Source organism: Budorcas taxicolor, chromosome 2 (assembly GCF_023091745.1).
Source record: "Budorcas taxicolor isolate Tak-1 chromosome 2, Takin1.1, whole genome shotgun sequence".
Lineage (NCBI taxonomy): Eukaryota > Metazoa > Chordata > Mammalia > Artiodactyla > Bovidae > Budorcas > Budorcas taxicolor.
The window spans coordinates 10,855,683-10,927,771 of NC_068911.1; positions in this window are offsets into that span (position 1 = coordinate 10,855,683).

A 72,089-nucleotide genomic window follows, 5' to 3' on the forward strand; every position below is an offset into this window, starting at 1 on the left:
CTGAGAAGGCATAGGCAACACAGCCAGGGGAGTCACAGGGGTCTGGAATCTCAGAGCACCAGCTGGACCTGCTTCCCTCCCAGGTTGTGAAGAGCTACATCCGCTTGTGCTGCTCCTCCGCACTTGCCTCTGGATGGTTCTACTTCCAAACATATGTCAGCAAGGCTTGAAGTGGACACTTTGATGCCTTTAGAAAATTTAGCTCAGATCTCCCCTGGGAAGGCAGACCTGTGCCCAACCCAGCAGTGACCCCCAGGGGCATTTCTGTCCCCTACTAAAGTGCCATTCTCTGTCCCTTAACATCTTCTCAGGGTCTAAGAGCTTCTGGTTAAGAAGCACCAACCTCTGGGATAGGACCCACCTTAGACCCTCAGCAGCTAAGGGAATTAGTTGTCAAGCAACTGATGGTGAGGCCTGGGACTGTAATCACAGTGAGTCTGTAGGGGTAACCAGCCCCTGAAAAGCACCTGGATGGAGCCAGCAGGGCAGCCAGGGCTCCATCGACCTGTGGCCTGGACCACCACCCTTCGGAGGAGGTTCTCGTTGATTTGTGGCATCAAAGACTGAGGCCGTGATTGGCTATGATGCCACAGTGCTCATCAACTCGGGGTCCCAGGTAGGGACATCCTGCCCTGTGGGTGCCCAAAGGCCATGGGTTCCTGAGCAGGCAGAGTGGCTCTGCGACATTTGGTGGGATCTCAGGCTATTGTGGCCCCCAAATCCATGCCTGTCCCTTCTGGCCTTGGGACAGCCACCCACAGTACCACAGAGCTGCAGTCTCCCCACCCCCATCAGACTGCTCCAGCCCCGCTGGCGAGAGTAAGCCTCACCCATCCCCTCTCTGAAACTAATCTTGGCTCAGAGTTGTTTGCTTGGAGCCCAAGCCACTACCTGGCTCCTTTCTCTCCATTCATTCCAGAGTTTTAAACCCTTTTATTCCCCCCAGCTGCTGCCGGGCATCTGATATCAAACCTTCAGTCCCAAGTCTTCACAACTTTCAGTATTGTCAATGTCTTTCTCTCTCTTTTTTTGGCTATGCCAAGTGGGATCTTAGTTCCCTGACCAGGGGTTGAACGCATGCCTCCTGCTGTGTGAGCACAGAATCCTAACCACTGGTCTGCCAGGCAAGTCCCAGGATTGTCAACGTCTTAAAACTCCTTTGCCAGCCTCCACTCACTTGATCAGTGCCCTGTGGATACCTGTCTCAGCTGAGTGAAACCTGAATTCAGCTCTGTGCCCCGGTTTACTGTACAATGGGGGAAATGACAGTAGCTACTTGATAAAATCATATTTTGAACTAAATGACTTAATTCATGTAAAGTACCTAAAACAGTATCTGACATACAGAATGGGCTTAATCAGTGTTAGATAATATTATGGCAATTTTTGATTACGTTGTTGGCTATCTCCAGATTCCAGCTTTACATTGCCAGCTCTCCATAGTCCAAGCCCATCATCCAGGTGAATTCCCTCTGTAGCTGCTCTGTCTTGAGTTCCTCTCCTTCTCTGGGTGTGCATCTCTGGGTAGGTGCCTGCAGGTGTCAAAGCTGTGTTGGCTCAAATTTTAACTGAATGGAAACCCAGCGTCCCCCATGCCACCACCTCCAGCTCCTCCCAGTCTCTAGGAGCTGGGGATGCTCCTGGAAGGGCAGCCCTGAGCTCACGTTAGGATGATGTACTACGTGAGACGGTGGAAGTGACATTGCTAATGAGGGAAATCAACTGCTTCACCCAGAGCTGGAATCTCAGGGAGGAAACGAGAGTGAAGCCCATGAATATCGGTCCTGACCAGAGCCCCACCAGAGATCTGTCATGGCCGGAAAATTGAGCTGTGATTATTACAGAGAGTCAGAATGATAGCTTCAGTCACGACGCTTCAGGAACTCCATAAAGAGCGACCCAAACAATTTTGACATTAAGTGTTTAGAGAGAGAAGGATGGTTTGTAAAGGAGGGTCTTGTTATTCCCTGAAAAGCTACTATGAAGATGTCAGGCGTATGGAAATAACAGATGGGAAAGGCGTGCTGAGGTCATTACTCTGATCTCTGAGTGCTGTGATTGACAAGCACAGCCCACATTGCTGGGCAAATAGATGCGCCTGGGAGGAGGAGGGAGGTACCTAAAGAAAGAAAAGCAGAAACCAGATATTTCAGAACATCAGGGGGTGGAGAGACACTGCATTAGGACTGTGGTGTGCTTCAAAACAAAATAAAGGAAAAAAGAAAAGTTGGGGGAGAATGTGAGCAAGGAAGAGCTCATCGATGGTAACACAGTAGTTCTTTTTAATTAATTCTTGTTTATTTGTTTATTTATTTTTGGCTGCTCTCGATCTTTGCTGCTACGTGCCAACTTTCTCTAGTTGCAGTGCGTGGGCTTCTCATTGAGGTGGCTTCTTTTGCTGCAGAGCATGGGCTCTAGGCATGCGGGCTTCAGTAGCTGGGATGCACGGGCTTAGCTGCCCTACTACCTTTGGAATCTTCCAGGACCAGGGATCGGACCTGTAACCCCTGCACTGGCAGATGGCTTCTAAACCGTGGAACCACCAGGGAAATCCTAACATGGTAGTTCTTGACGTTGGGGGGAACACTTTGAGAACTGTGGCCTTTCTTTCTTAAAAAAGTGCCTTTATTCATGCACAATCAATTTTTGGTAAACAGTATGAGAATTATCACTGGTCTTCCCAGTAGTGACTCAAACAATAGTTTCTTCTTTAATGGAAAGAGATATGGAGATGACCAACATTCAGACCCTGGGCTTCTTTACCCAGCAGATTTCCAAGGATGGCATGGATGCAGGCCTTTATGGTCTTGCGGACATGTCTCAGTCTCAGAGTCTGAGTCAAGTTTTTTTTTTTGATAAGATGTGCTGGTGGGGTTAGAGGCTTCCTTGAATCCTCTTGCTTGAGCACTTGACTCAAATCAGGCTAAATGTCCTCTTTAGTTCTTGCCCTAGCTTTATGGATCAATGGGGGTAATATTAGAGTTGGGGGAGGAGAATTTTTTCGTGGGACAAGACTGTCCCACAAATTGCATGATGTTTTATATCTTGGCCTCTAAGTGCTAACCACCAATAGGAATCCCTTCCTGGTCATGGTGGCCACCTTCCACCCCCTTCAAAATGCCACTTAAGAACCTGCAGGGTATATAACTGGAAAAGCTGTTTCAGAGATTGGAATTTAGAGGGAAACAGTTAGCGGGTGAAAGGCATGGGGTCTGAGCACATTTATCCATTCAGAGCTTCTAATAGGAAACTGTAATGCTACATGAGTCTCCCAGGTTCGGGCACTTTTAGGCAAGTTTAGGCACTGTTTTGGCCCAGTCTCTGAAAAGAAAGCTAAGAAAATCTGCATGAAGGATGTTGCTATGCATTAATATTTTAAACATTGATTTATTTAAATATTTGGCTGCATCAGGTCTGAGTTGCAGCGTGCAGGATCTTTTGTTGCAGAGCAAGAACTCTAACTGTGATGTGTGGACTCAGCAGCTGCGATGATGGGCTGCAGAATGCCCAGCGTTCAGTAGTCGTGGCACAGTGGGCTCTCCAGTTGTGACGCATGGGCTCCAGAACATGCGGGCTCAGTATTTGCAGCACGACAGGTTCAGTAGTTGTAGCGAGCAGGGCTTAGTTGCTCCACGGCATGTGGGATCTTCATTCCCCAACCAGGGGTCGAACCTGTGTCCCCTGCATTGCAAGGCAGATTCTTAACCACTGGACCACCAGGGAAGTCCCAGTGGGTATTAATATTGACTTAAGTGGCAGAACCTGAACTCAGTTCCCTTGTTCTTGGTTCAGGGTTCTTTTAAGAACACTGTCAGTATCTGTCAGTCCTTGGTTCTGGGGCCAGGGAAGTAAAGAAATTATATTCAGGAATCCCTTAACCAAAAGGGCAGGTGACCTTATGATTTAAACATTCTAGGAGAGAAATTTCAGTTCATTGCTCATTTGTCCTTCACCAGGACTGGGGTGTCCTGGAGCAACGCTAAACGCATGTTCAGCGGTGTCTACAAGATGACACATGTATGCTGAAAGGTAGGCATTAAAGGCTTTTGACAGCATTAGAAGAGGGTCACACAGCCTCCCAAGAGTGATAAGAGCAGGAAGAAATGTGAACCAAAGATCAAACGCCAGCCTGCAACACAAGAAAAGGCTGGGACGGGACCCGGAGCAGCCTCAGAGGGGAAGCGGATGAAGATCAGTGCTCTGAAAAGGAGCGTGACTGATCTCCAGGATAAACAGATGGACCAATCACAGCCTCATTTTGATGCTACTTTGAGATGACAGCCACGAGGGTTTTGGTTTCTCTTCTAGAAGCAGTTCGTAGCTTTGCCAGTATATAAATAGAGAGTCCTGAGACTTCCAGCTTGGAGGAACATACCAGACTTGCTAGCCCAGCGTCATGACTTTATCAGAAAAAACCCAAAGCTCAGAGAGGTGAATTCATTTGCTTAAGGTGACACAGGTAAGATAGTAACAGAACAAGCTGGGAAGTTGGACCTGTTTCACTCAATTATTTGTTTGTTCTATAGACACCGAACACTTTCCATACGCTGTCCCTGGGCTTGAACCCAGCGGACTATGGAGTTGGGTGGGGGCACACTGCTTGTTTTCTTGAGGTTCTCAATCAACTGAGCCAGAGAGACCCATGAACAAATAATGAGAGGACAGTAAGTGTAATATCAAAGCATTTCCACGATGCTAAATGTTAGGTATAAAATGCAGAGAGCCACTGGCTACTCCTGGGGTTTTTAAGAACTGGTGGAGGTCTTGTCCTGTATGCTGGCATCTACACAAGATGGACCCTGGACGAGAGCGGCATCTTTAATCACTCACGTGTTTTCAAATTGATGGTAGCAGGCAGGTGAAACCTTAGCTGGGGTGATCAGCAGGAACACGCAGATGGGATCCCCCACACGGCCTGGGCTTCCTCACAGCATGGTGGCTGGGTTCCCAGGGTGAGCATGGAGTCAGGTGGAAGCCATATCGCTTATCACCTCGTCTTTGATGAGTGGTGACACTTCCCCTGCATTTTGTTCGTCAGAGCAGTCACAAAGGCTCATCTGATTTCAAGGTGAGGAGAGACAGACTCGATTTCCAGAGGAGGAGTGACACAATTCTGAAACAGTACTTGGGACCAAATATATTGCTGGGGCAAATTTTGAAAAAAATCCATTCTGTTACAGTATTGTACTTTAATAAAAAGGTGTTTTTTTTTTTGTTTTTTTTTTAACAACAACAACAACAACAACAAATTTAGGTACAATAAAATTTGAAGGAAAAAAAGCCCAGCTAGTTTGAGAGAAATGGTGGTGGTGTTCAGTTGCCTGGTCCTGTCCGACTCTTTGTAACTCCACGGACTGCAGCACATCAGGCCTCCCTGTCCATCACCATCTCCCGGAGTTTGCCCAAGTTCATGTTCATTGCATCAGTGATACCATTCAGGCATCTCATCCTCTGATGCCCTCTTCTCCTTCTGCCCTCAATCTTTCCCAGCATCAGGGACAGTGAGTCATCTCTTCACATCAGATGACCAAAATACTGGACCAGCATCAGTTCTTCCCGTGAGTTTTCAGGGTTGATCACCCTTAAGTTTGACTGGTTTGATCTCCTTGCTGTATAAGCCAAGGTAAATAGAAAACCAGGTCACCATCAAGAGGCCTAAAGGCATATTCCATATCTTAACCCACTCTCCATTTTCTAAAGAGTTTTTCTATCATTGTGAAAATATTTGACTTGCAACCATCTAATGTAGGCGAAAAAGAATAAACAGAAAAGGCGTCAGCAGCCCACGTTGTGTGGTGGGCAGGTTATTACACGGGGCTGGTTGAGGCTTGCGTATTTATTCCTAGTCATTTGTAATCATAATGGAAAAAAAGAACATTATCTACAAAATAGGAGGTTGCAGTGTGCAGGAAATGGAGCGTGAAAAGGATTTGTGCTGTGATGTAGAGATTAGGAAGAACAACCCATGTGAATTAATAAATGGGATGCAAATACAGTACATTCAAGGGTAACTTCCATGCAACTTCAAAGGATTTGTTACTTGAAGAAATACAAATTCTCTGCAGCAGTATTAAATACTGACTTTTCCCCCACAGAATGGAGCATGATTCGTTTGGAATGATTTGAAAAGCTTTTCAGTTCCAAGGCAAAGCCAGAGTGCACCCCTGGTGAAACATTCTGATGTTCTTTCTCCAGCCATCACTTTCTCTCGTGACTCTAGGTCACACTCAAAAGTGCATTTGTCCCTCTTTATCCCAAGATGTCAGGCTTCCCAGGTGGGCTCAGTGGTAGAGAATCCTTCTGCTAACGCAGGAGACGCAAGAGACACGAGTTCGATCCCTGAGTCGGGAAGATCCTCTGGAGTAGGAAATGGCAACCCTCTCCAGTATTCTTGCCTGGAAAATCCCATGGACAGGGAAGTTGGCAGAATACAGTACACGGGGTTGCAAAGAGTAGGACATGGATGAGCACACACACACCCCGTGAGGGCACCTGAAATCATCCATCTAGGCACTTTAGCTTAAAACGTCTGCCCCTTCATCCCTGTTCTCAGAAATTTTCTCTGCCTCTCTTGGCTTCATTGCTAGCTTCTCTTGGCTTCACTGCTAGCTTATCTGGGCTTCAAGCACACAGCATCTTACCTCCTGACTCTCTCCATTTCTTCACTTATGTCCTGCCTCAACTCAGCCCTGGAACTTGAAAGCAGATTTAGTTTTCTCCAGTTTGTCTGCGTTAAACATGAGTCTCTTTTGTCCTAGGCTTTCTTTCCCTGGCTACTCTAAATAATGATTCCATCTCTTTGGGGTCTGGCACTTGAATCCCAGCTGGATATCTGTCTGAGCGGTCAACAGCTCTAATATGGGAAAGGAGACACCATCTGGGTCGACAACTGTCAAAACTGATGGTGGGTAGGGTGCCAAACGTGGCTCAGTGTGGCGGCCACTCAGGATAACTGCCCACTGACATGTTCACCGGCAGTCCAGAATATCGCTAAAAATTAAAAAAAAAAAAAATTGAGAGGCTTCCCTGGATGTCCAATGGTTAAGACTCTGAGCTTCCAATGCAGAGAGTGCGGGTTCAATCCCCGGTCAGGGAACTAAGATCCCACATGCCACATGGTACGGCAAAAGATTTTTAAAAAGTGAAATTGAATTTTAATGATTTTCAGAAAAGAGTGGGATGCAGACCCTCAAGGACACTATATGTCCCCTCAAGCTTGGGCCCAGGCCCTAACCCAGTTCCTCTTCCCAAGAGATAAACCTCCTTCTACCTGAACACCGGTGTTGAGTCAGGTCTGATTTTGTATATTCACTGCAACATCCGCAATTGCCAGTTTCTGGATTATCAGTTTGTATTTTTTATATAAATTTATTTATTTTAATTGGAAGATAATTACTTTACAATATTATATTGGTTTTGCCATACATCAACATGAATCCTCCATGGGTGTACACGTGTTCCCCATCCTGAACCCCCCTCCCACCTCCCTCCCCATCCCATCCCTCTGGGTCATCCCAGTGCACCAGCCCCGAGCATCCTGTATCATGCATTGAACCTGGACTGGTGATTCGTTTCTTATATGATATTATACATGTTTCAATGCCATTTCCCCAAATCATCCCACCCTCGCCCTCTCCCACAGAGTACAAAAGACTGTTCTATACATCTGTGTCTTTTTTGCTGTCTCACATACAGGGTTATCATTACCATCTTTCTAAATTCCATATATATGCATTAGTATACTGTATTGGTGTGTTTTTCTTTCTGGCTTACTTCACTCTGTATAATCAGCTCCAGTTTCATCCGCTTCATTAGAACTGATTCAAATGTATTCTTTTCAATGGCTGAGTAGTACTCCATTGTGTATATGTACCACAGCTTTCTTATCCATTCATCTGCTGATGGACGTCTAGGTTGCTTCCATGTCCTGGCTATTATAAACAGTGCTGCGATGAACATTGGGGGTACACGTGTCTCTTTCAATTCTGGTTTCCTCGGTGTGTATGCCCAGCAGTGGGATTGCTGAGTCATAAGGCAGTTCTATTTCAGTTTTTTAAGGAATCTCCACACTGTTCTCCATAGTGGCTGTACTAGTTTGCCTTCCCACCAGCAGTGTAAGAGGGTGCCCTTTTCTCCACACCCTCGCCAGCATTTATTGCTTGTAGACTTTTGGATAGCAGCCATTCTGACTGGCGTGAAATGGTACCTCATTGTGGTCTTGATTTGCATTTCTCTGATAATGAGTGATGTTGAGCATCTTTTCATGTGTTTGTTAGCCATCCGTATGTCTTCTTTGGAGAAATGTCTGCTTAGTTCTTTGGCCCATTTTTTGATTGGGTCGTTTATTTTTCTGGAATTGAGCCACCAACAGCAGGATCCTCTATGACCCACCTCCCAGAATATTGGAAATAAAAGCAAAAATAAACAAATGGGACCTAATAAAAATTAAAAGCTTCTGCACAACAAAGGAAACGCTAAGCAAGGTGAGAAGACAGCCTTCAGAATGGGAGAAAATAATAGCAAATGAAGCAACTGACAACTAATCTCAAAAATACACAAGCAACTCCTGGATTATCAATTTGTACTTCTTAAATGAACGAAAAGTGACCTCATTTGTCGTTAACTTATTCAGATTCCCAAATTAGCTATGCAGAAAGAAGTAAGGGTTGCCAAAATGGATTGATATTGTGAGTGTATTTCTTTTTTCAGTGGTGACTCAAGACAACCATTTGGTGCCATCAGCGTGAACGGTAGTCATGCAGGGTTTCCCAAAGGGAGAGGGGTCAGGCACATCCACACACCATCTAGACTGCGTCTATCTGTGTTCATCACCTTCACCGCTACCACCAATAGCACGTCCTTCTTTTCTGCAAAGGAATTCAGCGATATTTGTGGTTGCATTGAGTAAAGGATATTTTCCAGTTTCTCTAAGACAGCTGTTTTCTTAAGATCCAGAGCATGGTGAATCCTCAGAGTGTCCCTATCCCAGGACGAGCACACCCAAGCTCAGAGTAAGTCTCTTCTATGAGTGAAGAGCAACCATTTGCCCTTGACTTCTCTCTTCCTTCTCTGGGAGGAGGTCAGTATGGTATTTTCTCACCAGCTCTGCATCCGTTGATTCTCTGCCAGCATTTCACTATTACTGTGTTGACCTCTGTTGAGGAAAAGCTTGTCCACTTCAAAACTGTAGGAGATATATTTGACAACAGGGTTAAGCATGGCTCTTCAATGGGTCCATAATAAAGCACTGTTATTGTGTGCCAGTTAAAAACTCTGACACCCAACATTATCTTTGAGTTCGTGGGGAAATTTTGAGAGGCCATATCTGCAAACACAGTCCAAAGTCTTTGGAAGGAACCACAGTTTAATTAATTAATTCCTCAGAGATTTACTGATCATGGAAAAGGTGAGGCACTTGGGGTCTCACTTCTGTCTTGCTCAGTTGAGAAGGGAGCATCAAGACATCTACCTGGTAAGGATGAGGATTAAACAGATGACAAAGGGAAAGTGCCTGGTGCAGAATCAGGGCTCAGGAATGGCCAAGGTTTTGCTGGAGCGTCAAGAAGATTCCAGCCTAGCAAAGAGATTGAAAATAAGCTGTACCATAAGACAAAATATGGTAAAACTGTAGCAGAGGGCTAAACACTGCATCCTGAGAGGTCAGAGGTAAGGCAGGCTCCTGCTGATCAGAGACCCCTTCGTGGTTGAGGCATTGTTTGCCCTGCGTAATGAATGGTGACATTTCCACACGCGGGCACGTGGGTGGCTCATGCGTACAAGATGCCAGACTGCATACATGAAACAGGAGTTTCAACAGGAGTCTGCTGATAACCTGAGCTACCTGGGCATGCCACGAAGGGTGAATTCATTGCACTCTAAGGACTAAGGAGTTTCTGCATGAAATTTATCCCAAGAGAGAAAGAAATGAGGCATGGCCGGCCCCCAAAACGCAAATGGAGCAATGGTGTGGTCACAGCCATATTCCAGCCAAGGAAAAACCATCTGCATCAACTATAAGGCACCGCTGGGGGAGAGACTGAGGGCTAGGAAGGTTAGGAAGCCTTTGAGAAACAGCAGGTCAGGGGTAGTGAGGACTTCAGCTGGAGCTGCAGCCAAGGAACTTGGAGGCAGCCAGTAGGTGGCGCTAGTGGTAAAGAACCTGGCTGCCAATGCAGGAGACGAAAGAGACGCAGGTTCAATCCCTGGGTCAGGAAGATCCCCCGGAGGGGGGCATGTTTTTCCATTCCAGCATTCTTGCCTAGAGAATCTCAAGGACAGAGGAGGCCGGCAGGCTACAGTCCACTGGGGTCGCAGAGTTGGACACGACCGAAGCAACTTAGCACATAGTATGCACAGCACTAGCCGCCGCAGAATTTCTGTGTAGGAGGAGCTTGGGGCTGGCAGGCTCCTTGGAGGAGAGCAGGTGACTCTCTGTCAGCTTCTTTCTGTGCTACATCAAGTCCTGAGATAGTGAGCCTTAGAAAGGGAAGGGCCAGAATTCCTGAGACGCTGCCTGAAGCGGACTGCCTTGGAGAGTTGACAATCGTCAGTAAACTTTGAGTGAACAGAAAATAGAACCTTGATCTGGTAAGCCTCTGAGATGTGGAGCCTTGTTTGCTACTGTTGCCAAGGTTTGCTCATCCTGATGGGTGCACTCTAAGAAGACAAGAGATGGTGAAAGCCAAGAGGTGAGGGAGAGAACCCTGTATAGAGAGGGGAAACTTAGAATAAGCTAGGGAACTGAAAGCTAAGAAGGTTCGGATAAATGGGAAGAAGGAGGGCATCTGAGTAATGGGAACGGTAGGGCAAAGACACAGAAGTGGCCTACAGTTAGCGTTCCTTCTGCGTAAGCAGGCTGGAACTGTGGTGGTTGAGTATTACGGAGCCTCGCATGAAGGTGTTTATTTATATTAAAATCTAGACAACAGTGCCTTGATTTTTCCAGTTGCTGACTTGCTCCATCTCCAGACTTCTACATTCAAAATCCTTATTTTTTAACCTAGTTTGTCTTATAGCAGCATAAAGTCTTCTTGTTCTTAGAATAATAGAAAAAAAAAACCAAAAACACAGTTGCTCAGTATCACCCATAAAATATTGCTTCATTAACTTGAAGACTGTAATTAACTACATATCAGCCTTCTGGCTCCAGGCAAATATCCATAATTCCTTTAGTCTTTCCTCACAGTCTGCTTCTAACCTGTTAATCATTTTCCTTGCCCTCTTGCCATCATCTGTAGAAGGAAAAAAAAACCCTTTAAATAGAAGCTAATCACCCATTGCACATTACAAATGCCCCCACATTAAACTGAACCAGATACACATAAGCACATAAACACACACACAGGTGTGTGTGTGTGTGTATGTGTGTGTGTGCCTGTGTGCACAAGTATATAAACAGAATTAAAAAAAAAACTATAGATGAATAGTCTAGATGAGCAGGAAAAAAATTTATTTCACGAAAGATTTAGCCTGTGATCATTTCTGATAACAAACTCCCCTCTGTGCCTTTAAAAATGAGATTTAATTTATCCTCCTCTAAAAACGCTTACAGTTGTTTATTTTACCAAGGTGCTGGCTGCAGATGCAAGTCTGTTTGTGCAAAGAGTTTCCTGCCCTCTGAAAGCAATTATAAAAAACATAATTGTAGCCAAACAGACAAACAAAAATATAGGAAAGAGAGAAGAGGGGGCCTAATCCTTAATCTGCTAAGTGAGAAGGAGGATGAGGGGTGATCTGATGGCCTCAAGGAGAGGAAGATGGATGAGTCACTGGAAGAAGGGGACCTACCTATACGCCTGTGCGGTGCTGTGCTAAGTCGCTCAGCCTTGCCCGACTGTTGCTACCTCATGGACTGTAGCCCGCCAGGCTCCTCCGTCCATGGGGATCCTCCAGGCAAGAATACTGGAGTGGGTTGCCATGCCCTCCTCCAGGGGATCTTCCTGACCCAGGGATCGAACCAGGGTCTCCTGCATTGCAGGCAGATTCTTTACCATCTGAGCCATGGGAGCCCTTTCTAGTGGTTACTTGTATCAAAGAAACTGGGCGCCCACACTCCAAACACAGTGGGCACATCAGTAGTCACCGAGCAGCCCCTACAATTCCTTTAAAGATTGGAACCAGTGATATTTTAAAATATGACTATTTAACCAAAACTTTCCACTTATCTGGCGCATTGCTTTGTGTACATGCAAGAACCGAGATGCTTACTATGTTTGAGCATCTACAACTGTATTGTAGAGATAAATATTTATTTATTTTGGCTGTGCTGAGTTTTAGTTTCGGCACGTGGGATCTTTCTGTCTTCAGTGCAGCATTTGAACTCTTAGTTGCGGCATGTGGGATCTAGTTCCCTGACCAGGGATTGAACCCAAGCCCGCTGTGTTGGGAGCTTGGAGTCTTAGCCACTGGACCACCAGGGACGTCCCTATAGAGATCATTTTTGCTTTTGCCGCCCTGATATTCCTGAAAGCAGAGGTCATCCATTTTGATGAATCCACGACACACAGAAGGTAGTAAGGTTGAGTGAAAAAGTCAAGGCCATCCACGCTTCAACCATACGTACACGTCGCCTGAGGCTCACATGATTATGTATTCCTCTCCTTTGTGCTTATTAAGTAATTACTATGTAAATTATTAGGACAATGTAATATGCATGACTTTAAGGAATGACAAATTGTAGCTAACTTTCTTAATTTGTTGCCATAGTTACACTTCTAGAAATTCTAAATTATTCCCCTTCTCATGTGTAAATGCCTGCCACCCTGCTATTTGTTTAGCTTTGATTGGTTAGACTCTAAGTATAACTGAAAGTGGGGTCTGACTGCTCACTGCTCAAAAGCCAATGAAGAGGCCAGGTGGGTGGAAAAAGAAAAAGTTGCTTTATTTTGGATGCGGGCAATGGGGAGGGGTTTGGTAGGCTGCCTGTCCAAAGGCCAGTTCCCTCCCCCCTCCACCCCCACCCTTGCATTGACAATCAGGGAACAAGAGCTTGTTTTTGGTAGGCTGAAGGTGGGGGCTCCAAGCAGAAACAGCACGATCAGTTCTGATAGTCCTCCTGAAACTGGTCATCAGTGGTCTGAGCAGTGTCGTCTTGATCATTTAAGGTGCAATTAATCTAAAGTTCCAGGGTAGATTTGTTCCCATTTCTTTGAGGCCAATTTTTGACATTGTGGCAGCTTATGTCATGGCTACAGTCAGTGGTCATGTAGGTAACTTCTTCCACATGGTGGGGGCTTCAGTATCTATAAGACAGCTCACAGGGTATGGCTCAGAATATTCTCTGCAGCCCTTGACGCTCAGTCTCTAAGTCACGTCCGACTCTTCGCGACCCCATGGATTGTAGCCGGCCGGGCTTCTCTGTCCATGGGATTTTCCAGGCAAGGATACTGGAGTGGGTTGCCATTTTCTACTCCAAGGGATCTTCCAGAGCCAGGGATCGAACCCGTGTCTCTTGCGTCTCCTGCATCAGCAGTGAATTCTTTACCACTAGCGTCACCTGGGAAGCCCTTGAGAAGGAGCTGAAGGTCTTTGACTCTGGCCAAGGACTCTATTATTATTTTCTGCTCTCCTTTGATTATTTTCCTGATTCTGCACGTTCTCACTTTTCTGATGAAACTTATTCTTTGGCTAAAGTTTGTCAGACAAAAGCCAGGCAGAGGGCAGAGAGAACAAGGACCGTAGTCCTGCTCTGTTTCACGCATGCCTGGCAATAAAGTGACTTCCAGTCCAGTACGGCAAGTCTGCCTTGCCTTCTCCTCCAAGGTCCAGCACAGATCCCAGTCAAGCCCCGGGTCTGAGTAACTTCAGTCACAGGGTGAGAAGAGTTGAGAAACAAACCAGGGCTGGGCAGCCCATCTTTATCCAGCATGACCTTCCTTCCTTTTGGACATCCAGTTGGCATTTATCAGCTGAAGCAAGGGACTAGTGACACCCACATGACCTAAAGAAAGATCATGAGCTTTCTAAAGACTCTGCCGCAGTGGATCAGGTCTTAAGGAAATGGGTGAATGTCCTCTCTTGTTTTCCACAAAACGTTAAGGAATATGTTGGTCCTCTCTTTGCCGATGGGCAGAGTCCTGCTGGAAGACAAGAGAATGTACTAGAATGGGGCTTTCTGACACTTGTGGATGGGGAGACCAATCTTATCACCACACTGCTTGTCCACCCCACCTTTTAAAGGATGGGCAAAGGCACGTGGGGCATGTTGGGACAGATGCTAGCAGACAGCAAACAGCAAAAAAAAGCACAAATAAGGAGAGTACAGTGGAAGAGCAGAACTCAAGGTAAAAGGCGCTAGAAACAGAGTTCACGGAGAAATTTGTCAGGTGATAAAAGGGGCGTTTCATTCTGATAATAGGTATAAAATTCAACAGCATCAAAGTGTATAAAAAAAAAGACAGCCATAAGAAAGAGTGGAAAAGGAGGACTTCCCTCGGAGTGGCTAAGACCCCAAGCTCCCAAAGAAGGAAATCCGGGTTCGATTCCTAGTCAGGCATTCCGATCCCATGTGCCGAAAAAATGCACACTCTGCAATTAAGACCCAGCACAGCCAAATAAGTAAATAAAAAGAAATATTTTAAAAAATCCTGTTGTATTAGGGGAAAAATGACCAGCAAACAATTAGTGTGGGAGAAAACACAGTTCCTCAAGTGTCTCTGTGTTTTAATGATTAAACATTTGAATAGTATAATAATTACAGACGGATTAACTGGTATCTATAATATATCCATCTCTCTACTGTTGTCACATCTCTATGCTTCTATAGACCTTTTCGATCTACAGAGAATCCACCTCCTTCCTAAGCATCTTTGAAAGAATTGGCTATATACCAGGCCTTGAGGAAAACTAATAAATTTCAAAAAGCAGAAATTGCAGGGTTCCTATTTCTGATCACAAAGCAAATAATAATTGTAATGATTACAAATGCTTAAAATACCCACTTACTTGGAAATTAAAACAAAAACTGTAATAAGTTTTTGAGTCAAAGAGGAAATCACAACCATAATTATGGGCTATTAAAAAAAATAATGACAACAGAACAATGCGTAGCAACTCAGATGGAACGCGGCTAAAGTGGAAGTGAGCATCTAAGTGTGCACTTGTGCACACTTAAATTTCTAAACAAGAAAGACTGTAAATAAACAAACTCATGTTGCAACTTGAGAAATGTAAAAATGTCCAACTGGAGAAATCAGAAAGTCACTTTCTAGGCAAGGAGGCTTAGGGGAGCCTTGGGCTAGAATTTATCTGTTCTTCCAAGCGGGCCCACTGTGTCTGCAAAGCTGAGGGTGGGCAGTGACAGGTTATTTATATAAAACCTGTTCTTTATGCTTGCCCATCAAAGCCCTGCTTTTCTCCCAGCTTCTTCATTCAACTAGAACTTTCTTCCTGCTTCCCTTCTGCACGTATTTGGGACTTGCCATTCTGAGTTATGATTATTCAGAGGGGGTTTCCAATCTGACTAACTGCCCAGTGTGTATACACTCGCCTTCTGCAACAGCCTATAATTACAATTAATAGCAGACACCCATTCCAGGCACAATTAATTCAAGCAAAGAGGCACATCTAGCTGATGAGCCTTTCTTAAGATGACAAATGGATTTAAGTGGAATAATGCTTGTACAGTGCAGGGCCTAGCTGGCATGCTCCAAATGCTTAATAAATATTAACCATTAGACCATTTTATTTCATTACATATATTTGTGTGTATAGAAAAACTATAAAGCTATTATAATGAATAATAGAGTTCAGTAAAGTGACTTAATAAAAGGCAAATAAACACACATAGATATATTTGCTACATTCTATTGATATGCTTGAAGATGTAGTGAGAAAAACTTATTCAGGAAAAGTTGCAAAAATGAAACAAAACAGAATAAAGCAAAGCAAGGACTAGTAACTAATATAATAAGCTAAAATGTGTCAGGCCTATATCCAGGGAAATATGAAACTTTACTCAAAAATATTAATGAATGATGGAGAGATAATATTGATATATTGTTGATCAGAAGAGTGCATATTTTAAAAGTGTAAAGTATCCTCAACTTAAGGCATATTTAGGGGGTTCAGATGATAAAGAATCTGCCTGCAATGTGGGATACTTGGGTTTTATTTCTGGGTGGAGGCATGTTCACACACTGAAAAATCAGGTTTTTAACGACTATCTGGGCTTCCCCAGTGGTTCAGTGGTAAAGAATTCACCTGCCAATGCAGGAGACCCAGGTTTGATCCCTCGGTCGGGAAGATCCCCTAGAGAAGGGAATGACAGCCAACTCCAGTATCCTTGCCTGGGAAATTCCATGGACAGAGGAGCCTAGCAGGATAGAGTTCATGGGGTCTCAAAGATTCAGACAAGACTTAACAACTAAACAACAAAAATCACTATTTAGTGATATAGGAAGAGGTTCACAATGGAAGTGCCAGACAGAAACAGAACAGAAAATGGCAAACAAGGATTTATCCAGACCACATACCTGCACACACCTGTACACGCATGCATTCACATAGGGATACCTAATATACGTATAGAAAGCGCGAAAGAGAAACATCAGAATGTTTAGAATGGTTTATTGCTCTGGGGCAGTGATTTGCAACTTCTTCTTTGCACTTTTTGTGGTTGTTCAGTCACTCAGTCACGTCCAGCTCTTTGCAACCCCATGGACTGAAGAATGTTTGGCTTCCCTGTCCTTTACCGTCTACTGGAGCTTGCTCAAACTCATGTCCATTGAGTCAGTGATGTCATCCAACCATCTCATCCTCTGTCGTCCCCTTTCTTCCTGCCTTCAATCTTTCCCAGCATCAGGGTTTTTCCTAATGAGTTGGTTCTTTGCATCTGGTGGCCAAAGTATTGGAGCTTCAGCTTTTTAGTACACCGCTAATGTTGGACAATGAGAATGGCCACCTTCACAATTAAAAGGAGAAGCGAGCTTTCTTTTTATTTTTAATTGATATATAGTTGATGCACACACAGTAAGTTACAGGGGTACAGTATGGTGGCTCACACTTGTTAAAGGTTACACTCCATTTATAGTTATTATCAGGGCTTTCCAGGTGATGCTAGTGGTAAAGAACCCGCCTGCAAATGCAGGAGATGCAAGAGACGTAGGTTTGATCCCTGAGTCAGATCTCCTGGAGGAGGAAATGGCAACCCGCTCCATTATTCTTCCCTGGAAAATGCCATGGGCAGAGGGGCCTGGCTGGCTGCAATCCATGGAGCTGCAAAGAGTCAGACACAACTGAGTGACTGAGCACACGTGATTATCAAATATTGGCTATATTCCCTGTGTTGTACAGTATATCCCTGTAGATTATTTTATACATAATACTTTATACCTCTTAATCCCCTACCCCTGTCATGCCCCCCCACCCCCCGCCCCCCACTGGTAGCTGGTTCTCTATATCTATGAGTTTAAATGCATGAGGAGTGAGCAAAGAAGATCACAAAATGGAGGGGTCAGAGTAACCGTAAAATTAATTTAAAAACAGATTCAAACTGCATTTATTGGTCACTTCCTGAATCCAGCCCCTTGGCTAGGAACTCTCTCCTAGTGTGTTCATGTAACATACTGACCTCTATTTTATAGAAGATAAAAGCAGTTCAGAGAGGTTAAGTAACTTACTCAGAGACACACAGCAGAAAGACAGCAGAGCAGGCGCCCAGCCCTGCCATGCTAATTCTGTTGCTCTTCCTACTCTGGCACCAATCACCACACAGGTAGACAGGTTAGAGCTGTTGTGATTCAACCCAGAGGAGTGAAATTATTAGCTCAATTAAAAAGAAAAGGTGGTTTACGAAAACTTTGCTATGAGAAATAAAGTGTTTAGAACCCAGTCACACAGACATACGGGAACTTGAAATCTACCAGCTGCACTGATTTCACTGATGATCTGTAAAGGTGGTATCTATTTAAATCTTTACTGTACAGCTGCTTCGACCAGTCAAAACAAAGCCAAAGCTTTGCGCATGGCTGGCCAGGAGCTGTGAAGTGAGGCGGAGTCTGGCGTACCTACAAAATCCTGCCCGCCTCCTGCTTTAGACATTGGGCAACATTGGAGCAGAGAGATGGAAAAATGAAGGAGGAAGTGGAGAAGTCACTGGCTATTTCTTCTTGTGCCCCAATCAATCATCTTCCTATCATTCTGTCACTTTTTTTAAACCTCCACCCAAACTCCAGTGCCTTCCAGCTGCTTTTCCTCCTTGCTCAACTGTCCTGAACTGCCTCAAAGAGGGAGAGAACAAGCCCTCTCTCAGTAAGAGCTCAGCTGCTAGAATGAATGCACAGCAAGGCATCCACATGAAGGTCTCTGAAGCATTAACTCATGGAGGAAGTAACCCAGCAGAATATCTTGACATCTGGGATCAAGAGACTTGGTGTGGTGGTTTGAAAACACGTCTGCAAATTCAAAGACATGCTTCCTATCAAGAGGAGAAAGTTATGTCTCTTCCCCTTGAAAGTGAGCAGGCGTTTCTGGTTGCCTCTGTGAATAGAATGTGGCAGAAGGGATGCTGGTTGATTTCAAAGGCTGAGTTAGAGAAGGTCAAAGTTCATGCATCTTCTGCTCTGTCTTCTTGTGATACTTGCTCTGAAGTCCTGGGCTGTTAGATAAGAGGCTGGACTACTCTGAAGCGTCCATGCTGGACAGACCACGCAAAGCAATGAGACAGAGACAGCGACAGACAGGCCAGAGATAAGGAACCCTGTTTTTCCCCAGCTCTGGATCTTCCCAACTTCCAGCTCCTGACATGGGAGTGAGGCAGCTTTCAGATGATGCAGCCTGGCTATAGTCTGACTGCCATCCTAAGGGAGATTCCAAGGGGGAACCACTCAGCTGAGCCCAGTCTGTTCCAAGAGCCATGACAGATAGTAACAGACTGATAGCCACTGCTTTCTGCAGCTAAGGTTTAGGGTCATTTGTTACTCAGCAGCATCTGGTTTCTGCCACCTGCAAACACTGAGTGATGAGTCATGCTGTTGCTTTGCCACCTCAGTTTCTTCATCTGTAAAATGTAAGATTTTCTGGTGTGCTGTGCTTAGTCGCTCAGTCATGTCTCTTTGTGACCCAATGGACTACAGCCTGCCGGGCTCCTCTGTTCATAGGATTTTTCAGCATACTGAAGTGGGTTGCCATGCCCTCCTCCAGGGGATCTTCCCAACCCAGGGATTAAACCCAGGTGTCCCACATTGCAGGTGGATTCTTTACTGTCTGAACCACCAGGGAAACCCTAAGATTTTGTGGTATCTACCATCAAATGTTTTTAACAGTCGTCTAGGAGATAACGGGTGTAAAACCATTGGGTAAACTGTCAGAACGTCACTAATATTGATGGCTATTGAAGACAACACTTACAGTTGGGGAAATATTCCCAGTGATGGAATTCTAGCCACCAGGGCTGGCTGGGCCATGGAGCACGCTCAAGCATGGGCCGTGGGTCTGGTCAGTCAAGGAGCGTACCAGGGAGTGTTGTCCTGCCTGCTAAGGTAGAACATTCCAGGATGGGGCTCTGTGACTTCTGAGTTCTGGGAACCCACAAGGAGAGGAGTGTGGCCTCAGGGATGTGTGCTTTGTCAGCCTTGCCAGGTCCAGCTGCTGTGTAGCCACTAGGGGAAAGTAAAAGTCCCTCAGTCATGTCCAACTCTTTGCAATCCCATGGACTATCAACTCCATGGAATTCTCCAGGCCAGAATACTGGAGTGGATAGTTGTTCCCTTCTCCAGGAGATCTATCCAACCCAGGGATCAAACCCAGGTCTCCGGCCCACATTGCAGATTCTTTACCAGGTGAGCCACCAGGGAAGCCCAAGAATACTGGAGAGGGGTAGCCTATCCCTTCTGCAGGGGATCTTCCCGACCCAGGAATAGAACCGGGGTCTCCTGCATTGCAGGTGGATTCTTTACAGTCTGAGCTACCACGGAAGCCCAGCCACCAGGGAAATCATCCCTTGTTTCCTTTTGCAGCTCCTGAGCGCCCCCTGGAGGAAGGGACGCAGCAACTCCAGGGGTACCCGCAGGTGCTATAGGTCAGGGGTACCAACACTGCTCTAACACCCAGCTTACAGTAGGTTTTATCATCTTCCCGGTGGCTCAGATGGTAAAGCATCTGACTGCAGTGCGGGAGACTGGGGTTCGATACCTGGGTCGGGAAGATCCCCTGGAGAAAGAAATAGCAATCCAATCCAGTACTCTCGTCTGGAAAATTTCAAGGACGGAGGAACCTGGTAGGCTCCAGTCCACGGGGTTGCAAAGAATCGGACACGACTGAGCAAATTCACTTTCACTTTTCACTTTCATGCATTGGAGAAGGAAATGGCAACCCACTCCAGTGTTCTTGCCTGGAGAATCCCAGGGATGGGGAAGCCGTCTATGGGGTCGCACAGAGTTGGACACGACTGAGCGACTTCACTTTCACTTATCACAGGGCTTAGAAGTCACATCACCCCACTTGGAGGGCTGCTCTGTGGTGCACTTCCTCAAAGTATTAGAAGCTAGAAATCAATAAATACGTTTCTCTTGGGGACTGTGGACCGGAACAGACCAGCCGATAAAATGATCTCCAAAGAGGTGACGATAAAAGCGCCGATGCCTTCGTTTTGAGTTCTCGATCATCTGCGCGTGATCTCTGAGTCTCCAGGTTCAGTGCCAATCAAAGAGGCTCATCGGGGGAGACCGTGGGGAAGAAGGCCCCGCCTGCTGGTGGGGTGGGACCGAAGACCCCAGCCTTGTGGAATTGCTTGGGAATTTGAAAGGAACTCCGTTTTGTTTAACAGGAGGCGGGCTGTGGCGCTGGGTGCCCCTCAACCCAGAGCCAACCCTGGAAGCCTTGGGCTGTGTCAGTCCCCAGGAGAGAAGAGGCTCCGGAAACTGGCCCATTTCAGAAATGCCCAGGAGCTTATCACAAATAAGGAGGCTTCACCCAGAATATCCTGGGGTGAGGGCCTGGCTTCTTCATATTTAGTCTATGCCTGCTGTGATGCTACTGCAGCTGGCTAGGCAGTTTTTTTTTTTTTTTTTTAATGAGCCCAGTATGGTGCTTTCCTAACTGTGATCTGCTCATGAATATTGAATGGAGGTGTGTGCATTGAATGGAGGTGTGTGCATTGAATGGAGGTGTGTGCATTGAATGGAGTTTTCTGGAGGCCGGGGTGGGTCTGAGTGACAGGGAGCGTGGGAGGGAAGAGAAGGGCATCCTGGGAGGGGGAGACAGGTGCAGAGATGGGAAGATGTGAGTGCAAAGGACCTGCGTAGAGGTATGGAAGGGGGCCTCTGTGGTACTTCAGCCCCGCCCCTGACACCCGGGCCACCCTGAGCACGTCTCTGAGCACCCATGATGGGGAGCGACCTGTGGCTGATGCGCCCACAGGGCTGTACCTTCTGGATCATTCTAGCTTTGGCAGCTGCTGTCTTCCTGCCAGGTCAGGGCAGCGTCCCTTTTGGCTTTGTTGTGTTCTTTTTTTTTTTTTTGACAGTGCAGTGTGGCATGCTGAATCTTAAGCTTCCTGCCCAGGGACTGAACCTGAGCCACTTGCATTGGAAGGTGCAGTCCTAACCTCTGGACCACCAGGGAAGTCCCACTGACTCTAGTTTTGCACAGACGTTGATGTCAGGAAGACTAGAACCTTCCCCGCTTACTGCTCGGGCCCCTGTGAAGGCTTTGCTAAGGTCAAGATAGTCCACCCTGCAAACCAGCCACCATGGAGGACATCAGGCTACCCCTTGACCATGCAGCCCAGGGGAACCACCATGTGTCCCAGAGGTCACTCCTGGGAACATCCTAGAGGTCACTCCCGCCTCTGCAAACCTGTCGACTGTGGCCCAGTCCAGCCTGGGGTAGTTCAGCCTGTCTCAGTCTAGTGGTCACTACCGAAGTGTCCCAGAGGTCAGTCCCGGGACCATGCTAGAGGTCACTCCCGCCTCTGCAAACCTGTCGACTGTGGCCCAGCCCAGCCTGGGGTAGCTCAGGCTGTCTCGGTCTGGTGGTCACTACCGTTGTTTTAGTTTGCTGTTTTCAGCAAACACATGAGACTGAAGCCTTGGGCCAGGCTTGCTGGGTTTTCCTTCAAGCATGTGATCCAGCCTTTGCCTAGAAACTTGCTTCTGGTTTTCAGCCAACCCCACCTGCCTCTGGTGAGTGAACACCCCAGGGAAGGCATCCCTGCCCTGCCCCAGGCCACACCTCAATGGATGCTGACGTGCTCACGGGGCCCCACTGGTGGCCAAAGTGGCTTAATTTGAACTTTGGCCAACCTAAGACGTTGGCAACTTCTTAGCTTTGAAAGACAAGACCCCTATCCATGGTCAAGGCGGCAGGACTGAGACTTTACAGCCGACCCTCCTTATCGCAAATCAGAGTGACCCAAGGACCTGGCCTCTCTGCATAGTCCCCCTCTCAGGCCCTGTCCTGAAAACCTGGCTGGCTTCAGATCAACTGGCTAATTACTTGTGCTGTAATGATCAACCTGCCTAATTTATCACTTCTTTGAACATTTAATTAGGCAGCAGTGCAAGACAATTAGGTTCTGAATTAGGATAAATTAAACTGCTAGCTTAGCAGCTCTGAGGACATGAAAACTATAACCAATTACGTCTGCAAAAGATTTGACAGAACCGTCAAAGAACAAGAGCCTGACATGAGTGGACGGACTGATGGGCCAAATACTTTGGAGGATCCAGTGGGGCCTGGAGTTTTAGCCGGGAAAACAGAGAGGGGAGGTGAGCGGCCTAAGACAAGAAGAGGTCTGCCTTTGCGGGGCTTAGGGTCTTTATCCTCCTTGCTGGTAGGGTCTGTGACAAGTGACCATTTTATTTATTTGTTTGTTTCTTTATTTATTCCTTCTCCTTCTTTATATGGTGATGGATGGTAACTAAATCATAGAATTGTTTTAGAAGATCAACTAGAACTAGAAACTTAGAATTATTGGTTTGTTAGCCCCCAAATTATGGATGAAACTCCAGTATAGGTATATAAAGTATAAGCTTACACTAAAAAAAATCACTTCTCATCCAACTATTTAAGCCTAGTTCTTGAATATTTACACTCTGGTGTTGCCATAGGAAGAATATATTCTCGTGGATGAAGCGGTACAGCAGAAGCCCTCAAGCCATGTTGATTTAGCTTTTTCATGGGTTGTGATTTAGTCTTTTAATTGCCAATCTGGATTTTTATCTTTTTAAAAAATGACTTTCCATAGGTGTTTGAAAGCCGTTTGCACTCCCCAGGCAGACATGGAGCTGGGCACCAGCTGGAGAAGGCTGGGGACTGAAGGCCTCGTGGTCTGAGGTTCAACTTGAGCTTTGGCTGTGGGGAAATGGGATTGACGATGTGTGTGAGGTTTCCCCTCCAGACAGGGTTGTTGTTATTCAGTTGCTAGGTTGTGTCCGACTCTTTTTGACCCCATGAACTGCAGCATGCTAGGTTTCCCTGTCCTTTCCTATCTCCTGGAGTTTGCTCAAATTCATGTCCTTTGAGTCAGTGATGCCATCCAACTATCTCATCCTCTGTTGTCCCCTTCTCCTCCTGCCTTCAATCTTTCTCAGCATCAGGGTCTTTTCTAATGAGTCGGCTCTTTGCATCAGGTGGTAAAGTACTGGAGCTTCAGCTTCAGCATCAGTCCTTCCAAATAATATTTAGGGTTGATTTCCTTTAGGATTGATTGGTTTGATCTCCTGGCAGTCCAAGGGACTCTCAAGAGTCTTCTTCAGCACGACAATTAGAAAGCATCAATTCTTCGGTGCTCAGCCTTCTTCATGATCCAACTCTCACATCCGTACATGACTACATCCACACAGATGAGATGGTGAGAACCAACGAGGAGAGGGATGAAGAAGGCAGGAGTGTAAAAGTGTCCGGGCTTTAGTTTCTTTCTGGGATTTTCCAGGAATTGGGGAAGACTTGGGATTTTCTGGCTTCCCTTGTGGCTCAGCTGGTAAAGAATCTGTCTGCAGTGTGGGAGACCTGAGTTCGATCCCTGGGTTGGGAAGATCCCCTGGAGAAGGGAAAGGCTACCCACCCTAGTATTCTGGCCTGGAGAATTCCATGGACTGTATAGTCCATGGGGTCACAAAGTATCAGACACGATTGAGCGACTTTCACTTTCACTGGGATTTTCTGAGAGTTTTCAAGAATGGGGAGGACTTGAGAGACTTAAGGAGCAAACTGTATCATAGACCAGGCTTTCAGCTTCCGATGATTCTCTTATGTTTCTTGTTCTTCGTGATTTAACACCTTTTATAAAGCTTTGTACTCATGGATCAGGTTTGACTCACAGCTGAGTTATTAAGAGGGAGGCTGTGTGTATGTGTGTAGCGGGGAGAGATTGGGCTTTGCTTTCCAGGAGTTCCTGCACCTTTGCCTTTCAAGTATGCCGTCCATGGTAACACACAACAGTGTCACAAGAAAAACGTGTCAGTATAACAAGAACTACTGAGTTTCCATGGCTTGGCTTGCAGTCTCCCCCTTCACGACCTTTCCTATCATCCAGGACTCGTCTAGAATCTGGTACTGATCATGACTGTGGTGGATGCCAAAGTCACAGGGGCCCATTGCTGTCGGTGGGAAAAAAAAACATGGTGATGTGTGGGTGTGATCTGACGCGGCTTCCAACCAGCTGTGAGTCAGATAACGGGCTCAGCGAAGGCAGTGTCAAATGCCTGAAAAGAGGAGCAAAGAGACAGCAGAGGAAGATGTTTGCCATGAGATCAAAGGGCAGCTTGATCACTCCAGGAAGGGAAGTGCTGGACATGCTGTGAACATCTGGAGGGAAGTGACAGGTGCAGATACAGGACACCTCCCCACATTTCCTCATAGTCCAGAAGCCTATTGAGTAGGCAGCAGCTGACAAGAGTCAGGGGGCTGAGTGGCCCACTCACTCTCTCCAAAAGGCAGCTATCCAGACATTTCCAACCTTTAGGATTTTCTTTGTTTGGCTTTTTTATATCTAGAAAATAAGGAAGACTCTTTCAAGAACAGACGTTTGCATCCCTAGTTCTAGAATAAGGGTGATATTTTCTGTCCCGCCTCTCAAATTCCACGTGCATGCATGCTAAGTTGCTCCAGTCGTGTCCGACTCTTTGCAACCCTACGGACTGTAGCCTGCCAGGTCCCTCTGTCCATGGATCCTCCAGGCAAGAATACTGGAGTGGGTTGCTGTGCCCTCCTGCAGGGGATCTTCCCGACCCAGGGATCGAAACTGTGTCTCTTATGTCTCCTGCACTGGCAGGAGGGTTCTTTACCACTAGCACCACCTGGGAAGCCCCTTAAATTTCACCCCAGACATTAAAACAGCTGTCAGCAAAGGAACTTCCTAAATCCTGATCATCACTTGAAATTGCCTGGGAATTCAGGCGCAAACAGCAGATGTAGTCTTAGAGAATGTTTCTGCAAGCAGCACAGGTTTACATGAAAGCTCTGAAGCAATGAAAGTTTAAACCAAATACCATACACCCTTCACATTATCACATTTACAAAGATGTGTTTCATTGACATATTTAGAACCAATTAGTCTGCTCAACATTGGTTCTCCAAATTGCGTCATATCATCGCTTCATTAAAAATGCTCCAATTAAGGGAAAGAAAGAAGTTTCTGTAGGGTAGCTGCCTGGACACATTAGTCTGAGGCTTTCCCATTACAGACCAAAACCTAGGTTGCTGTTACCATGAGAACCACAGCGTTTCTCCGGCTGTTAGAATTATTAACTCAAAGAACATGCATCTTCTTAAACTCTGCCTGTTATTTATCTACTGTTCCATGGGCTTGACTCTGCTGAGAGTGAACTCTATTAATCATCAGTTGAAAAAAGTGTAGGGGCTGCCGGAGAGAGAGCAGCCGTGCCTTCCTTCCTGTAGGGAGTGGTGGTGGCAAGCCATTTTCCCGCATTGCTCCATCTCTTGTGGAAGGTAGAGACAAGGGACTGAGAAGCCCTGGAGTGAAGACAAGTCTGGAGGAGCTGGGACCATGCCCAGAGATGAGAAAGTCCTCTCTGCCACTGCACAGATGACATGGACGGGTGACCAGATACCACTTCCGTCCACTTGCCAGGTCCAACTCTCCATCTAGAAGTGAAGACTATTCATTGTGAACTAGGATGTGCCCATCACCATATACTGTACAGAATGCTTTCTGAGCCCTTAAGTGTTTATGTCTCTCATGCAGTACGCCTTCTTACCCCCATTTTACAGAAAATGAAACTGAGGCTACAACCCTCTCAAGAAGCCAAGCCAGCACCTGGAGAAACTGGGCCTGGAAGTGAGATACTCTGTTTTAAAATCCCACACTCCCCATATAAAAACTTGTGTGCAGATGTTTAAAGCAACTTTGTATTCTTAATTGCCCAAACTTGGAGGCAGCCAAGATATCTTTTGGTAGGTGAATAGTTAAATAGCCTGTGGCCCCTCCAGACAATAGAATGTAATTCAGTGCTAGAAAGGAATGAGCCTTCAAAACAGGAAGAGAAATGGGGGAACCTTAAATGCATATTACTAAGTGAAAGAAGCCAGTCTGAAAAGACTGTATGCTATATAATTCTGGCTATTTGATGTTCTAGAAGAGGCAAAACAATAGAATCAGTAAAAAGATCAATGGTTGCCAGGCATTAAAGGGAAGGGAGAGATGAATAAGCTGAACACAGAATTTTTAAGGCAGTGAATATATCCTAAATGATATCATAATGGTTTGATGTTGTTGGTTAGTTGCTACTGACTTTCTTGTGACCCCATGGACTTAAGCCTGCCAAGCTCCCTCTGTCCATGGAATTTCCCATGCAAGAATACTGGAGAGGGTTGCCAATCCCTTCTCCAGGGGATCTTCCTGACCCAAGGACTGAACCCGCCTCTCTTGCATTGGCAGGCAGATTCTTTACCATTGAGCTGCCAGGGAAGCCATATTTGCCCACATCCATAGAATGTGCAGCTCTGGGAAACTGATAATGTAAACTATGAACTTTGGCAATGCAGGCCCATTGATTGCAACAAATGTAGGGACTTCCCTGGTGGTCCAGTGGTTAAGACTTCCCCTTCCAATGCAGGGGTTGCGAGTTTGATCCCTGGTCAGGGAGATAAGATCCCACATGCCTTGTGGCCAAAAAAACCAAAACATAAAACAGAAGCAATAGTGTAACAAATTCAATAAAGGCTTTAAAAATTGTCCACGTCAAAAAAAAAAAAATCTTGAACTAATGTACCAGTCTGGTGGGGGATGTTGATAATGGGAGAGGCTGGTCATGAGTGGAAACAAGAGGGTGCTTGGGAAATCTTTGTACCTTCCTCTCAGCTTTGCTCTGTACCTAAAACTGCTCTAAAGTACAGTCTTCAAAGAGAACTCTGACGCTCTTTCCTCATTATCACTCCACAGAAGAACCAAAGCTATTGCCATCTAAGAAGATGGAAGAAGATGGCCACCGTGACCAGATGCTGTGATGGGAAAGACGGAGGGGAGAGCGCAGGGTGTCACAGGGGATGGGGTCCAAGGGGCAGAAGGCACAGGCACCCCCCTCAAAGGCCCTGGCTGGGCTGCCAGCTCCTGGCTCAGCTTGGCTGTGGTCGTTCATTTCTCAAGGAGTCTAGTAGTATGCCCTGCCTGGCGCTGACTCATTCTCCTAAGTAACTCGCTTATTTATTGGTAACATGCATATGAAGATATGTACACATTAAGCGTGTGTGCTGAGATGTGCAAGGCAAACACTACGCTCTCATATCAAAACAGAATGCTACAGGTTCCGGTCATAACTTTTCTCAGTCACTACTTCTGCTGTGGTTTCTAATACCAGTTTTAGAAACCAGTTCCAAAACCAAAACCATATCAGTTTTGCCTATTTTTGAGCTTTTTATAGGTGGAACCGAGGCTTCCCAGGTGGCGATAGTGGTAGAGAATCCATCTATCTGCCTGCCAATGCAGGAGGTGAAAGAGGCATGGGATCAAGCCCTGGGTTGGGAGGATCCCCTGGAGTAGGAAAAGGCAACCCACCCCAGTATTCTTGCCTGGAAAATTCCATGGACAGAGAAGCCTGGTGGGATACAGTCTATGGGGCTGCAAAGAGCTGGACACAACTGAGGGACTGAACACTCATAGATGGAACTTCATAGGACGTCCTCATCCCAGACTTTTTAAAAAATATAGTTGACTTGCAATGTTGCGTTAATCTCAGATGTACAGCAAAGTGATTCAATTTTACATATATATATGTATATATATGTGTGTGTGTGTGTGTATTCCTTTTTTTCAAAGATTTTTTTAATGTGCATCACTTTTAAAGTCTTTATTGAGTTTGTTACAATATTGCTTATGTTTTATGTTTTGGATTTTTGGCCAAGAGGCATGTGGGATCTTAGCTCCCCAAACCAGGGACCGAACCTGCACCCTGTGTGTTGGAAAGCCACTGGGCCACCAGGGGAATCCCCTATATATATATTCTTTTTCAGCTTCTTTTCCACTATAGGTTATTACAAGGCTACAAGACGTTGAATAGAGTTCCCTGTGCTATACAGTAGGTCTTTTGAGTATCTATTTTATATATAGTAGTTCAGTTCAGTTCAGTTCAGTCGCTCAGTCATGTCCGACTCTTGCAACCCCATGAACTGCAGCACACCAGGCCTCCCTGTCCATCACCAACTCCCAGAGTCCATCCAAACCCACGTCCATTGGGACGGTGATGCCATCCAACCATCTCGTCCTCTGTCATCCCCTTCTCCTCCTGCCCTCAAGCTTTCCCAGCATCAGGGTCTTTTCAAATGAGTCAGCTCTTCGCATCCAGTGGCCAAAGTATTGGAGTTTCAGCTTCAGCATCAGTCCTTCCAATATATATAGTAGTATGTATCTGCTAGTCCCAAATTCCAAATTTATCCCTCCCCCACTTTGCCCTTTGGGAACCATACGTTGTTTTCTATGTCTGTGATTCTCTCTCTGTTTTGTAGATAAATGCATTTGTGATGTTTTGTTTCGTTTTCAGATCCCACATCTAGATGATATCATACAGTATTTACCTTTCACTGTCTGACTTCACTCAGTATGATAACCTCTGCGTCCATCCATGTTGCTGCAGATGGCATGATTTCATTCTATTTTATGGCCGAGTAATATTCCATTGTATATATGTACCATGTCTTCCTTATCTATTCATCTGTCGACGGATGCTTAACCTTCTGTTTGTTCGGCATGGCACTCGTCAGCTCAGCCTGCTCTGTGTGTGGCTGCCGTTTGTTCATCTTCTCTGTGGCACCGTGCCCCTGTGGATAAGCGAACTAGTATATGTTATTTTCTCCTACTATCATTTTTTCTCTTTGTCATACTTTCCAGTTTGAGACTATAATGAGTTGTGCAAATGCAAACATTGTTTGGAGTATTTTTCAGGAATGGGTGTTTCAGGAATGGGTGCATGTTTCATGTATACCCTGGAGTGGAACTGCTAGGTCGTGGGAAGGCAGGTGTTCAGCCTTAGTAGTTTAGTAGTAAAGTTCTTTGGGGTTTTTGTTTTATATTTGTGTAAGTTAGTACACATTTATAAATATTTTCTTGAATATTTTTGTAAATTAGTCTGCTTCTGTGTGTCCTAGAATATCAAAATGGGACTGTTTGTACCTCAGTTTTAGCTGAAGCCCCGAAAGACAGAGAGTGAAACAATAGGGGACCAGCTCTTTACATTCCCAAATGAGGTTCCAGACAACTTAGGAATGTTCTCAGGACTTCCCTGATGGTCCAGTGGTTAAGACTCACCGGCCAATGCAGGGGACATGGGTTCAGTTCCTGGTCTGGGAAGATCCCACACGCTGAGAGGCAACTAAGCCCATGCGTCACAAGCACTGAGCCTTTGCTCTAGAACCTGTACTCTGCAACAAGAGAAGCTACCCAATGCGAAGGCCGTGCACCGCAGCTAGAGAGTAGCCACCCCTTGTCGAATCTAGAGATAAGCCCATGTGCAACAGCAAAGTGCCAGTGCAGCCAAAATATGAATAAATACATAAAAATCTAAAAGCAAGAATGATCTCAAATTCCAAAGGTGGCCGACAACAGTTCCAGGGTCTGTTAGCCCAGTGCCCTCCTGAGGATCTCACGGGATGGAAGTGGAAAGGTCAGGACAGGTTGGTGATTGTGGGTTTTGCCCCCCAGGCCCATCAGGGAAGGGCAGGGTGTTTATTGAGAGGGGTTTCAAGGAGGCCACACAGTAGGTCCCTTATGGGTGTCCTGAAGCACAGTGTCTCAGATGGCCAAGAGTGAAGGGAAGTGACCACACTGGGAGCGGGCACACCTGCTCTGATTCAGGGCAAAGACGCATGTTTCCTGGGAACAGTGGAAGCCACCGGGAGGCAGAGTCTCCTAGGATAGACAGGCGAATTCAGCAGAAAGAAGCTAGAGGAAGGGGGGCTGCTCACTCGGATCCTGCCCAGCTAAGGGAGCAGAATCAGGTGGGTTGCTGGGTGGAGCTCTGAGGAACCCGCAGAATGATCCTTGAGTACGTTGTTATGGTTCAGTTGCTCAGTCACGTCTGACTCTGACCCCATGGACTGCAGCACGCCAGGCTTCCCTGTCCATCACCAACTCCCGGAACGTGCTCAAACTCATGTCCACTGAGTCAGTGATGCCATCCAACCATCTCATCCTCCGTCGTCCACTGAGGAAGTGGAGCCCGCTTCTGGGCGCAGGAGACCAGCAGGTGGCTGGGGGCCCTGACCTGCCCCGCCCCGGCTCTCTCCTGGCGCCCTGAGCGGGAGGAGCCCAAAGCAGCCTGTGAATGGCCGAGGGAAGATGGCAGCACTTGATGGAAGCGGAGAAGAACTCACCCGCCGCCACCCTGTCCTGCTGCTTTTTCATCCAGAAACTAGAGCCGCTGGGTGGAGAAGAGTTTAACTTCATATGCAGTTAGGAGTTTGGACTTGACATCCTTCTGGCATGTTAACAATTGCAGTGAGATGACTCAAGAGTAACAGCAGCAGCCACAGGAGTTTTAGTTGATACAGGCGATCTGAACAGTCTGTGAAGCCCTGGTTCTGGAAGAGCGAGGTCCTGGGACGGCGCTTGGGGTTGGCGATGGGCTGGGAGATGCGTTTGTCAAGGCGCAGGCGTCTGTCTCTGTTGTGATTGTTTCTTTCTTGGGTCACACTGTGTGGCTTGTAGGATCTTAGTTTCCCCCACCAGGGACTGAACCTCTAACCCCTGCCGTGGAAGCACGGAATCCTAACCACTGGACCCCCCAGGGAATTCCTCGAGGCAGAGGTGTCATGATGCGGGGCAATGTTACAGGGTGTTGGATGGGAAATGGTTATGGAGCCCCTCAGAGATACACAGAGGTCTCCCTCCTGGGTCCCCTTGTAAAGTCTGGTTCACCCTGATGTTCTCGTTCTCCTCTTGGGATGGAGACACCCTTTCACAGCATCCGGAGAATGGGTGCCCTCATGGGTGGGATTCTTAAGACCCTATCATCCCTGAATTTGCTCCGAATGTTCTAGGACGGTAGGAGAGAAAGCGCGAATGACCCAGGAAGTTCAGTTACAAGTGCCCGAGCACTGCCTAACAGTCAGGCACACTCAGGAAGCCCGCAGGACTGAGTTCCTTGAGCTGTACCCGAGAAGGACTTTCAGTGTTGACTCCTGAACTTGAAAAAGATAAGCAAGAGCAGTAACTCCTAACTGGTGAGACATGGACCAGCTGGGATGGTGTGTGGGATGAGGGATTGGGCTCTTCTCAGAGCATCTTTATCCATCTTGTGATCAAATGTGGCCTGTAAACCAACCAAATAAAATGTATTGTGGATGGTGTTCAGCAAATAGCAAGATGCCCATTCTTGCAATGCTTTGCTAAATTTTTCATAATGACACTGTGCCATTAAGTCATTCCCCATCCCAAATATGATCATGGGAAGATCAGAGGTTTTCTTATACATTGTTCCCTTAAAGCAGATGAGAAGAAAGAGATACACAGGATTCCGATGCCATTGCGTTAACACTAAAATGCCATTTAGCCAGCATGCAGGCTGCCAGATAAAACTGTGAGGTACTAGGGGGATGAATTGAAAATTGTCATTCCGTCAAGCCTAGTGACAACATTATCTGCAGATCTTAGAAAAATCAGCTCAGAAAAAATCCCTGGTTGGTAGTGATCCTCTTAGATAGATTGAAATCTTTCCAGGCTATTCCTCGGGGCTCATCAATCAAGGGCAGTTGTCATGGTGAGCAGTTGAATAGATGGTTTCCATTTAATTATCTCCAGCCCTCCAGATATTGAAAGCACTTGGGGACACAGGCCTCACTGGCTCTTGACTCCCTGTCTACAATAACCATTGCTTCCCCCCACCATCTTCACCCCAGAGGCATTCATTCTTTCATTCAGTAAATAGGTACCCAGGGCCTATTATATGCCAGGCAGGTTGTCTGGCCAAGGATGCTTCTGTGAAAACGTTAGGGGCTGTCCACGATTTCACACACTTCGAGCTGGACCTGCAGACTAGGGGCATGTGAGTCTGTGCTGTGTGTGTGTTCATAGGCAGGTGCTGGAGCCTGGGAAGGTCTCGGGGTTGGGCCAGATGGCCAGGAGCTGGGAGTTGGGAGTTCCAGGTAGTCAAGAGTGAGATCACAAAAGTCTTGGTAGAGGGAGGAGGTCCAGGTCTAATCTTTCCGCATCACTGGGGGTGAAAGGAAAGAGTGAGACAAGGACATCAATCAAAGCAGGCAGATTACTACCTGCCAGTGAGAGGAAGCCAGTGATGAGGACCTAGTGGGTAAAAGGAGGGAAGAATGGACAAGAAAGGAAGAAGGGTCCTGGGAAGTTACTTGGACAGTATTATAGTTTCTGCATCTCCCATTTGTTTGATGTCAAGTGTATGGGAGACTAGAGTAAAAGCTTGTCTTAAAGAAGCAGAGTTAGGGTGGGGACCACGTAGACAGTGACACAGCTATCTATTCTTTCATCCGTCATCCATTCACTTATCCATCTATTCATCCCTCCCTCTCTCCACCCATCCATTCATCGATACAGCCAGCTATCCATTCGGTCATTTGGTCATTTTTGAGCATCTACTATGTACCATCATGTAGGTGTAATACATGTGGAGCAAATCATTTCACAGGACTTATTTAGTCATCAATATGAGTTATGCTATGAAAGTCCATGATCAGAGTGTCATGGAAGGCTTCCCTGGGGCAGTGAAACTCTACAGAGGTGTGGCAAAGGAGGAGGAACTAGAAAGAAAATTCATTGGCGGAGGGGAAAGCAAGGATGAGGACTTTACACAGAGATGAGTGCCCAGTGAACAAGGTGGACACTGACCACGTGCAGAGGGCCCCTGGGACCTGATCCTATAAGCATGGGGGCTTGAATGAGTGGACAGATGAAGGGTCTGCATTTTTAAGTGATCATTCTGCTGCTACAGGGAGAAGGTGGTGGAGGAGGGCAGGCTAGAGCAGAAGGCTGGAAAGCTTTGGACCTTGAGAATATCCATCATCCAAGCCCCCTCCACCCCTCCAAGCTCCCCTGACTCCTAGGATAACCACATCTTTGGGTCGACTAGGGAGTGTTGCCATATTAAGAGAAGGAAAGGGAAGCACAGAGAAAGAGGTGATATACTCAAGGTCTCCAGCAAGATGACAGAAGCAGGATCAAAATGAAGGTTTTAAAATTCCAAGTCCAGGGCTCTTTCCTTTGTGCCATGAAATCACTATCAATTCAGCCATCTGGGCGAGGGTTGGGATACACAGACACTCCAAGCTGCTAAGTACACCATTATCTATGATGCAGAGTCTTTTTTTTTTTTTTTTTTTTTACTGTTGTGGCTGCTACAGCAACAGATTTGACTTCCTAATTATGTTTTTGCTTGGGCTAATGTAAAAATTAATTTTCATTCCCTGAACAACCATCAGCTACTGGTAAGAGGAGCTAACTGAACAGAGTGAGCCATATATTCATCCAATCCCAGGACCATCTACAAGCTGGGGCAGGAAGCTGTCATCTGTTACATACGCATTCTGTGCTCTGCACTTTGTGTGATGCCTTCTTTTTCCCAACCCTGTGACATAGATTTTAATATTCCCATTTTAAAGACGAGAAGATGGAAGCCACAGAGGTTAAGCAACTTGCTCAGAATTACTTGTGAAGTAAGTGGTAGGACAGAACTTAAGCTGCATCTGTCTGTGTCTAAAAGTAATTCTCTTTCTCCAATGTTGGACCACTTCCGGTTCTAATATTCCTGTAGATTCCTGGTGGCAATGTGAGACAGGGACCAGGGGGCCAGAGGAGAATCAGAAGGGGCTGGCCTACAGTAGTATGTGTTGGGGTTCCCACTGTTCAGAGTCTGCATCCTAGCTTTGGTTCTTCTATCTAGTTGTTTCAGGTCACAGGGAGATATGTGAGTCTTAGGAGAACAGATTCGTGTGGATCAAACTCACAAGAGCCTGATGTACAAGTCTGAGTGACAGTCTATTCCCTGGCCAGGGAAGGACCAGAATTTCCAGGTCTATTTTCCAGGGCATATCTTTCCCAGAAGATGGATAGACTGGCTTACTAAGCAGAAGGCTGCTTGGCATGTGTAAAATCAGAACCAAAGTATCTGGGAGGCAGCTCTGAAGAATCCTATGCATAGCTTGTGGATGACTTATTTTCGGCTTCCTTTCTCATGCGATGGGAATGCTTCAGTGTCTTTTCTTTAAACATAGCTGAGTATGTGTTGTCATATTTTGCTCTTTGCTCTTGTTTTACTAGACTTTTCTTGATACCATCCTTCTGTAGAAATATATTTTTTTCTGTGAGGGACAGTCTGGTCCTGGACACTCTCCCAGCTTCTGGTAGCCTCAGCGTTCTCTGGATTATAGGTGGCATCCTCCCTGCATCTTTACATCATCTTCCTCTCTGTGTCTTTCTCTCTGTCCAAACATCCCCTTTCTAGAAGGACGGTGGTCATATTGGATTACAGTCCACCATCATGACCTCATTTAAACTTGATTACTTCTGTTAAGATGCTGTTTTCAAGTAAAGTCACATTCTGACATGTACTGGGGGTTAGGAAACCAGCATCTCTTTGGGAGAGGGGGCACAGTGCTACCCATATCAGTTCCCTTAGGGCCAAACCCACAAGTAAGGTCAAGAGGGAGCCAGGTAAAGAAATGGTAGGGCTACAGGCTTCCATGAGAGACCCCTTCCCTGGACTCAAGACAGTGAAACCTTGGGACTGTGCCCACCAGCTTCTGCAGCACCAGCCACAGGAGGAGTCTCAGCAGGGCCACCAAGGGGGACAACAAGGCACAGCAGAGAGAGAGAGAGGGACCCCAGAGAGAATGGCTGCAGTATTCCTATCATCGCGTCCCCTTTCTTTTTCTCAAGTGACTGGTGACTGTGTGTCCCTTGCAATTAAAGAATCTGAGTAAGAAAGTGACCTGCCTCTAAGACCTGGGGTTACTATAGTGTCTCCTTAATCACGACCAAACACACGGTCCAGGCATCAGGGCTGATAACACGCTGAGCAGGACATTACATTTCTGTTTCAATCTGCTGCCTGCCACAGTCTATGTGACTCTGGCTCTCATCCCCTCATGTCAACCAACGGCTCTTCCCAGCTAGAACGTTCTGTAATTTTTACCATAATTGGTCAATTAAGCCCAAAGAGTCCCTCCAATAGGCAGCCTTAAAGATGCACTTTAGAAAACCCACCAAGTGGGTAAATCACGTGCCTCGTAAGTGAGAGTTCATTATCTAACTCTCTGGGAAGCAGACCAGAATTCCCTCCCAAATGTGAGATTTACTTTAAGCTCAAGTTATTTTTAAAAGGTAGACAAAACCCATGATATCATCCCACTATTAATTTGTAGATGTGAAAAGATTCCTACCAATTCTGAGTCTTAGATAAATACACAAGAGTAATAATAACCTTTGCAGAAAGGTATTGAGCCCTAGACAGTTACTGAAGGCAAACGTTATTTGTTCCAAGAAACCTGCACAACTGGGTCTTTTGATTTTGCATGTAAGCTGCCAGAACAGGCAATTGCAGTTCTTTTTCTATTTTGGGTCTCAAAATACCTTAGAATTCTTTCCATTGCGGCCCAACTGTCAGGGGGAACAACGCGGCACCAATGTAGGAAAGACTCTATTTTAGAATGCTTCAAAGAAATGAACTTCTCAGGCTTACGTTGGGCAGGAGCGGGGGGAGCAGAAGGAAATTGTTTGTGCCTATAGCCTGCAGATTACTTGTATCTTGCTGTGCACTGGGCCTGGGAGCCACGGGCCCTCTCTGCAAAATCTTCATGGTGTAAGCAGGGGGACACGTGGGTCGTCAAATAATGCCAATGCCTTGCAATGGTTTCAGTGAAGGATTTCCCAGGTGGCGCTAGTGGTAAAGAGCCTGCCTGCCGATGCCGGAGATATAAGAGATGCAGGGTCGATCCCTGGGTCAGGAAGATCCCCTGGAGGAGGGCACAGCAACCCACTCCAGTATTCCTGCCTGGAGAATCCCAATCCCATGGACAAGGAGACTGGCAAGCGATAGTCCATGGGGTCGCAAAGAGTCAGACACAACTGAAGCGACTTCACAGACACGCATGTCCAGCAAGAGGAGGATGATTGAATGCACCATGGCACATCCATAGATGTGAATCTTTTGTGGCTGTTAAACATGGTTTGGAAGAATATTTAATATTCTTTTTCACACTCACTATTGCGTGTTAAGTATAAAAGGCAGGATACAGAGTTCTATGCAGTATGGATCTCAGTTCAGTTCAGTCACTCAGTCGTGTCCAACGCTTTGAGACCCCATGGACTGCAGCATGCCAGGCCTCCCTGTCCATCACCAACTCCTAGAGCTTGCTCAAACTCGTGTCCATCGAGTTGGTGATGCCATCCAACCATCTCATCCTCTGTCGTCCCACTTTATGTATATTATGTGATATACATACATATTTAAATATATGCATATACTATATACTTGCACATAGTTTATAATACATTATTATAAATTATTGTATTATTATACAATGTATATATATTGTTGTTGTTCAGTTGCTAAATCATGTCCGACTCTTTGTGACCCCATGGACTGTAGCCCACCAGGCTCCTCTGTCCATGGGATTCTCCAGGCCAGGATACTGGAGTGGGTTGCCATGCCCTCCTCCAGGGGATCTTCCTGACCCAGAGACTGAACTCGTGTCTCTTGTATCTCCTGCACTGGCAGTCAGGTTCTTTGCCACTAGAGCCAGTTGGGAAGCCCTAATAATTTGTATGGTGGCTTAATGCATGCAAAAGTCTGAATGTTTGTGCTCTCCTGAAAATTCACATGTTGAAATCCTAACTCTCAAGGATGATGGTATTTAATGATGAGGAAACAGAGCCCACATAACTGAAAAGACTGGTCCAGTATCACACAGTTCATGGCAAACAGTCCATAAAATCTTCACTACATCGAATTGGCACTAAAAATATAAAATCCACCTTATGTGTGTGCTAGTCACTAAGTCACATCAGACTCCTGTGACCCCATGGATTGTAGCCTGCCAGGCTCCTCTGTCCATGGGATTTTCCAGGCAAGAATGCTAGAGGGGTTTGCCATTTCCTCCTCTGGGGATCTTCCTGACCCTGGGATCGAGCTCTCATCTCCCGTGTTCCCTCCATTGGCAGGCAGATTCTTTACCACTGCGCCACCTGGAGACAAAAACCCACTCTGAGAACACTTATTCCTGATCTAAACAGAGGACATGGAGCTCAGTCCCTCAAGGCAAAGTGTGCTTAAGAGATCTAAACACTGAAGGAACATGTCTTTTTAAAAATGTTTCATTTTTTTTTGAAGCAAGATATACTACTGTGAAGTTGAGGAAAAAAATTAGAAATGATAAAAGTATTTATGATAATGGGTGAGAAACCCATTAAGAATTTTATTAGATAAGGATGACAAAATTAATTTCCCCTGTTTTCATTTTGGTATCAGTGAACATTTGTGTTTCCATAATAAAAATCGCAATGAAAGGGAAATTGGACACAGGGCGTTACCCTTTTCCCTCGGCAGGGTGGAGGAGGGTGATTTCTTTTCCCTTGAAAGATGAGGGAGGGCTACCGTGCGTTTAATTAAGGAGGGAGTTGTACGCAGGAAAAGAGCAAGGCTTAAGGTAACAACAGCCTGAGACTTAATTCCCCATGTTGAGTGGTACTCACACAGTTGGGCTCTGGCTACACGGACAATGTGATTTCCAAGGTGTTTCTGCTCCTGGCTCGTGGTACTGGGCAGGGAACCTTACATCTGCATTTTTCACTTTTCCTTTCTGCGAAGTAGTGCTTCTAAGAGTACCTTGCACTGGGAGCTATGCAATGAGATGACCCATTCCTTAGAACATTGCTTGGCCCTTGGTGATGGGGCCATCGAATGTCACCTGCTATCTGCCCTTGGCACAGAACGGTATGACTTCAACCTCATTGGGGGAAATTGACCCTTGTGTCTGAAAGGATTTTGGTTTTGAATATATTTACCCATTCAGTCTCTCATTCAAAACTCTGCTAGGCAGTCTGCATTCATCTCCTGTGACACCAGAGACCAGGTCCAGATGCCAGCAACCTTTGTAGTTGCCACGGGGGCAGAAACTGTAGCTATGAAAGGATGCTGGGAGTAATGTGTTTGATGGAAAGAAAACCAAGAACAAAAGGAAACAGTGACTTTAGAGAGGAGAAATACACACAGAGAGATAACCAATAAAAGAAAAGACGACAAATATATTTTTCCTCCTTAACCAAACTAAGAATACCCCCAAGGATTTCAATTCGTAAGGGTCAGTTCAGATGAACCTAAATGAAGACTAAGTTCACCAAGCCTCTGACCCCTGTCTCTATACTGATTATGGCTTATGTACAAGGGTGAATTGCTACTCATTTGTTTATTTTGTTTGGCTAAAGGCGAGAGAAAGCATTTTGCCCATGGCTTCGTGGGAGGATGCTGTTGAAATGGGGAATACAAGGTCCTAAGTGTGGTGGACCCTTAGTCTGGACCCTGAAACAGGAGTGGGCCCACTAAAGAGATGAAGGGGGTGGTCAGAATCCAGAGAACCATCAGATATGGGATTTTATGGGACTTAAGTCACAAGTAATGGGGTGCTGCATTTCATGATGTGATGTGGCTGAAAGTCAGCTGTGGCTCCCCTACGCTGACCCAGACCATGGAGGACTCTGGCCGCGTGGTTCATTTCTTGATCTTTGACTATGCTGGGTCTCTGATGCTGTGCAGGCTTTTCTTTAGCTGCAGCGAGTGGGGGCTGGTCGCTAACCGCGGTGTGCAGGCTTCTCTTGTGGAGCTTGGGCTCTAGGGCACGCGGGCTTCAGTTGTTACAGCATGTGGGCTCAGCAGTCGCGGCTCCCGGGCACTAGAGCACAGGCTCAGCAGTTGCGGCTCCCGGGCTTAGTTGCTCCGAGGCATGTGGGATCCTCCCAACCCAGGGACGGAACTCACGTTATCCTGCATTGGCAGGTGGCTTCTTTGCCACTGAACCACTAGGGTAGCCTCGCAGCCACACTTTTAAACCAAATATAATCAAGTGGCAAAACGCTTAATCCAGGCAATACGGTTTGCCAGGTCCTGAGGAATTTCCCAGGCACTGGATTTTCAGCATGGAAACTGGAAAAGTCAAAGGAAAACCAGGAGGAGTTGGTCCCCTAATGTGGTGAATGAGTGTGATGGTTAATTTATGTGCCCAGATTAAGCATTATCTGGGTACCTGTAACGGTGTTTCTGGATGAAACTAGCATTTGTATTGGTGACCTTGAAAAAGTAGATGGCCCTCCCTAATGTCAGTCGGCTTCATGCAAACTGCTGAGGATGGGAAGAGTACAAAAGACAGAGGGGCAAGAGACTCACCCTTTCTTCCTTTCTGTCTCACCATTGAGTTGGATTTGGACCCTCTTCTCATCTTCTCCTGCTCTTGGATTGGGATTTACATAACTGGCTCCCCTGGTTCTCAGGACTTTGAACTTGGACTGAATTACACTATGGGATTTCCTGGGTTTTCCCTGATAGGAAATCCCATAGTGTTTTTTTTTTTTTTTTTGAAAGCAAAGTCAGTCTTTAATGATTGGTTTTCTGTTTCGTGGTATTTTCTTTCAAGCAAAGGCCATGTTTTTGTAAGATACTACATTTCAATGGGGCTATTCTTTGTCCTCAGCAAGCATTCCTGAGTGGTAGGTTTCAGGAGGATTTCAATTTATTGCTTCTGGTGTCCAGTAACCTTGGAATGAGTGTCTGTCTCCAGGCCTCCTGAAGGACATGCTTTTTCGGAGAGTTACTGCTCTTAAATTGTTCTCTAATAAAAGCAAGTGTCCCCCATTCTAAGTAGAATTGGTAAAGAATCTTCCTGCAATGCAGGAGACTGTGGTTCAGTTACTGGGTTGGGAAGATCCGCTGGAGAAGGGATAGGCTACACACTCCAGTATTCTTGGGTTTCCCTTGTGGCTCAGCTGGTAGAGACCTGCCTGCAGTGTGAGAGACCTGGGTTCAGTCCTTGGATTGAAGATACTCTGGAGGAGGGAAAGGCCACCCACTCCAGTATTCTGGCCTGGAGAATTCCGTGGACTATACTGGACACAAGTGAGTGACTTTCACTTTCACTTTCCAGCTTACAGATGGCAGATTGTGGGACTTACTTTTATAATCACATGAACCAATTTATCGAAATAAATCCATGTACATGTGTATGCATGTGTGTATATATATATATATATATAAATAAATAAATATAAAATTGTTGTTGTTCAGTTGCTAAGTCATGTTCTACTCTTTGCAACATCATGGACTGTAGCACACCAGGCTCCTCTGTCTGCCACTATCTCTTGGAGTTTGCTCAGATTCATGTCCCTTGAGTCAGTTATGCAATCTAAGCTTGCTTTCCCTTAATATCTATGTGTGTTATATATATACACCAACTGTATTAGGATTATGATATGTATCTACATCTATATATCATCAGGGTTCTCTATGTATCTCTATATTTAGAGATAGTCAGGTTTCTATGCATACATGTCTTACTGATTCTGCTTCTCTGGAGCTCCTTGGAGAACCTGTCTAACACCATAGGTCAGGGACAGGGGAAATCTGCAGGCTGCATTCGTTAGAGAAGACCTCCAGGGGAGAACTTTGAGGCATTAAAAGATCCTAAGAAACCCCTCTTCTCTTCTTCTGCATCTCAGACCGTGTCACTCACTGTGAGTGTTTTTTTACAGCGTGGGTCTCCTCCACAGCTCCCGATTCCCTGCCTCCTCCTCACTGAGCTGTAAATAATCGTTTTGGACTTCAGACGCTACTCAGATAAGCTGTGATTGAAAACACGGTCTTTGCCAATGGAACATGTCTCTTTGCCAGTGACAGCCTGTTGGAGCAGGAGGTGGGAAGCCCAGATGCACAATTACTTCTGGGCTTCCAACAGCATCCCATTCGAGGTTCACAGAAGCACAACTAAATCAACACAGATTTTGTTTCAGGCGTCACTGGTCACAGCTGTGGAGCTATCTCGGCTATTCCCGTGAAGAATTTCCCACAAGGGCTAAATGGAAAGGTTGGAGAATCAGGGTAGGAAAGACTGAGAGATGAATAATACTAGGCTTAGAAATCCAAGCTTCTTGTCTTTTTCTGAAATGAAATCTTTCTGTTGTTATTATATTGAAGAAAGTACAAATTACAAACTGATTGCTCACATAAAGCAAAATTTTCAGAATCATAGATGAAATTGCTAATTACACTTGTAATATGATCAGCTAACTTAAAACTGTGAAATTTATTTAACCCTGTAACATTGAGGGCCATGTATTTTTGTTTTTTAACTCTTTGGTTTTTATTTTACTTAACTTCACTCTTTTATTTTATTTTGGCTTTGCTGGGTCTTTGTTGCAGCTTGCAGGTTCTTCACGTGGTACGCAAAGACTTAGTGGCCCTGAGACGCGTGGGATCTTAGCTCCCTGACCAGGGATCCAACCTGGTTCAATTTCTATCAGTGATTTAGTGGCCCTGAGGCATGTGGGATCTTAGTTCCCTGACCAGGGATCCAACCTGGTTCGATTTCTATCAGTGATAAAAAGCAGCCCCAATAGAACAGTGGGGAGAGGTTGAGAAAGGGACATGGATAGGAGTGAAATCAACAAGATGAGAGCTCAAGGTTACTGGTGGTCAGAAACCAAAAAATGCCATTCAGACAACAGGGAGCTTACCCCTTCCTGCCTACTAAAACTGGTGGAAATTAGAGAACTGGGTAACACCAGCATTGATGGGATAAGGGCTTTGGGTGATAACTTTGACCTTTTTCAGTTGGGCTTGATCAACAGACAGCATCAGCTATAGGTCAGAAGGTAGGAGGGGAGGTGGTTGGGTAGTTGTGTATCAACCAGTCGTCTCCCTGCAGGGACACTTGGGGCTGTTGGTGTCCCACTGCCAGAGGCCACAGCTCCTTCCACACAGCCCTCTCCACACTGGACTGGTCCTGCTGGGCTCCACTAATCACTTCCACCTCTTGCTCCTTCATCCTTAGGGCAGTGATGTTCCCACACTGCAGTTTACCCACACCTCTTCAGATAAACCCTTTATTAAGAACTCTTTACCTACCCAGTTGGATGTGCTATCTTAGTTCAGTTTACATGGTGACTAAAACCTGGTCAATAGGGAAACTAACAACTTTCCCAGAGGTACTAGTAGAAAAATTCAGTAAAATCACTGGTCATTGCCCCCAAAACTTTGAAAAAATGCTGACCTTAAAACCACCTCCCAAAAAAGACAGAAGACCGTACAATTTCTCCCATAACACAAATGTCACTGATCCTGACACCTGATTAAGATAACCAGAATTATTGTAGAATAATCTCAGGAGTATAGAACTATCTGATTAAAACATCTCAATCAGTAGAATTTAATAATACGTCAAAATAACAAATATACTATAGTAAGCATAAACCATGAAAGGCTTACTCCAAGTATAAAAATGATTAAAGAAACATATTAAGGGACTTTCATGGTGGTCCAGTGGTTAAGACCCTCACCTTCTAATGCAGGGGGGTGTAGGTTCAATCCCTGGTTGGGGAGCAAAGATTCCACATGCCTCTGGGTCAAAAAACAAAAACATAAAGGGGAGAAACACTGTAAAAAATTCAATAAAGACTTTAAAATGGTTCACATAAAAAATATCAAAAAGAAACATATTTATATATTAATATAGCTTGTAATGGGCTTCTCTGGTGGCTCAGATGGTAAAGAATCCACCTGCAATGCAGGAGAGCTGGGTCGGGAAGATGCCCTGGAGAAAGGAATGGCTACCCACTCCAGTATCCTTGCCTGGAGAATCCCCTGGACAGAAGAGCCTAGAGGGCTACAGTCCATGGGGTCTCAAAGAGTCAGACACAACTGAGCAATTAACACACATACACACAGCTTCTAACATCATCTACAAAAATGAGTGTATAAATCAATAAATGAAAGGGTATAAAACAGCACTTTCTTAATTCAACTCATTATTATTTAAAAAGTGTCAGTATGGAAATGGGGGACTACTTCCTTAAAGTAACAAAAATAATGCCAAGCTAGTCCCTTTGACAGTATGCTCATGGGAGAAGGAGCCCTGTAGTCAATCCTTCTCAAACAAAGTGAGCAAAAAAAAAAAAAGCCTCATCTGCCGTATAGTTTATTTCCTTTTTGAATGTTACTAGATGTGGTTATGGTGGCTTGGCCATCAAAGGGGTTGGAGTCTGGTTTTAACCTCAAAGGACTCCTGGAGGCAATAAGGCTCCTTCCTGCTGCCTGCGCTACCAGGGGCAATACTTGCTTCTGGTCCGGAAATTCACAGCAGTAGAAAACAGAAAGCTCCACTTTATTCCTTAGGGGTTCTCCTGTCCAAACCCCTCATTTTGCATGTAAGAACACTGAATTTCAGACAGAAGTGAATTCCTCAAGAGAAAACATCGACTGGCAGAATTAGGACAAATAACCACCATTTGCTGAGCACCTACCACTCCATCATCAAACAGCCCTGAAAAAGTGATCTCACTGTGACCTTTCTGCTGGCCGTGAGGCTAAGGCTTGGCGACACACAGCTGGCCTGAGATCATAGGGAAAAGGAAGCCAGGGACAGAGAGACATGACACTCAAGACGAGCTTGTCATTTCTCTCGTTATTGCATTCTATAAAATAATTTTGTAGGTTTTGTGTTTAACTATTTGTTCCACATTTATTTAGAAGATAGAATTAGGGCTTCCCTAATTCTAGGGTGGCACAGTGGTAAAGGAATCTGCCTGCCAATGCAGGAGACACAAGAGACGTGGGTTCAATCCCTGGGTCAGGAAGATCCCCCAGAGGAGGAAATGGAAACCCACACCAGTATTCTTGCCTGGAAATTGCCATGGACAGAGAGCCTGATGGGCTACAGTCCATGTGGTCACAAAGAGTTGGACACGACCAAACACAGCACAGAATTAGGGTGCCATCTATCCCAGCAATGGCAACTGCATATTTAGTCTGACAGGTTGGGCCATCCTTGGAAACCTGTTTTTGAGACAAGGTTTTGGATTGGAATCCACATTCGATGATTCTTTGGGCTGAGTTCTGCACCCCACCATCCAGTCTCCTAGTTGCCAGGCAAGACTACTTTTCTTGGGAACCAACCTCTGAAAATCAAAAATCAACATTGCTCTGTTTATCCCCTCCCAGGTCATTCCAAGGGTATTTCTTTTCTTTTTTTTTCAGAGCAGGTTTTTTTAAAATTTTTTTTTAAAAATTATTTTTATTAAAAAATTTTTTTAAACTTTAAATTTTGCATTGGAGTATAGCTGATTAACAATGTTGTGATAGTTTTCAGGTGAACAGAAAAGGGACTCAGCCATACATGTACAGGTATCCATTCTCCCCTAAACTCCCCTCCCATTCAGACTGCCATGTAACATTGAGGAGAGTCCCCTGTGCTCTACAGTAGGATCCTATCGGGTATCCATTTTAAATACAGCAGTGTGTACATGCCCATCCCAAACTCCCTATCTCCAAGGGTATTTCTGATCCACCTGCTTTGTGCCCCATAATGAGCAAGAGAACTGGACATGGAACAACAGACTGGTTCCAAATAGGAAAAGGAGTACGTCAAGGCTGTATACTGTCACCCTGCTTATTTAACTTATATGCAGAGTACATTATGAGAAACGATTGGCTGGAGGAAGCACAAGCTGGAATCAAGATTGCCAGGGGCAATATCAATAACCTCAGATATGCAGATGACACCACCCTTATGGCAGAAAGTGAAGACGAACTAAAGAGCCTCTTGATGAAAGTGAAAGAGGAGAGTGAAAAAGTTGGCTTAGAGCTCAACATTTAGAAAACGAAGATCATGGCATCTGGTCCCATCACTTCCTGGGAAATAGAGAGGGAATCAGTGGAAACAGTGGCTGACTTTATTTTTTTGGGCTCCAAAATCACTACAGATGGTGATTGCAGCCATGAAATTAAAAGAAGCTTACTTCTTGGAAGGAAAGTTATGACCAACCTAGATAGCATATTAAAAAGCAAAGACATGACTTTGTCAACAAAGGTCCATCTAGTCAAGGCTCTGGTTTTTCCAGTAGTCATGTATGGATGTGAGAGTTGGACTATGAAGAGAGCTGAGCACAGAAGAAATGATGCTTTTGAAGCATAGTGTTGGAGAAGACTCTTGAGAGTCCCTTAGACTGCAAGGAAATCCAACCAGTCCATCCTAAAAGAGATCAGTCCTGAATATTCATTGGAAGGACTGATGTTGAAGCTGAAACTCCAATGCGTTGGCCACCTGATGCAAAGAGCTGACTCATTTGAACAGACCCTGATGCTAGGAAAGATTGAGGGCAGGAGGAGAAGGGGATGACCGAGGATGAGATGGTTGAATGGCATCACCGACTCAATGCACATGAGTTTGGGTGGACTCTGGGAGTTGGTGATGGACAGGGAGGCCTGGCGTGCTGCGGTTCATGGGGTTGCAAAGACTTGGACATGACTGAGCGACTGAACTGAACTGAACGGAATGAGCAAGAGACCTGGCAGTGGGGTCTAGACCAGCCTAGAGGAAGAGTCCACGCGGAAACAAATGCCATTGCAAGAGTCCATCCAGCATTTGTCTCTGGAAGCCCCAGCCTTTTTTTTTTTAATAAGAATTTTTAAGTGGACCATTATTTAAAGTCTTCCTTGAGTTTGTTACAATATTGCTTCTGTTTTATGTTTTGAACACAAGGCATATGGGAATCTCAACTCCCTGACTGGTAATTGAACCGACACCTCCTGCACTGGAAGACTAAGTCTTACCCACTAGACCACCAGGGGAGTCCCTCCCAGCCCTTTCTGACAGCTGGCACGGGGTTCTTCAGAAATCCTTCCCAGGCTAGTTCCTATGTTTGACCTGCTGGAGGGAGTTGGTCAAGTCCCTCCAGTTGGGCTTCCATCTGGCTGCATCAGTCTGATTTTGGCTTTGGTTCCTTCCCTACAGGGGCAGGTTTCGTCTGCAAGACTCCAAGGAGCCATGGCCCTGGGCGTTTCCACGCCCCTGCCCTCCGCTCCCCTCACTGGGATGCTCTGACCTCTCCACTAGGGACATTTCCTGGAACATAACAGAAAGTGTCACCATTTTCATGGGGTTCCCCTCACTCAAGTTCGTGCCTTGCTCTGTCCACCTTTTGATGCCAAGGTCAGCTCCCAGCAGCACCTGTACAATCCCAAGAAGAGGTGCTGGTGACACTTAGAATTACTGCAACTTGAGGGCTTCCCTGGTAGCTCAGTGGTAAAGAATCTTCCTGTCAGTGCAGGGGACACGGGTTCGATCCCTGGTCCAGGAAGATCCCACATGCCGAGGAGTGACTAAACTTGTACGCTGCTGCGATTGAGCATGTGCTCTAGAACCCTCGAGCTGCAACTCCCAAGCCGGAGTGTTGCAAGTACTGAAGCCCACGTGCCTAGAGCCCATGCCCCACAACAGGAGGAGAAGCCTATAGCAAGCTATAAGAAGCCCGCCCACCCGATGCAAGAGTAGCTCCTGCTCTCTGCAACTAGAGAAAGCCCACACAAAGCAACAAAGACCCAGTGCAGCCAATAAATAAATAAAATAAAGTAAAAAGAAATACAGCAACTTGAGTATCGTCATTACGCTGACTCCTTGATACTTAATGAACAGCAATAACCATAAAGCCTTATTTCTAAATATTTGTTCCACACTGTCCCAGAGGACCCAAGCATGGACCAGGAACTTTAGGCTCACTCCCTCTCCTTACCATCTGGTATCTTCAAACCAGTGCCCTAAACTTTCTGGGCGTTATTTACTCACCTTGCAGGGAGAAGGAAACCAAGGTTCCTGGCTTGCCCCCAGCCTTGGCGTCTGTCTCTCTTTCGGATCCCAGCCTGCCTGGCTGCCTCCAGTGTTGTTTGCTGTGGTGTTTTTTGCTCAAGCTAGACAGACAGGGCTTGCTGCCCATCAGCGCAGGGTGCATTTGCCCCCTGCCGCCCCTGGAATGCCTTTCGCACTGATCTGTGCTTCCCTGTATTCAGCGCAGGCTTCAAAATGCTTCCAAGGTGACACGTGTAAAGATGCGCTGAGGCTCTTGGGTGGCTGGAGAACACATCGAAAATTTTGGCAGTTTTCACGTCTGCCTCAGCTTGTATTTGCTGGCAGGCTGCTCGAGTCTCTGTTATCCGGGATGCCTGGAGGGCTTACACACACACACACACACACACACACACACACACACACACACACACACATACACACACACTACATATCTCTATGTGCATAGAAACACATACATATCTATATATCACATACCTATCTGTGCTTGTGTCTCTCTATATCACTTATTCTTTACAGGGAGTCCACGTCATTTATCTCTGACTGCTCCCAACCACACCCTGGGAAATGAACTGCTGTGACTCTTACCTTTCAGAAGAGGATGCTGAGATGAAATTTGTTCCTTTTTCTTTCTTTTTAAGAAATATTTGTATTTATTTATTTTGTCATGTCAGATCTTAGTAGCGGCATATAGAATCTTTAGTGGTAGTATGCAAACTGTTAGTTGTGGCTTGCAGGGTATAATTCCCCTACCAGGGATTAAAACTGGGCCCCCTGCATTGGAAACATAGAGTCTTAGGCCACTGCACCACCGGGGAAGTCCCTTCTTTTGGCTTCTGAGTTTCCTGGTGACTCAGATGGTAAAGAATTTGCCTGCAATGCAAATCGACCCAGGTTCGATCCCTGGGTTGGGAAGATCCCCTGGAGAAGGGAATGGCAACCCACTCCAGTATTCTTCCCTGGAGAATTCCAGTATTCTTGCCTGGATAATTCCATGGGCAGAGGAGCCTGGTGGGCTACAGTCCACGGGGTCACAAAGAGCCGGACATGACTGAGTGCTGACACTTTCACTTTCATTCAGTTTATTAGACCTCTGGGACCATGTCACCGACAAGTACCTTCTCCAGCTGCTGCTGCTACTGCTAAGTCGCTTCAGTCATGTCCGACTCTGTGTTACCCCATAGACGGCAGCCCACCAGGCTCTGCAGTCCCTGGGATTCTCCAGGCAAGAACACTGGAGTGGGTTGCCATTTCCTTCTCCAATGCATGAAAGTGAAAAGTGAAAGGGAAGTCACTGAGTCGTGTCCAACTCTCAGCGACCCCATGGACTGCAGCCTACCAGGCTCCTCCATCCATGGGATTTTCCAGGCAAGAGTAAGTGCTTGTTAAATGAATAAATGCACCTTAAATAGCTAAATGAGTAAATGTCTACAAGTGTTGCTATCTGATTGAGGCCTATGGCCTGGTTTCTTTTGGGTCCACATGTGCAATGTCAGGGCTGGGTCTCTTGGTTTCAACCATGTATTATGTTTGAGGAATAATTTAGAAGTGTGACCAGAAGATCCATCTGACTCTGGGTTAACTGGTGGCCCCAGTTAGGCCACTGAGTTCAGTGCTTATAGCTAAATATCGTGTGACTTCAGAGATAACTCAGCTAATGGTCCACGGTCTCCCTTATCTCCTTCCCTGGCATTTCCCAGATGAGCGTATAAATCCCAGTGGAATCATGGCCTCCATCTCTTTAATGAGACCTTTAAAAACCAGAGAAAATTATAGCAGCAGATAAGATTGGCTTTCCTGTGTACCTGCTTCATAAATGTTTCTCCTCTCCCCAGTGAAGTCAATGCCATTTGATAAACCCAGAAGTGAATTTCCTGTGAATTGTCTGGGTCACATGATTGAGTTAATTCTTCCAGCAGGAAAGGAGTAGTAAAAGCAGTTTCTGTCTTTCCTGATCTGATGGGCAACAGAAATGAAAATATTCCTCTCCTCTAGTAAAGGCTGAGGTAGAGGGGAGACTGTGGCTTTCATAATCATGGGCCAGAAAAGAATCCGCTCGTTGCTGCTGTTCAGTCACTAAGCTGTCTCCGACTTTTTGTCACTCCATGGACTGCAGCATGCCAGGCTTCCCGGTCCTTCGCTATCTCCTGGAGTTTGCTCAAGTTTGCGTCCATTGAGTTGGTGATGCTATCCAGCCATCTCATCCTTGGTCACCCCCTTCTCCTTGTGCCTTCACTTTTTCCAGCATCAGGGTCTTTTCCAATGAGTCGGTTCTTCGCATTAGGTGGCCAAAGTATTGGAGCTTCAGCTTCAGCATCAGTCCTTCCAATGAATATTTAGGATTGATTTCCTTTAGGAATGACTGGTTTGATCTCCTTGCAGTCCCAGGGGCTCTCATACCTGGTGTTTACTAAAGCTTAGGCCATGGGCCAGGTACTGAGGTTATGGTACTGACAAAGGAGCGTAGAGAAAATTCCACCCTTGCATGGACAGCACTGGGGAGGATAAATAGATATGAGAGATACATGACCCGATAGGCGAGACACCTGTCTGTAGGCCCTGGGTACCATCTCCAATTCCTCCTACACTTTCCTTGATGCTAAAAGCATGGGGACCAACTTCCTCCCACCCCTTGCCAACAGGATTTTGGTTTACAGTCTGTGCTGAGAGGCTCACAGGTAAGATTTAGAAAAAGGGAGATAAGTGGAAGATATTTTTACAGTGACAAGTAGAACCAAAGGTTTGGGGGGGATGTGCCATTTTGCAGAGCGATCCTTTTGGTGGGACTTTCGGCAGCTGTGACAGGAACTGTGGGTTCCTGACCCAAGGGACAGTGGAGTGGCGGTATCTTCTTTCCTTGAAATGTAACAATGTATTGTGGAGGTAGAAATGGTCTTTCATGCCCTCTTCTCTTTCCGCCCTTGATCATATGCTTGGGGAAGACTGAGGTTCTGCGTATTGGAGATTCTGATGAATAGGAGAAGTTTCCCTGGCCCTCATCCCTACCTGATTCTACTAAGACCCCTTGAAACCAGAATCGTCCTTTCCATTCCTGAGGAGGCTGGGCTTCCATCCCCTATGGCTTCATCTGAGGCCATTACCTTGCCAAGAACCATCCTCAAGAAGACCCCAAGAACCTCCTCTCCCACCCTTTTATTGTCTCCTGTCCCATAACTGGATAAAATCCTAGCATATCCCAGACAAATGTGTACAGGGGACTTCCCTGGTGATACAAGGGATAAGAACCCACTTGCCAATGCAATGGACATGGGTTCCATCCCTGGTCTGGGAGGATCCCACATGCCTTGGAGCAGCTGAGCCTGTGCCCCATAATTACTGAGCCCATGCTCTAGAGCCTGAAAACTGCAACTACTGGGCCTGTGTGCCAAGTGAACTGAAGCTCGAATGCCCTAAAGGCCGTGCTCTGCAGCAAAAGAAGCCGCAGCAATGAGAAACCCACGCACTGGAAGTTGGGAGTAGCCCCCATTCTCCCCAACTGGAGAAAGACTGCATGCTGCAATGAAGACCTAGCTAGCACAGCCAAAAATAAAATAATAAATTAATTTTTAAAAAATGTGTACAAGGTCTAACCTGGGAGATGAGTTTACATACCAAAATAATATTGTTTTCATTAGTGTTGGTAGATACTGAAGAAATATGTGTGGGAATGGGTTCCAAGGAGTATTGATCAAGGAAATATCTACCTGAAATCTAGGAAAATTTATCTTTGGGGGGAGGTGCCTTGTAATTCCATTCTGTATAGAATACCTTAAGGAATGACTAAGTAAATACAGGCAGGATTACATTTCAAGAGGGAAATTTTGTCTCTCCATCAGAGAAAAACCATAGTAGGCTGAGGGCAAAGGGGTCATAGGTCAGTGATAGTGCAAGATGGAAGTTCTGAACAACAGGAGTCTCACTGCAGTTGCAAACAAACAGAATAAGACTTTAAAATACACGCAGCTGCTTCTTTGTTTTGTTATTCAAATATTTGTTAATAATTATGAATTTTTAATTTCCTCTCCTCTTCTCCTGGGTTTGTGCGTGCTAAGTTGCTTCAGCTGTGTCCAACTCTTTATGACCCTATGAACTGCAGTCCGCCAGGCTCCTCTGGGAAGCCAGGGATTCTCCAGGCAAGAATACTGATGTGGGTTGCCATGCCCTCCTCCAGGCGATCTTCCTGACCCAGGGATTGAACCCGTGTCTCAGGTCTCCTGCATTGGCAGGCAGCTTCTTTATCACTTAGTGGCACCTGAGAAGCCCTTCCTTTTCTTATACCGTCTCTGAAAGGAATACAGGTGGTAGATATTAAGAGTGGTGGAGACTGAACGGAAGAGATGGAGACTGGAATCATCACCATTAACGATGAACCAGGACTCCAAAGTCTGTGTTCACTCCTCCAGTTCATGCACCCATCTGTGTAATAATTAAATGTCAGGCTCAGAGATCTGTACGTTCTGCTGACGCACCGAAAAATACCATGAGTGTATATTAATCACGCAAGCAGAATCCATGAACCCATCACTCTCAGATTCTGTGGAAGCTTTCCCTTCTCCAGTGTGATCTGGAAAATGCTGGCAAAATTTTATATCAGCAAAAAGAGCGATGTGATTTTCTGGTGTCTATTTAACTTCATTGCCATATCTATATCTCAGACAGAGCCTGCTTTTTCTTCCTCAAGTCTGTGAAAATAAGGAATAAACATTTCAAGCCCTTTTTGGCAGAAAGGATAATACTCTTCTGGTAGTCCAAGCTATAAATGGATCAGTCTTGGGCAAAAATATAAACGCCCTGACATTTCTGCTCATTGCCATTAAAATATCCCTACTGAGTGACTGAACTGAACTGGCAATGTCAGATTGTGGCATTTATACACCATCTATGTGGCATGGTTATAATAAAAGCTTGAAAACCTTGTTTTGGATGAACAGATGAAAAGAATCTCTTGGGGAAAAAAAGCACTTTTTTCATAGATAAATAAATAAGTGATTAGTACTTAAATATTCTTTAAATATTCTTTAAACTTTAATCAAAGGAAATTATCTGTCAAAGGACCTGACAAAAATCTAAATTAGAAAACAAGCAAACAAACAATTATCTCACAACTTAATTGCAAAATTTCAACTTTTTTAAAGCACAGGTATGAACTGAACCAATCATTAAATATAGAAAACTACATTGAAATAGGCCAATTTGCTTACCACCAAGTTGAACAAAAAGTGGATTATGTAAAAAGCAAAAACAAACAAAATCTGGGAATTCTTAAACAAGTGGAAACAAAAGCAAATGAAATGATTGAATCAACTGAAATCCAAAGTAAAAAGAAAACCTTGTTTCCTGAAGTGATTATCTTGTAACTGAAAAGGTATTCTCTAACATGAACTGGAACCCAAATGCTCACGTTTTAAGATACAGTTAATCGTTTCTAAAAGAGGTGACCATTTTCCATCCCGAAGGGCCAGTTAATGTGGAAAGTCTCATAATTTACTTTCATCTTAATTCAACATAAGTAGACAGATCAGTTCAGTTGCTCTGACTCTGATCAGTTCGTGTCTGACTCTTCGCGACCCCATGGACTGCAGCACACCAGGCTTCCCTGTCCATCACCAACTCCCAGAGCTTGCTCAGACTCATGTCCAATGAGTCAGTGATGCCATCCAACCATGTCATCCTCTGTCGTCCCCTTCTCCTTCTGCCTCCAATCTATCCCAGCGTCAGGGTCTTTTCCAATGAGTCAGTCAAGTAGACAGATAGATAGATATGTAGACAGATTTTCTGTTGGGTGCTGAGCAGCTGGAAAGGAATCTCAGACATCTTGTAAATCTTCCATCCTGTGGCCTCTCTTCTAAATATAGAAGATTCTCCCAGTTCTCCCAATCCCCCAGGGAGAAATCCCCAATCCCCACCCTTTAACCGTGTCTGTGGTAGAACAGACATTTCCCTCCTGGTGTACTGAACCTAATGCGGCCCTCACAGGAAACCACCCATTGCAATTTAGACATCTCAGTTCTGAGGTAGAATTCCTTCTTCTCTGGGAAATCTGAGATTTTGCCCTTAAGGGGTTCCACTGATTGAATGTGGACCACCTACGTTATAGAGGATAATATCCTTTACTTAAGCATGAATCTGCGCAAACTCCAGAAGATAGTGAAGGACAGGGAAGCCTGGCATGTCGCTGTCCATGGGGGTCACAGAGAGTCAGACAGGACTTAGCAACTGAACAACAGCAACTGGCTGTAAACATTAATCCTGCCTACAAAACCCCTTTGCAGCAACATCTAGACTAGTGTTGGAACAAGTGGCCAGGTGGCATAGCCTAGTCAGGATGACACAGAAAGTTAACTGACTCAGAACAGTGAAGTAGCCAAGCTCCGGGGCAGGAGGTCATATTTATTTCAAAGCAACAGCTGGAGGAAGCGAGAAGCTGCTAGGAAAGGAGCAGCCTGAGTTAAGTGGGCTGGGACAGAAGTGGAAAGAGGGGTCATCCCATAATGCTCAGCCTGGAAATATGATCTGCATCCTGAAAGCCAGAGACTGAGATGTTTATAAGACCTTTCCCCTCCACAGGTGAAAAATCATTTCACTGACTGAAGCCACCGAGTCCGTTTCAATTTGTAGGCAGCCCATGGGAACACATCTGCAAAGTTGCTAGATTGCATCAGTTGTGAGGTTGCAGAAAGGAAAAGATAGAGTCCCACATGCCCTCATCCTATGGTCTTGAGGTATTTTACTAACCAATTATTTCAAAAGTGAGCTCACCTTGCAGGGGCTTGTTCCCAGCAAACCTTCCTGCTCTACCTCCAACCTGTTCCCATTCTTAATCCTGATGCTTGGGTTCTCCTATTTACCCTTCTCCTCCTGGTCTCTCCCTTTCCCAAGGTTAACTGACATTTAGTACTTCATCTCCTTAGTGCTGGGACTTCCCTAGTGGCTCAGTGGTAAAGAGTTTGCTGGCTAATGCAGGAGACACAGGAGACCCGGGTTCAATCCCTGGGTCAGGAAGATCCCCTGGAGTAGAAACGGCAACCCACTCCAGCATTCTTGCCTGGAAAATTCCATGGGCAGAGGAGGCTGGCGGGCAGCAGACCATGGGGTCATAAAGAGTTGGACATGACTGAGCACACAGATGCACGCACTCCCTAGTGTTCCTCAAGCAGCAATGCAAGAAATTGGGTGAGATTCACCCCAGATTTTTCCCCTCCTCTTCCTCTCCTTCCTCTTTCCCCACTCCTATGAAATCAGCCCAAACTATGGTTTTTCCAGTAGTCATGTATGGATGTGAGAGTTGGTCCACAAAAAATGCTGAGCACCAAAGAACGGATGCTTTTGAAATGTGGTGCTGGGGAAGACTCTTGAGAGTCCCTTGGACTGCAGGGAGATCAACCTCGTTAATCCTAAAGAAAATCAACCCTGAGTATTCATTGGAAGAACTGATGCTGAAGCCGAAGCTCCAATACTTTGGCCACCTGATTCGAAGAGCTGACTCGTTTGAAGAGACCCTGATGCTGGGAAAGATTGAAGGCAAATAGAGAAGGGGGCAGTAGAGGATAAGATGGTTAGATAGCATTGCTGACTCAATGGACATGAATCTGAGCAAACCCTGGGAGATAGTGGAGAACAGAGGAGCCTGGTGTGCTGCAATCCATGGGGTCGAAAAGACATGACTTAGCAACTGAATGACAACAACAGTGAAATCAGTGTATCTGTACTTAATCTCTTGGGAGCAAATTTCTTGCTCCAGCCCACAGCTCTATGCAGAATACTCATATCCACCCAAACTCTCCAGCTTGGGACGGTGACTCAGGAAGTTGAATTCTGTGCTTTTAATGGTATATATATAGTACATGGTCAGGGCTTCCCAGGTGGCACTAGTGGTAAAGAATCCGCCTCTGATGCAGGAGACACAGGTTCGATCTCTGGGTCAGGAAGATCCTTTGGAGAAGGAAATGGCAACCCACTCCAGTATTCTCACCTGGAAAATTCCATAGGCAGAGGAACCTGGCAGGCTGCAGTCCATGGAGCCACAAAGAGTTGGACACAACTGAGCGACCGAGCACTTAATGGTCAATTAATGCTTGATATTATAATAATAGTTGTTGGGGGGTGGCTGATATGATGTGGGGCTGAAACAGAGAAACCAGAAATTAAAGACATTAAGTTCCAAAAATTAGTAAATAGGAGAGAGGCTCAACTGATGACCCCAGAGGCGTGGTCAGGCGAGGCAGCCACATTCTTAGTACCAAGAATCTGTAAACACAGCCGAGAAAACGGAACCAAAATGGAGATGTCCAGGCAGAGATGGGTTCTTGAAGGAATAATGCTGAGCGTGAACCGAAGATCAAGGAGAGGAAACCCAGGCTCAGTGGGGTAGAGGAAGTAGGAAGGTGGGAGTGACATGAGGACACCAACTAAAGATATCTGCCTGTTCTAGGCTGCTTTCCAGAGATTCTCCACGTCAGTTCTTTTTATTTATTTCAGCTGGGTAGCTCTTAGTTGCATGCGGGCTCAGTAGTTATGTACAGGCTTAGTTGCCCCACGCGGCATGTAGGGTCTTAGTTCCCCGACCAGGGATTTAACCTGAGTCCCCTGCATTGGCAGGCAGATTCTTAACCACTGGGCCCCTCAAGGAAGTCCCTCTCTGTTGGTTCTTATTTCTTGATGTTTTAAAAGGAACATATGGTGCCCCAGAGTTAGAAATGCTTCATTAAAAGGCCACAGATGGACAGTTGATTGGTTTTTTAGTTAAGATAAAGAGTCAGGCACTAAACAGCAATAAATTCAAGACAGAAAGCTCCTCTTAGAGGTTTTGTAGTGACCACTTTCACAGACATGGCCCTCACTGAAAAGTGGAGGGCATGTTTCTTCCACAAAATAGTACTTCCTGTTTATTCTAGAGTTCTGAAAATATTACCCCGACTCCACATAAAATGCCACCGACCACTATTAATTGTGATAATGGTGATCCTCTCTTTTGGAATAAGTGTAAACTTCAAGCTGAAGTTTGCACATGGTTCTCTCTGATAATGAATTTGACTGATGCTGACGTTGGCTTGTTTCAGGGTCGGTTTCATTGCAAGACCAAGAGACTTTCCTTACTTCCAACTAGAGGTGAAACAGAAGAACCAATTTGAATCCTACTTTCAACATGATCCAGCCATGTAAGCATAAACAATTCATTTACATTCTGTGAAGTTCAGTCTCAAAGGGATGCTGTTGTAATTCAAATCAGCTAGAATTATCCTTCCCCTTAAACTCTAGATTTGAAGATTAGTTTGCAACCCCATTCCGTAAGTTGTGGATAGCCCACTGTCCCTTCCAAGATAGAGTCGCAAGATTCTGGGTGGATTCCCTGGTCACCTCGGCTCTCAGCTTTGGTGTTTATACTGTGTGGTGTTGCTTCACAGCAGACAGACAGGGAAAATCACCTCCTCTCCCTGGCATCCTTCAAACCCTCCCCACTTACAAAAAGGGCAGCTTTCCAGGGTATCCAAATGCAAACTATAAGCAGGGTATTCTGCATTCTTGGTGTCTAAACCCACAGTGAAACTGAACGTCGCTCCATCATCTCTGATTCTTTGTCAGGCTCCTCTGTCCATGAGAGTCTCCAGGCAAGAATGCTGCAGTAATTAGGCATTCCCTTCTCCAGGGGATCTTGCTGACCCAGGGATCAAACCCTGGTCTCCTGCATTGCAGGCAGATTCTTTACCGTCTGAGTCACCAGGGAAGTCACAGGCCCTCCGCTAAGCCTGATCCTCTTTCTCTCTTCCTTCTCTGTTCTCCTCCTCATTTCTATTCATTCTGTTGCAGAACAGTTTGTCTGTTTCTCTCCTAGCACAGTCTCCTTCAGATCTGCCAGGGTCTTACTTTCTACACTGAATGAGTCATAAGGTATTTTCCTAAGCAGACACGCCCCCCCCCTCTTTAAAAAAAGACTGGCTTTCAATACTCAGATTGTCTTCACTCCCACTTTATGATGAGGAATTCATGACCCTAATCAACAGGAATGCATATGGGGAACTAGCACCCTGGGACTTCGGAGCAAGTGTAATATACTAGGAGTTATGCTAAGCACTTCCCCATCTGTCAGTTCATGTATGGCTTTCAAATCTCCCAAACCTGCAGTCCACTTCCTAAACTGAGTTCACTCCAGAAATCTATTACGCTGCTTCCTTCTGAGGTCTGGAGATGTAGATGTGTCTTCAGTTGAGACTACAGTTATTAATAGATTCAATTTCCTAAGTTTATTGAGTGGATTAAGTGAAATATCGCCTGTGATACACATACTAAAGAGAGAAGCACCAGATAAGTGCTCAGCAAATATTGTCTCTCATTATAAAAATATTTACTAAACGTGGCTATTTTCCTGTATTTCACTCTTACAAATATTCCTGAAATGACCCGTATTTATACACATATTATTGTGCAATGATGGTTTGTTTGCAGACTGAAATCAGAGAGGTGTCAAGGGTCAAAGGGTATTGTGGTGGAACATTTCAATGGATATCACACAATTTCCCCCTAAGAATTATGCCATGTTAACCCCCTCAGAGACTGTGTTTGAGAATGCCTGCTGAATTCAAACCCCCACCAATGTGGGGTGTTATCAACCCTTTTCATTTTTGTCAATATGCATAAGTCATATTTTATTTTAATTTGCATATCCTTATTAGTGAAGTTAAGCATATGTATTTTAATTTGCATTTCCTTATTAGTGAAGTTAAGCATATGTATATGTTCTTTGTCTTATTCACGTTGTCTACTCATTTTTCTTCAATTAATTAATTAATTTGGCTGCATCGGGGCTTAGTTGCCACACGTGGGATCTTTGTTGCCATGCTTGGGCTTCTTTCTGGTTCTGACACCTGGGCTCAGTAGTTGTAGCCCTCGGGCTTAGCTGCTCCTCAGCAGGTGGGATCTCATTTCCTTGACCAGGACTCTGAATCCTAGTCCCCTGCAATGCAAGGCAGATTCTTAACCACTGGACCACCACGGAAGTCCCAAATCAGTTTTTCTTTAGCTTTATTTGGGCATCTGTTATATGCTGGATCTGGTCTCTGGGCATTGTGAATATAGTGGATATCAGAACAGATAGGTTTCTGCTCTTGCCAACTGAAAATGTTTACTCATTTTTGTTCTTATTGATTTGTAAAGCCTCACTGCCTCTTTAGAAAATTCACCCTTTGTCTATAATAGGCTACACATTTGGGGAGGAATGGGATATTTAAGGCAGGAGTTAATAAAAGACATCTTTTCAGAGTGTAATAAAGTGTTAATTTTCAGGAGGCACATAGTGGTTCTTCCATACTTGGGGCAAGCAATTATCCCTGAGTGTGGTAATGATTTTCCTGATACTTTGGTAAGAATCAGATGGTAAGTTTCTTAGCGCATTCTGGATAAGAGCTGGTACATGGTAGAGGACAGGAGAGGTAAAGTCATTCTTGAATCCTGAATAGATGCCCTGGTTTATAGCAATCCACTAGGAAAAAAAATGCTGATTACAAAACACTTACTGGTATGGCCTGATGGTGGACTCTCAGGCCCACATCCAAAAGGCAGAATTGAAGCAAACTACCTAATGATAAAGTCATTTGGGTAGGAGACTGGAAATCAATTTTCTTCTGAGTATGGAGGGCTCTTATTTCGGGGGACAATTTGTACCTAATCTGTGCCAAAGTCTTAGAAGCGAACATGCACGACACCCAGACCTGATGCTCACGTGGTCTCCACCATTCAAGGCAGGGGGACAGGATGGTCATGGAGGCCCCTGCCCTGCAGGGTCCCAGCAGTTCACCTGGGAAGTCACGGCTGAGCTGAGGCTCTGGGGTCTTTTCTGTGAGATGTTTTCTCCAGGGGTGGCCACCGTCACTGTGAGAAATCCAGGAAGAATCCAGAAGACCAGAGCACAGTCTGAGTCAGGGGTCCCCAACCCCTGGGGTTCCCTGGTGGCTCAGAGGGTAAAGAATCCACCTGCAATGCAAGAGACCTGGGTTCAGTCCCTGGGTTGGGAAGATACCCTGGAGAAGGGAATGGCTAATCACTCCAGTATTCTTACTTGGTGAATTCCAGGGACAGAGGAGCCTGGCAGGCTACAGTCCAAGGGATAGCAAAGAGTCAGACACGACTGAGCAGCTGTCACAACCCCTGGGCCACGGACTGGTACCAGTCCATGGCCTGCTAGGAGCTGGGCTGAATGTCAGGAGGTGAACAGCAGGTGAAACTGACACCATCTCTTCTCTGACGTCCGTGGAAAAATTGTCTTCCATGAAACCGGTCCCTGGTGCCAAAAGATTGGGGACCTCTGGTCTATATGACTTAGAGGGACAGGGTATCAGGGAAGGCTCCCCCCAAAACACTCACGTATACGCAAACGCATATTCCCCATCTCTTCCATTCCCCATCGACGCACCCTCCTCAGCACTTCCCTTTATAACTCTTTAAACTGTAAGTATCCTGAGAGAAATGATTCCTCTGGATGTGTGTCATCAGACCACATCTTCAAAGGAATCACCTCCAAGCTGACTACTGCTGCTTCCAAGGACTAAATGAGGACTCTTGCGTTTATTCCACGTGTGACCTGTACGTTAGATATATGGGAATATTTAATATGATATCGAACCGGTTGTGTTTCTTCATCTCACACAGTGAACTCACTAAGCACTCTTAGCACAGAATCACATTCAGAGGTCTTTTCACTAGCAAGTACTGACAGAATACAAATAAGGTATTACAGCATAATACATAATTACAGCATAATAAGATAATATTTATACCATAATAAGATAATACAGCATAGTAATCCCCCAAATATTCTTTATATAGGTGCTTCTCAGGCTTACAACATGTTTTTCTGATGTTAAATTTAATAAGAGATATTATTTATTTAGCTCCTACTGCATATGTATGTAGTATATATACTTTGCTTAAACTGTTCATATATGACATATATATTTATATGTATTACTAGGCTCAGGTGGTAAAGAATCCGCCTGCAACTCAGGAAACCTGGGTTTGATCCCTGGGTTGGAAAGATCCCCTGGAGTAGGGCCTGGCAACCCACTCCAGTATTCCTGCCTGGAGAGTCCCCACGGACAGAGGAGCCTGATGGGCTGCAGTTCATGGGTTTGCAAAGAGTCGGACACAACTGAATGACTAAGCACATAGGTTATATATCTAAAAATCTTTGCAAAAAACCCAAGTGCATATTTATTATATTGCATTTTATATCTATATATACTGTATATTATACATAATCATTTACTGTTGTTGTTTAGTTGCTAAATCATGTCTGATGCTTTGTGACCCCATGGGCTACAGCAGGCCAGGCTTCCCTGTCCTTTACTATCTCCTGGAGTTTGCTCAAATTCATGTCCATTGAATCAGTGGTGCCATACAACTATAATCATTAGTGTTTATAAAAAAGGCCCAGAAGTTGGGCATTGTTAAACTCATTTTATGAATGAAAAAAGTTAGGACTTTCTTGGTGGTCCAGTGGCTAAGACTCCATGCTCCCAATGCAGGGGACCGGGTTTGATCCCTGGTCAGGGAGCTAGATCCCTTAGATCTCAACTAAGAGCCCACATGCCACAGCTAAAGATTCCGCATGCCACAGCTAAGACCTGGCACAGCCCAATAAATAAATAAGTATTAAAAAACAAAGATAAATGCACGAAAGTGAAGTTCAGTAAGGGTTGTCAGCTTGCTGAGTGTTGACATATAACCCAGCTTTGACTGAAACTCAGATCTCTCTTCCTCAGTCACAATATTAATAAGAATAACAATAATAGCTAAGGCTATATAGTTCTACTGTGTGTCAGATGGTATTCAAATTACATTTTAGATACATTCACTCATTTAACCTCCATGAGATAGGTATGATCGTCACCCCATTTTACAGATGAGAAAACTAAGGCACAAAGAGGTTAAACAGAGTGCCCAAAGTCACATGATTAATGCCTGGAACTGGTATTTGAACCCAGGAAGTTTGACTCCAAAGCTCAGTGTTATTTTTGCTACATCAAACTATTAATATTTCTCCAGAATATTTGAATTTTAATTATACACTAATTTAAGTCTTTTTGCCAAATGCTTAGGAATCATGGAAGAGAAAAGAAGAATAAAGCATCTTATAATCCCAACATCAAGAATCATCCATGAATAGCATTTTCTTGTATTCCTTTGCTGTCCCTATAAATGAATATTTCTATACTGGGACTGGCTGAAATCAGTTTCTATGGAGTGGAAAAAATGAATTTTATGACCACTCCAGAATTTATTTCTTCATTTCTCTCCTGATGCTCATTTGTCTTTCTCTCTATGTATTTGAATCCCTTATTTAAGACGTATTTTTTGAGATAGAATTGAGGGTGAGGGAGAATCTCCTTTAACCTTTTGCAAGCATTGCTAAATTGACTTCTTAGCAGATTGTTCATATTCACCAACCCATCTGAAATGGACGTGAATGCTCATTTCACATACCACTATCAAACTTTACATTTTTCCTAAGAAATTCTAGCCACTTGGGAAAGCATAATATGGTATGTTGTTAATGTGACTGCATGGTTTTCATGTTTTTTGTTGTTGTTTCTGTGTAGTTGCTAAGTCGTGTCTGACCCTTTGCAACCCCGTAGACTGCAGCCCACCAGGCTCCTTCTGTCCATGGGATTTCCCAGGCAAGAATACTGGAGTGGGTTGCCATTTCCTGCTCCAGGGGATCTTCCTGACCCAGGGTTCAAACCTGAGTCTCCTTCTTGGCAGGCAGATTCTTTACCCCTCAGCCACCTATTTTTAATTGCTCTTGCTAGTGAACCTTTCCCCCTTCTCTTTGGACACTGTCTGGATTGATTATTTCCCACCTGAGATGAGTTAGTTGAGAGAGATGGACTCTTTCTGACCTGGTCCTATTGACTGCATGTTTTCCACTTCCTTGCTGACCTCAAATGCTCCTGACTGGACCTGATGCCTCTTTCTGGACCCACCTATGTTAGCTGATTTTCTTTTTTTTTTTCATCACTTTGGCAGATTGATCATGTCACGCTGAATCCACTTAATCCTACAGGAAGGGAAAGAAAATCCCCTCTCAGAGCTGTAGGAGCCACATTACCATCTCTTCTCTGCAACTTTTCTGCTTTCTTGTGCGACTCATTTAGCGGGGAAAAAAGCACTGTACCTATGGCATTGAATTGACAGGCAAGTGCCAGGCTCTGCTGGCGTTTCTTTGATGAAGGACACAAGAAGGCCCCTCAGCGTTCTGCAGAGAAGGGCCAACAGGGACTGTAACACAGCTTTGTTTTTCTCTTCCTGGCTTACTTCGCTCTGTATGACAGTCTCTAGGTCCATCCACGTCTCTACACATGACCCAATTCCATTCCTCTTTATGGCTGAGTCATATTCCATTGTCTCTATGTACGACATCGTCTTTACCCATTCCTCTATTGATGTATATGTGGAATCTAGAAAAACGGTATAAATGATCTTATTTTAGAAGCAGAAATAGAGACACAGACATAGACAGCATAACTATGGGCACCATGGGGGATAGTGGGGGGAGTGGATGAACTGGGAGATTGGGACTGATAATATATATACTATTGATACTAAGTATAAAATAGATAACTAATAAAAACCTACTGTATAGCTACTCAATGCTCTGTGGTGACCCAAATGGGAAGGAAATGCAAAAAAACGATTCACTTTGCTGTACAGGAGAAACTAACACAACATTGTAAAACAGCTATACTCAAGTAGAAATTAATTTAAAAAAAAAAGATGAAAAAAAGACATAGTTTTGGAATCAGACAGAATGGTTTGAGACCTGACTCATTTGATGTAATGTGGAGAAAGAGCGTGCAGAATAATTTAACACAGAGCTGGCGCATAACATGTGCTCAGTAAATGACAGCATGGTCAGTAGCAGTAGTGTAGATTGATACCAGGGGCATAAGGGAATGCGGCTGAAGGATATCACTGCCATATCACTGATAAAGGATGTTGTGCTGAGCAAGCCATCAGCCCCTGCAGCTGCCCCACATGATGTACCCTGAGGGGATTCAGGCTGGAAAAGAAGAGTATACTCGCCCTAAATAGTCAAAAGAATAATTTCAATAAGCCAAGACTTTTGCGTTTTCCCATACATAGAAAAGCACTAACGGAGAAGGCAATGGCACCCCACTCCAGTCCTCTTGCCTGGAAAATCCCAGGGACAGAGGAGCCTGGAAGGCTGCAGTCCATGGGGTTGCTGAGGGTCGGGCACGACTGAGCGACATCACTTTCACTCTTCACTTTGATGCCTTGGAGAAGGAAATGGCAACCCACTCCAGTGTTCTTGCTTGGAGAATCCCAGGGACGGGGGAGCCTGGTGGGCTGCCGTCCATGGGGTCGCACAGAGTCAGACACGACTGAGCGCCTTAGTAGTAGCAGCAGTAGTAGTAGAAAAGCACTAAAGTCATTAACTCAAGATATCTGGTTTTCTTTAATCAACAGTAAACTGTTGATGTTCCAACTACCTGGGTCTTTTGCAAAAACTCACATATCCTGGCTCTTCCCTTACCTCTACAGAAGGAACACTTAGAGCTGTGGTCTGCAATCTTTTTGGCGCCAGAGGTTGGTGTCATGGAAGATAATTTTTCCATGGACTGGGTGGGAGGGATGGCTTTGGGGTGATTCAAGTGCATTACATTTATTGTCCCCTTTATTTCTATTATTATTATATCAGCTTCACCTCAGATCATCAGGTATTAAATGCTGAAGGTTGGGGGCCCCTACTTTAGAGCTACCTGAGAGGATTCACCCCTGGCTTAAGTCCTCAATAAGTCTGCCTCAGTTCACTTCAGTCACTCAGTCGTATCCGACTCTTTGCGATCCCATGAACCGCAGCACGCCAGGCCTCCCTGTCCATCACCAACTCCCAGAGTCCACCCAAGTCCATGTCCATTGTGTCGGTGATGCCATCCAACCATCTTATCCTCTGTCATCCCCTTCTCCTCCTGCCCTCAATCTTTCCCAGCATCAGGGTCTGTTCAAATGAGTCAACTCGTCACATCAGGTGGCCAAAGTATTGGAGTTTCAGCTTCAACATCAGTCCTTCCAATGAACACCCAGGACTGATCTCCTTTAGGATAGACTGGGTGGATCTCCTTGCAGTCTAAGGGACTCTCAAGAGTCTTCTCCAACACCACAGTTCAAAAGCATCAATTCTTTGGTGCTCAGCTTTCTTTATAGTCCAACTCTCACATCCATACATGACCACTGGAAAAACCATAGCCTTGACTAGACAGACTTTTGTTGACAAAGTAATGCCTCTGCTTTTTAATATGCTGTCTAGGTTGGTCATAACTTCCCTTCCAGGGAGTAAGCGTCTTTTAGTTTCATGGCTGCAATCACCATCTGCAGTGATTTTGGAGCCCAGAAAAATAAATTCAGCCACTGTTTCCACTGATTCCCCATCTACTTGCAATGAAGTGATGGGACTAGATACCAGGATTTAGGTTGTGCATTTTTTCTCAATCAACAGGAGGAAAGTAGTCAAGAGAAGGACTTTGACAGGAAAAGAGTCAGGAGTGATTCTCTAGGAGAATTAATGTCCCAACCTTACAATTTTGCCAGAAAGCAAAGTACTAACTGTACTCTTTCTCCAATTTTAGTTATTTAGACTCTTAACCTTGTTTCCCTTCTTCTGACTGTGGTCTTCAATCAAATGACTTAGTTTCCATCTGTCAACAAATGATGCCAATGACAGAAACCACCACAGTCCCCTTGGCTAATTGGGCCACTCATCAAATGGACTGAGGCTGATCTGTTCCATCAGAAGACACAGTAGGAAGATGTCTGACTCAGAGTCAATCCCATGACTGGCATAGACGTAGCTAAAAGACAAGAACACCAGACATGTTCAATCATACTTCCTTGCAGGAGTTTCCAGAGAACTTTATTTTCTAAATGTGACTCTCAATCTCTCAAAGATTTATAAAGCTGATTTAGTTCCTTGATGTGAAGATAAATGTGCCTGGGGTTTCAGAAATGTCAAATACTTTGCTTGAAATGATAATTACGGGCTGTCAACCTCATGGGCCACATGGGACCCTAGAACCCATTTAGCTGATTCTTAACCATCTTATTATCTTAGTAATCCCCTAGCCCACTTTCCTATACAAGCAAAATTAGCTAAGTCCTTTACTCACACACATTTATTTATTCAGTGACCTTCTTGACTGATTGCCCCAATCAGTTTGTGACTGTCAGCATAGTGATAAAGCTTAGCTTGCTCCAACCTTTGCATGTCTCATATCTGCCGCCTTCATCCCATACTCATTGTGTTTGTATTTTTGTGTCATCTTGTGTAGACTGGCATGCTATTTTTTCTTACTCCTTCTCAAGTTATCTTCCTGCACAAGGAGATTTTCTAAAATGCAAATAACAACATAGCATTTTCCCACTTGCATTTTGAAGACTCCCAAAAATCTATGATAGTATTGTGCAACAAATAGCAATGAAGGAAAGTTCTGCATCTGAGCTGTTCAGTAGGAAAAGCACCAGCCTCATGCAGCTATTGAGCATGCTGATTTTAAGTAAAACATTAAGAAACCTCATTCCCTTAGCAATAGAAAAGGAGTTGGGGATGGCGTGAGATTACTGAATGAACAATGAGCTGCAAATATCTAATATCCAGTTTCACCTGTTCATTCAGCCCAGATAATCTGAGAATCGAAAGCCATTAAAAGCACAAAGCCTCTTTTCAAAAATGGCTTATTCAGTTGTCAGACTGTTTCTCTTACAGTTACTTGCCAAATTTTAGCTGCATTTAAAATATATGTAGTGCCTGTGTTTTCAGAAAACAGATATAAATTAGAGCTGTCCTTTGCACAGTTTAAATTACTACAGCAATTTCTCTATGTGGAGGGAAGAGACTTTTAAGCAAGTTCACTGCTTTAATCGATGTTCATGCAATGAATAGAACTCCATGTGGGCATCTGTGAATTCTAACCTGGAAAACATTATGAATTTCTCTCTCATTTTTCCAAGCTGCTCTTAAATCCAACACACAATATTAGCTTAGTTTTGATGCATGGAGTGAGACTTTATTCGCAGGAGCTAAAATACTATTGGATGCTGTCATCCAAGTGATCCAGCCATATCTGAAATGCAGAAACTCAAAAGCCAGAAATAAGAGCAAATCCTCAGACCTGTACAGCACTTCACAGTTTACAAAGCACATTTAACTCTATTGTCTCATTTAATTGGTACAAGAGACTTTTCTGTTTTTAATTTATTTTTAATTGGAGTATAATTGCTTTGCAATGTTGCGTTAGTTTCTGCTATACAACAACATGAATCAGCCGTAAGTAGGCATATATCCCCTCTCTCCTGAGTCTCCCATGCCCCTCCATTCTATTTCTCTAGGTCATCACAGAGCACCAAGCTGAGCTCCCTGCACTATACAGCAACTTCCCTTTAGCTCCATGTTTTACACGTGGTAGCGTGTGTATGTCAATGCTCCTTTCCGAACTAGCCCCACCCTCTCCTTCTCACTCTATGTCCACAAGCCCCTTCTCTATGTCTTAGTCTCTATTCCTGCCCTGCAAATAGGTTCCTCAGTACCATTTTTCTAGATTCCATATATATGTGGTAATATGCAATATTTGGTTTTCTCTGAATTACTTTATTCTATATGACACACACTAGGTTCATCCACATCACTACAAACGACCCAGTCTCATTCCTTTTGATGGGTGAGTAATATTCCATTGTGTATATGTACCAATTTTTAAAAAAATTGAGGTATAGTTGATTTACAATATTATGTTAGTTTCAGGTGTAAAGCAAAGTGATTCAGTTATACATATATACGTGTGTGTGTGTGTGTGTGTGTCTGTGTGTGTATGTATGCATTTATTTCTTTTTAGGTTTGTTTTTCTTATAGGTTATTACAATATATTGAGTACAGTTCCCTGCACTGTATAGGAGGTCCTTATTGGTCATCTGTCTTACATATAGTAATGTGTATATGTTAATCCCCAAGTTCTAATTTATCCCTGATCCCCCACCCTTCCCCTTTGGTGTTACAAGAGTCTTTTGCAATAAGGAGGGCAAAACCCATTATTTGCATTCATAAGAAAGAAAGGAAAGAACTGATCCTCTCGATTGCTGTTCTGACAAGCCCAAGATCTTAGAGCTCACACAGCAGGGCTAGAACTCTTATTCAGTCTGACCGCAAGTCCAGAGTTATTTTCCCTACACTCTCTGCTGCTCAGATTATGGGTTGGTCACCCTCCCTTGGGACTAGGAGCTTGCAGCAGATAGTAGAAGTCTTCCCCCAAATTGCAGCCTCAAAGTGAGAGCATGTTCTCACCCTGTCATCCCACTATTTTCTTTCTGGAATGTTGCTTCTAGTAAATGAGGGGGAAAATTGCCAGTGACAGCTTGATAACTACCCCCAGCCATGGTCGACAGAGGTTACCTTCATCCGCAAGTTGGGAAGTGGTCTCCATGGAAACCCAGAAGCAAGCTATTCCTCAAATAGGTCTCAACAGCAAGAGCTCAGTTATAAACTTTGTCAAGAGGTTGGATGTGCTAAAGACTGAGTAAGGCTAGTCATACCTCTGGATGGGAGAAAGGGTTCCATAGAATTAAAAAAAAAAAAAAGATACTGGATTGGCCAAAAAATTCATTTGGGTTTTTTTGGGGGGACTTTAAAAAAATTATTGAAATATATTTGAGTTATAATGTTGAGTTAGTTTCAAGTGCACAGCAAATTCATTCAGGGTTTTCCTTAAGAGCTCATGGGAATATCCGAACAAACTTTTTGGCCAGCCCAATGTTTGCAGAATCATCTTTTGGTCACTGATATTCTGGATCATATTTTACATCCTTTGAATATCATTTGATGCAATGCTGCCTCTTCTTCATTGCCACCTGAATTTGGAATTTTGGTAATACTTTAGAGGTGAGAGCAGGTTATCATGAATATTTTAGAAAAATTCTGTAACCAAACCTTTTTGTATGGAATTCAAATTCAAATGGGACCTACTTCATAATCAATATGGCATTGTGTCAAATGTAATTCATTATGAGGTTTCCTGGTATTTCACATTAATGGATTAGTAACTAGCAAAAACCCCAATGAAGAAATGTGCTTTTTTTTTGCCAGATGCCCTTCACAAGCAAGAAAATTAGGTACTCTCTATTTCCTGCCAAGTATCTGGAATGAAAAGGAGAAACATCTGGTCAATCATTTATTTCATCTGTCCCCAAATACCAATAGCTTGCTCTCCAAACATGAACTTTTTGCTGCATCTTGACTATCCCCCAGATCTAAGACTCTGTAAATTAATATTTTGCTCCATACAGAATAAGTAGCAGATAATTGGCTGAGTGCTCCCACTTCAATTCAGATGTCCTGGCAGAATGTAAATACAGAATAAGACAGAGATAAGTAAATGTGAAAAATAAATACAGTCAACTCTTAGTTATTAACGGAAGATGATCTACAACTTATGTTAAGCACCAAGCAAGTAACCTCTCTCATTTTTTCTTCCAGAAAGCTTCTCGAAATCATGAGTTGTGAATCTGAGCACACAATATACTTTTAGTTATAAAAAATACATTATTAGAATGTGTATTGGTTATTTATTGTTATGTAACAAACAAGCCCAAAGTTTATGGCCTAAAACAGTGTTTTATTATTTTGCAAAATTTATTAGGTCAGCTCAGCATTTCATCTGCTCCAGGCACTGTTGGCTGAAATCACTTACGCAGTTGCATTCCACTGGAAGATTGACTGGAGCTAGAACACCCATAAGGATTTTATTCATATGCCTGGGAGCTCATGTAGGCTATGGCTGGAATGACTGGTGTTTGGTGGGTCCTCTCTCTCTATCAGAGTAGCAGGTCTCTTACATGAGTGAATGTGAGAGAGTGAATGACAAACTTCTAAAACTCTTAATGGTTAGACTCAGAACTGGCACAGTGTTTTTCCACTGCATTCTTGGTCAAAGTAAGTTAAAGTCCAGCCAACAAGATTCAACAAGATAAGAGACAGGGTCTACCTCTCAATGGGAACAATTGCATATGCATACAGAATTGGGACATAAGAGGAGTTATTTAAGACCGCCTGTGTAGATAACCAACCACTGTCTGCCCTACAGCCATAAAAATTTATGTCCTTCCCATGTGTGCAAAAGTTATCCACCCATCCCCTCCCACCAAAGACTTTCAGTCTCATCCCAACGGTGCCCCAATTTCAGGTTCAGAAGCCAGGATTTAACACCAGGTGGTTAGATGTAGATGAAGCGACTCAAGTGAGATTCCTCTTAACCTGGAGACTTTGAAAACCAAGAGTAACAATAACAACAACAAAAGCAAGCCAAGTTATCAGCCCCTCACCCCACACAAATACACCCAACATAACTGATAAGAACAGAATAACCAACAGACAACTTGCTCAAAAAACCATGTGCGTGTAGTCAGTTCCCCCAACTATGGAATGGGAAATGTGCCTTGATTAGGGCCCAGTTCTGCAGTCTGAGATGAATCCCTAATTCACAGCTCTTCTCTGCTCCATGGTCTGCCCTCAGGAGCATTCTTCTTGCATAAGCAAGGACTCATGCCTACAGCTGAGTTGTTTTCTCATCCTGCTTCCTGTTACTACATCACGTTGGGCACCCAGAGGACTCTTGTCATTTCACACTTTTTATTTTAGTCCAAGCTGGGGATGTTTTGCTAGTATTATTACTTTAAACCTTTGTGGGTTTTCTATGAATCTTACTGTGGTTCCCAAAGCCACATTAATGCTTCTCTCTACTTTGTCAGGCTGATGCGGGCCGTAAAATTCTTAGATCCTTTATTGTCCATTGTGAAGATTACTGGTTCTCCCTTCATCTTTCAGAGACTTAAAGAGGTTTTGCATCCCCGATTCAAGAGGAGGAGAACATATTTACTCTCTTACTGCGAAGAGTATGCGATGCACGTGGTTGGGAGTGGCTAGTGGCTATCTTTGGGAACAATATACCGCAGACCTGAAGAGGACCTCAGAGACCATCTGATACTACTCATTTTGGACCCAAATCAACCCACTTTAAAGATGAGAAAAACCAAGGATGAAAGAGAACAAAGGACTTGACCACAATCATAAAGCAAGTTCTTAACAAAGCAAGAGAGAAATTTCATCTCTTAAAGTTCAGAGTGCATTCTATTACATTTCCCTCTAAGTTTAGTTAGAAAGAAAAACTAGCAACACATTATTAGGAATATCAAAGATAAATTATCTTTGAAGTATCTTTTTTCTTACTATTCATACCACTGTTAGCTTCCTTTAGTATACATAATAGAGTTGACTGTTGGAAAGATATAAAATCAAGAACAGCAATCAGAGCCAAGTGGGAAACCAAGCTCCAGTTCCTATATTTCAGAACATCTAGAGGGAAAAGGAGGCTTCCCAGGGGGTGCTAGTGGTAAAGACCCCGACCCACCTGCCAGTGTCAGTGCCATGCAAGAAATGTAAGACATGCAGGTTCAATCCCTGGGTCAGGAAGATCCCCTGGAGGAGGACATGGCAACCCACTCCAGCCTCCTTGCCTGGAGAATCCCATGGACAGAGGAACCTGGCGGGCTACAGTCCATAGCATTGCAAAGAGTCAGACATGACTGAAGTGACTTAGCACACTTGCAGAGGAAAAAGGAAGTGCTATTTGTTTAAGGGACGAGGGGAGGGTTAAGGCTCTTTTGCTTCCCAGGTTGCTCAACAGTAAAGACTCCTCCTGACAATGCAGGAAATGCAGGTTCGATCCTTGGGTCGGGAAGATCCCCTGGAGAAGGGCATGGCAACTCACTTCAGTATTCTTGACTGGGAATCCCATGGACAAAGGAGCCTGGTGGGCTACAATCCACGAGGCCGCAAACAGTCAGACACGACTCAGCAACCAGACAACAACAAGGCTCTTTTACTTTCCATTCATTTTGTTAATTCGTGTCATAAATGCTCTTCAAGCACTTTCTACATGTCAGGCTGTACATGCTCCACGCTGGAGAACTGACCTTTGAGATGCTCACTAGGTAGAATTGTGGGCAGCTGATAGTTGGAAATATAAAAGTCACGAGAACAGAGAAAGCAGCTTTACTTGGGGCAGTTGATCAATGCCTTATAGGAAGAAGAAGAGGCAGAAAATCATCAGGGTTTGGTAACAGCAGGCAGGCCCAAAAGATTAGAGGATGTCCACAGTGGGATGCAGTTAGACTGTAGCCCAAATGATGGGCAGTGGAGGGGAGAGAGGCACGGGGGAGGTCAGCGACATCACACAGTACTTTGAATTGGAAAAGGAAGCTGTAGAGTCAGTGGCCTCACAAGCAAGAGTGGAAAGAAAGAATCACAGCGGTGTTCTGTGCCAGCCTCAAATCAGAGGCCATTCACCCTGGCTGAGAATTTTAAGAGTTTCTAAGCTCTCGGTTAAGATAACGTTAACTCAACCGAGCATCCGTTTGCCTTTCTGCTGTTGTTCTGTATGGTCACAAACCCTGATGATGGGAGCTACTGGGGGGAAGCCATGCAGAAAGGCACATGGTCATAAAATCAAGCAGTGTTAGTATAGAGGTGTGGGGGCTCAGGAAGTGGCTGTCCTGAATGCATCATCATTTTCTGTTCAGGTCTTGCCTCACCCTCTTGAAGTTTACTTTTAGACCTTGTCCTTGTGTTGCAGGACTATTGGTGTGAGGCAGTTGGAACAGAAGTTGTAAAACATGCTTTGGGCAAAGTGAGGATACATTATTTGAAAACATCATTCATTTTGAGACCCTGTAGCATTTCACCAAAATGAACATTAGCGATCATTTAGCTGAAAATACAC